General features: G+C 44.7%; 3 protein-coding genes across 7 annotated transcripts; all 3 read left to right on the forward strand.

Annotated features, from left to right (window-relative positions):
- Positions 1-19,135: 19,135 nt before the first annotated feature.
- On the forward strand, positions 19,136-22,278 carry LOC123132409 (biotin--protein ligase 2). Of its 2 annotated transcripts, XM_044552193.1 has the most exons (10): positions 19,136-19,585; positions 19,703-19,764; positions 20,306-20,454; positions 20,588-20,708; positions 20,790-20,945; positions 21,127-21,172; positions 21,341-21,407; positions 21,481-21,557; positions 21,720-21,808; positions 21,944-22,278. In XM_044552193.1, exons 1-9 carry the CDS (start codon positions 19,206-19,208, stop codon positions 21,763-21,765), a joined length of 1,104 nt encoding a protein of 367 aa, XP_044408128.1. In that variant the 5' UTR covers positions 19,136-19,205; the 3' UTR covers positions 21,766-21,808; positions 21,944-22,278. The 2 variants fall into 2 exon arrangements, with proteins under 2 accessions (XP_044408128.1, XP_044408127.1); XM_044552192.1 differs by having other exon boundaries at positions 21,720-22,278.
- Positions 22,279-23,852: 1,574 nt separating this feature from the next.
- LOC123132410 (thiosulfate/3-mercaptopyruvate sulfurtransferase 1, mitochondrial) lies at positions 23,853-29,929 on the forward strand. 3 transcript variants are annotated; one of them, XM_044552196.1, is made up of 11 exons: positions 23,892-24,141; positions 26,587-26,646; positions 26,733-26,795; positions 26,971-27,095; positions 27,668-27,830; positions 27,914-27,973; positions 28,240-28,298; positions 28,807-28,888; positions 29,065-29,128; positions 29,371-29,438; positions 29,523-29,929. In XM_044552196.1, exons 1-11 carry the CDS (start codon positions 24,073-24,075, stop codon positions 29,631-29,633), a joined length of 924 nt encoding a protein of 307 aa, XP_044408131.1. In that variant the 5' UTR covers positions 23,892-24,072; the 3' UTR covers positions 29,634-29,929. The 3 variants fall into 3 exon arrangements, with proteins under 3 accessions (XP_044408129.1, XP_044408130.1, XP_044408131.1); XM_044552194.1 differs by having other exon boundaries at positions 23,853-24,141; positions 26,587-26,795; XM_044552195.1 differs by lacking the exon at positions 29,523-29,929 and having other exon boundaries at positions 23,853-24,141; positions 26,587-26,795; positions 29,271-29,438.
- Positions 29,930-32,978: 3,049 nt separating this feature from the next.
- Positions 32,979-37,028, forward strand: LOC123132412 (thiosulfate/3-mercaptopyruvate sulfurtransferase 1, mitochondrial). 2 transcript variants are annotated; one of them, XM_044552198.1, is made up of 12 exons: positions 32,979-33,123; positions 33,234-33,317; positions 33,620-33,679; positions 33,770-33,832; positions 34,224-34,348; positions 34,910-35,072; positions 35,156-35,215; positions 35,499-35,557; positions 36,040-36,121; positions 36,211-36,274; positions 36,505-36,572; positions 36,658-37,028. In XM_044552198.1, the coding sequence occupies exons 2-12, from the start codon at positions 33,249-33,251 to the stop codon at positions 36,766-36,768; spliced, it is 924 nt and encodes a 307-aa protein (XP_044408133.1). In that variant the 5' UTR covers positions 32,979-33,123; positions 33,234-33,248; the 3' UTR covers positions 36,769-37,028. The 2 variants fall into 2 exon arrangements, with proteins under 2 accessions (XP_044408133.1, XP_044408132.1); XM_044552197.1 differs by having other exon boundaries at positions 32,980-33,317.
- Positions 37,029-71,205: the final 34,177 nt, after the last annotated feature.

Genomic DNA, 71,205 nt, shown 5'->3' on the forward strand with positions numbered 1-71,205 from the left:
CCAATGCCGGAAATGATCAGTTACAAATCACACTAAGCACGAGGTACATCATATCTTTCCTCTCCCAATCTCCCACACATTTGCGATGTTCATCGATCATAAGCAATTCATCCGTTTCTTTTCACTAGAATGACCCATTACGCAGAATGGTACAAGGTCCCGATTTAAACCAAGAGTTATTTGCATGTCACAACTTTTTCTTAGTTGTAACTACAGATAGTTTTAGTTATGTTGTCCCTATCATAATGTACATGCCACAATTTGACAACATGAATGTAAATATGAGTACAGATGGACCATAATTTTATAACATAACACATGACAGGAGGAGGTAGCATATTACACGTGAATAAAAATGCATATCTTTTTTATTTAACAGTTTTGCTAAAACATATCTAGATGTGCTATAAGTATTTTTTTTAGATGTGCTCTAAGTATTACACATCTAAGTTCTATGTCATTGATTGTACGCTAAAATTCATGGAAGCATTTCCTTTTGTCCTTTTTTTCTTTTCTTTCTAGATTCATTGGGTCACTTATGCGATAATTGAAAAAAAAAGTGCAATTGTGAGAAGAAGAGAGGAAGAAGCCTAGAGACCGTCGACGGTGAGACGGGAGGAGAGGCGGTACAACAACATACTAGGGTTTGAGAGTAGATGATGAGAGATAAGCGAATGGGGGGGTGGAGGGACGTGGTGGTGGTTGAGAACATGGGAGGAGGAGAGACAGAGATGGGAGGTAGTGGGTCGGGGCTCGAGGACGGGAGGGAAGGGGATTGGTCGTTAGGGTTTTCACCGCTTTGAGCTCGCATATAGCAACGGACAGGTCGAGGAAATTTTTGTTTACCTATTTGTACATCGGAGCCATCAGTAAAACGAAACTATTAGTGACACCAATATTAAAAAGTTAGAGTAAAACAAAATCAATTAAATGATCGCCAGAGCAAAGCCAGAGGAGCGAGACAAGCTACATCAGACGTACCAAGACGTTGTGCACAAGAGGAGCTCTATGGCACCGAGGCATCCTTTAAGGGAGAAAAAACCTAGTTTAATCTCCTCTCGTATTCATTCACTTATATGGAATCTTGCATTCTATGATCTTTGGATGGAAAAACTTTCCAATTCCTCAGACACTGGTGTGTTAAAGTTACAGTCCCTACAACTTGATGTCCAGACTTTGTAGAAACCTTTTATTGGTGAGGCACCATCATCTTAGCGGCGAGCGACGGTGTGGGTGTGGTTCCAATGAACCTGCTTGTGCAGACGACGTGATCCCGTAAGACGTGGGTCATGGCACGGTGACTGCCCCGGTGGGCGATAGCGTCTGATTTGGTCATCTCCTACCCCTCCCTACTCAGTGCACTCCTTCCCCTCTGAATCTGGATCATGCTTAAGTTGTTGCCAATTCCCGAACTAAAGGGGGTGCTGCTGGTGGGGAGTACAAACTGGGAGTCTAGGTCGGCCTTGACCAACCGTGACAGCAGCGATGTTGAGGGTGTCGTTTCCCTCCTTGGAGGTGCATATCAGGTCTACTCCTCCCATCCCCTCCATGTAGTCTTCTGAGAGAAAACTCTAACTTCGTTGGGTGGTGGTTGTGCTCTTGTCATCGTGTCCTTCATTAAGGCGCCACCTTGGGAGCTTTGTGGTTGTTGTGCGCTGATGGGTTATGGTAGGCGGCGGCAGTGGCGTGGTTCTTTGCGTCCAATGCTTTAGCTCGATAGTGAAACCTCATTCGGTGCTCTCTGTGTGACCGATGTGTGTCTATTCATGCATCTTGTGGTTGTGTTCCATGGTGGGAGGAGATAGGGGTTCCCTCCACCAATGGCTACATCATGGCGTGGAACGAGAGCCAAAGCTCCTCCTGACGGTGTCAGATATGTCTCCTTGGTACTCGGAGCTTCCCACGGCTCAATGCTATTTCCTTGCTTCATCCGACCTGAACATTTTCCTTTATCTATGATTTGGTCATGTGCGGATGTATTGCTCTACTCAAGGAGAGCCAATTTCAGCATTGTTCCTTTTTATGTGGCACATTCCGGCGACATCCATTCATGTTCTATGGGGAACATCTCCATCTTCCAACGGTGCGTCATCTTTTGAGCCAGGAGAGGATGCACGGGCCTTCTTCAGATATGGAATTAATGGTTGTGTTGTGTGGAGGTCCTTAGTTGTTTGGAATGGCATACCCTTTCTATTCTGATGGACGTGCAGGTTCAGCAGTCGGCTGTTACTGTGGTCAGCACACCCACGCAGGCTGGTCTGCAGTCTTCCAGGCCGTCTCACGATGCTACACAGATGGCGCCATGTGTTCATCTGTCTACACCTACTTCGTCTTCAACACCTACCATGTTCGCTGTTGCTTCATCATTGTCGACGGATCGCCTAGTGACACGGGTGGCCCTTATGTCCGAGGGAAGCTCTCCTCTTCGGCGTAGTAACCGTCACCCCGTCTCTGTTGACATTTCTTCTCCGACCGACGAACATGCTATGGACAAGGCAATGCGACATCAGGTTGCATGTAATTTGGACACCGTTCCAGGTAACTTATCCGGAAAATCTTTTCTTTCCTTTTCAGATTCACGTATTTCTTCTACCTTAAAGAATGTTGGATGCTCTATTGGAAAGAATGATAATGAAATTAATATATCGGTTGGGGTGCTTAAACATATGGAGATTAACCGATTAAAGGTTTCTCCGAAGTGTAATGCCTCCATACCTAACCCCGAAACCGAGGAGGAGGATGAAGCAGATGCCAAATATGATGGTCCGCTTATATCCCACTTGGTTGGTGAGGTTACCGAGGTTGGATTAGATTATGCAAGACCTGGGCCCATGTTTTGTGACTTTACAGCGTCCTCGCGGAAATCTAAATCACACTCCTCTAAAAAGAAACAAAAACCGCCCAAGAAGGTGAAGAGTTCCATACCGATCCGAGTTTCCCCATGAAAGGCATGTTTTGGAATAGCAGAGGTCTCTTGGACTTGGCTAAACATAAGCACGTCGGTGATTGTGTAAGGGAACATGGACTGGATTTTGTGGCAATTTCCGAGGCTGGTAAGTGTGATTTTTGCCCACATGTCCTCGACCACCTATCAGGTGGTTTCGACTATGCATGGCATAGTCTACTAGCCCATGGAAGGTTTGGAGGAATTCTTCTTGGTATTCTAACAACAGTCATGGACTTGTTGGCCTTTTCGATTGGTGAATTTCATATAAAATATCACCTAAGAAATAGAGCTGACAATTTTACATGGACTCTAGTCGCAGACTATGGGGCTGCCCAAGATGAGCATAAACCGGCTTTCCTTCGGGAATTGGTAAACCTGGCTAAGGATAACCCATACCCAATGCTTATTGGAGGGGACTTCAATATCCTTAGATACCAGGAAGAGAAAAATAATGACCGCTTCGGCACTCATTGGCCCTTCCTATTCAACACTGTGATAGACAGTTTGGATCTTCGGGAGGCGAGTATGTCAGGGTGTCAGTTCACATGGGCTAATAATCGATCTGTGTCGACATATGAGAAGCTTGGTAGGGTACTCATGGATACCGAATGGGAACTAAAATTTCCTCTGGTAACCGTACGAGCCCTAGAGCGTATCGAGGCATTATCAGATCATGCACCCATCATTCTAGATTCCAACTCTACGAACCAAGCTGCACGTCGTCCTTTCAAATTTGAATTGGGATGGATGCATCGGGAAGAATTTGTAGACATAATCAAGAATGTTTGGGAGAGGCCTGCTGTTGGTCGTACAAGTATTCACAGATGGAACTTTAAAATAAGGGCCATGAGGCAACACCTCACTAGATGGGCGAAACACACCAACATGATATATAAAAAAGAAAAACAACGGCTCTATACCATTATTGATGACCTCGACAAAATTGCTGAGACGCGCACCTTATCTCAACAAGAGATTGAATTGAAAAATCAATCTAATGAGAAGGTTGGACGTCTTTTGCGAGAAGAAGAGATCAAATACTACCAAAGATCCAAAGCTGATTTCATTCTGATGGGTGATAGTAATACAAGATATTTCCAATTGGTCGCCAATGGGCGGCATAGGAAGAAATGTATTTACAGTCTCCAACTAGATGAGGGGCGGATCGAAGGTCAGGAGGAGCTCAAAAAGTATATCACCAACTACAACAAATCTCTGTTCGGGGCGACCGCCGAAGGGAACTTCACCCTTGATGAGACCCGAACAGATGATATTCCACAAGTCGCGACAGAAGAAAACGATATCCTTACATCACCATTCTCTGAAGAGGAGGTGAGAGCTGCGGTGTTCCAAATGGAACATAACAAAGCTTCAAGTCCAGATGGTTTCCCCGCAGAATTCTATCAGAATTTCTGGGATATAATAAAGTCTGGCCTTTTGGAGTTGTTTAATTGTCTTCACTCCAACAGACTTGACCTATTCAGACTTAATTTTGGTGAGATTGTCTTGTTGCCAAAGATTAAGGAGGCCGAACGGATCCAACAGTTCAGACCCATATGCCTCCTTAATGTCAGCTTCAAAATTTTCACCAAAGTGGCTACGAATAGGTTAAACTCGATAGCTGACCATATTGTCCGGCCATCTCAAACGGCTTTCATCCAAGGAAGAAATATACTTGATGGCATAGTAATCCTGCATGAGACCGTCCATGATATGCACCGAAAAAACATGAGTGGAGTAGTATTCAAGATCGACTTTGAAAAAGCCTATGACAAGGCCAAATGGTCTTTCCTCCAACAGGCCCTAAGGATGAAAGGTTTCTCCGATAAATGACGCGAGTGGATCCATAATTTTGTAACTGGAGGAAGTGTGGCCATCAAAGTCAATGATGATGTAGGCCATTACTTTCAAACAAAAAAAGGACTACGATAGGGTGACTCCATGCATGTCCCCAATTTTATTTAACATTGTCACTGACATGTTAGCTATTCTGATTGAGCGCGCCAAGCAGGACGGCCAGATTGCAGGAGTAGTGCCACACCTAGTGGATGGTGGCCTCTCTATTCTGCAATATGCCGATGACACAATTCTCTTTATGGAACATGACCTGGACAAGACTCGAAACCTGAAACTCTTATTGTCAGCGTTTGAGCAAATGTCGGGTCTTAAAATAAACTTCCATAAAGCGAACTTTTCTGCTTTGGAGAAGACACCGAGGCGGCGGCCGAGTATGCTGACCTGTTTGGTTGCGCACATGGCCAATTCCCGATTAAATATCTGGGAATGCCGGTTCATTATAGGCGTCTCACCATTGCAGAGTGGAAGCATGTAGAGGAGCGGTTAGAGAAACGATTGAGCAATTGGAAAGGCAAATTGCTCTCAGTTGGAGAACGGCTGGTTTTGATTAACTCTGTCCTCAAAAATATGGTTCTCTATATGCTTTCTTTCTTCCAACTCCCAAAAGGGGTCTTGCAAAGACTAGACTATTTTAGATCCAGATTCTTTTGGCAAGGAGATGGTGAAAGAAAAAATACAGATTGGCCAAATGGAGTGTGGTTTGTAGGTCGAAAGATCAAGGTGGCCTTGGAATTCATGACTTGTAGATCAAGAATGAGGCCCAACTTAGTAAATGGTTGTTTAAACTTCTTACTGAGGATGGTGTTTGGCAAACCATACTGCACAACAAGTATCTAGGCCAAAAGGCGGTGTCTTGGGCATATTGGACACCTAGCGACTCGCAGTTTTGGGCTGGCCTAATGGCGGCAAAGAAACATCTCTTTCGCTTTGGGTCTTTCGCGACAAGGGACGGGTCGGAGGTTCGTTTCTGGGAAGATATTTGGCTAGGCAATGCCAGTCTTCGAGAACAATATCCAGTCCTATACAACATTGCTCGCGAGATAATACTATTGCGCAAGTGTTTAGTTCATCCCCACCCAACATTTCGTTTAGGCGGGATTTGATTGGCCCCCGACTTATGTCATGGCACAATCTTTTATCCCGTCTGGATTCGATTAATCTTAGACAAGGTCGGGATGTGTTTCGCTGGAACCTTACTACATCAGGGTCATTCACAGTTGACTCTATGTACCGTACACTTACGCATTCGGAGGTAGCGATGAGTAATAACAAGAAAATCTGGAAGTCGAAGATTCCAATAAAAGTTAAAAATCTTCATGTGGTATCTTCGTAGGGGAGTTGTTCTAACCAAAGATAACCTCGCATGACGCAACTGGCCAGGAAGTAAGAAGTGTTGTTTTTGTACTCATGAAGAGACAATCAAACACCTCTTTTTCCAATGCAAGTTTGCACGTTCTATGCGGTCAATCATTCAAATAGCATCAAATTTGTATCCGCCCACAAGTGTCGCCAATATTTTTGGTCATTGGTTGGACGGTATTCCAAATAGATTCAAAACGCTAATACGGGTGGGAGCATACGCCTTACTATGGTCGCTTTGGCTATGTAGAAATGATTTGGTTTTCAATGATAAAAATGCTTCTCCTCTGTAGGTTATTTTCCGTTGTACGCACTCGCTTCGTACGTGGTCTACGCTACAACGAGCGGAGTACCAACCACTGTTCAAGACGGTGTGTACGTAGTTGGAGCAGGTGGCTACGGTGGTTTTTACCCAACATGGGTGGCAGCATAATCTCCGGATCGGTCGACCGTCCCTTGTGACATAGGCATAGTGTCGGTCTATAGGACTCTACTGTCGCCGATTTGTCGTTTTTTTCTTTCATTTTGTTAGACTTTACGTGTTTGGATGTGTGCATCCTAATTATGTAGAGGCCGGGTGTTACTCGTAATGCTTTGTATCCGCTTGATGCTACATTTCGAGATAATAAAAGTGTCCTTTATAAAAAAAAGAGCCGACATGTTCCTAGTCTATAGTGCTTCGTGCATGGAATAGGGCCTCAACGTCTTCAACTTCATGTTCTTTATTTATCTTTCTTGCTTGTGCCTTTGTATCTTATTATTTTGTTCTTTTTCTCTGTTGGTTTATTGTGTTTGTAATCCTTGTTGGTTTATGATTTTGTTAATTCAAAGCAGGGCTCTGTTCGGGCCTCTTCTCTAGAAAATACAAAGCATCTTTTAAGAAAATGGAGGTTTCTATTGATGTGCGAGGAACTATCTTTGGATTGCTAACATAAGGAAGGTCCAGTGAAGGAAAGGATCAGATCAAAATTTCACTAAGATATACCACACCCTCCTCGCCCCGAACATCGGTCATGTTAATCGATTGCAAAAAGTTCATCCGTTATTTTCACTAGATGGCCCACTGTGCCATATGGTGCAAAGTCTTGATCTAAATCAAAAGTTATTTCATATCACAACTTTTTGTTGTTGTTATAAATTTAGATAAGTTTAGTTACATCGTCATGTCATAATGTACATACTACAATTTGACAACATAAATGTAAATATGTATATAGACAAACGATACTTTGATAGCATAACACATGACAAGAGGTAACATATCACATGTGAAAAAAGCATATTTAATTTTCAAGTGGAAACAAATCGGTGCTATTCCGAGAAGAAGAGAGGAAGAGGCTTAGGGACAGTTTGCAGTGAAATGGGAAGAGATGCGGTGGCAACAATGTTCTAGGATTCCTGAGCAGAGGAGGGGAGCGAAGCGAAGGGCAAGTGGAGGGGTGCATGGGTGGTCTGGAGCGCGGCAGGAGAGATGAAAATGGGAGGTGGAGGGGTGTGGGGCTCGAGGACGCGAGGGGAGGGGATTGATCGCCGGGGTTTTAACCACTTTGAGCACAGATAGAACAATGGAAGGATCAAGGTAATTTTTGTTGAGCTATTTGTATAGCAGGACCAACAACGAGGCTGACTAGATGGTAGTGACATCGTATCATAGGTTAGAGTAAGATGAAATAACTAAACAGTCGTCAGAGCAAAGTCAGATGAGCGAAACGAGCTTTATTACATGATCCAGTGCACTGCATGTGAGAGGACCTGTATCATATAGAGTGTCCCGACATTCTCTAAGGGAAAAAACCTAGCTCAATCTCCTATATTCAGTTACTTCTATGCAATCATGCATTCTATGATCCTTCCATTGCTAAATTGTCCAATTCCTCAGACATTGTTATGTTGAAGCTACAACCCCTAAAATTTGATGTATAGACTTTGCAGAAACATTTTCTTGTTCATGAGCTTATCCGGAAGACTAGTAATAGCAATATTTTTTGTTAGAAAAATTGTCGAACATTCTTTGGAAAATTATATCTATGAATGCAAAGTGGGATCTGCTAGAAGACAGGTGGCTCCTAGCCCGCTCCAGACTGCCCAAGCAATTACGACGAGGGTTGGACAACCTCGTTTTGCCACCGTCTTGTGGATGTTCTTGCGTAATTCCAACACTGGCGTAAATGTGCCAATTTGAGCACTCTGCAACTAAATCATCGTGGAATGTGCTCGCTCGACGTCTTGCGACCATACTCGCCTACTTCTCTCCCACGCAACCATGTAAGCCAAGGTACCCTCTGCTCCATGTTTTACTCTTCTTTTTTAGAAGAATGGAGCCCAATGCCTTTCCCCATTGCATTGAATCAATGAAACCAAATGTTGTGTTTATATCATTGCATAGCACCCGCAGGTTAGCAGATGGCACTTCTTCAACACTCAACTGAAAATAAATGCTATAGTTATAGCATACACGAAACCAAAAAGGTAAACAACATGAACACCACCTCGAGCTCTATCTTATACAGATACAACCAAATCCATCTTGTTTGCACATGTGTCTCCATCATTAAGAATAATGGCCCCCGTAAGTGAAGATGAGGGATTCATCACATGTTGAAACTCGAATCATCAACGCGGAAACACTGAAGCTCGTTCTGAAGGAAATATGCCCTAGAGGCAATAATAAAGTTGTTATTTATATTTCCTTGTATCATGATAAATGTTTATTATTCATGCTAGAATTGTATTAACCGGAAACTTAGTACATGTGTGAATACATGGACAAACAGAGTGTCCCTAGTATGCCTCTACTAGACTAGCTCGTTAATCAAAGATGGTTATGTTTCCTAGCCATAGACATGTGTTGTTATTTGATAAACGGGATCACATCATTAGAGAATGATGTGATGGACAAGACTCATCCGTTAGCTTAGCATAGTGATCATTTAGTTTTATTGCTATTGCTTTCTTCATGACTTATACATGTTTCTCTGACTATGAGATTATGTAACTCCCGAATACCGGAGGAACACCTTGTGTGCTATCTAATGTCACAATGTAACTGGGTGATTATAAAGATGCTCTACATGTGTCTCTGATGGTGTTTGTTGAATTGGCATAGATCGAGATTAGGATTTGTCACTCCGTGTATCGGAGAGGTATCTCTGGGCCCTCTCGGTAATGCACATCACTATCAGCCTTGCAAGAAATGTGTCTAATGAGTTAGCCATGGGAAGATGCATTACGGAACGAGTAAAGAGACATGCCGGTAACGAGATTGAACTAGGTATGATGATACCGACGATCGAATCTCGGTCAAGTAACATACCTATGACAAAGGGAATGACATATGTTGTTATGCGGTTTGACTGATAAACATCTTCGTAGAATATGTTGGAGCCAATATGAGCATCCAGGTTACGCTATTGGTTATTGACCGGAGATGTGTCTCAGTCATGTCTACATAGTTCTTGAACCCGTAGGGTCCGCACGCTTAACGTTCGATGATGATTTGTATTATGAGTTATGTGATTTGATGAACCGAAGTTTGTTCGTAGTCCCGGATGAGATCACGAACATGACAAGGAGTCTCGAAATGGTCGAGACATAAAAATTGATATATTGGAAGATTGTGTTTGGACACCAGAATGGTTTCGGAAAGGTTCGGACATTTTTCGGAGTACCGGGGGTTACCGGAAACCCCCCGGGGAGTTAACGGGCCTTCATGGGCCCTACTGGAGAGAGGAGACGGCGGCCAGGTTATGGCACCCCCACCCCCAATCCCAATCCGAATTGAACTAGGGCTGGGGGGGCGGCCCCCCTTTCCTTCTCTTCTCCTCCTCCTTCCCTCCTTCTCCTAGTGGGAATAGGAAAGGGGGGCCGAATCCTACTTGGACCGATAGTCCAAGTAGGACTCCCCCCATGGCGCCCCCCTTGGGCCGGCCACCTCTCCTCCCCCCTTTATATACATGGGAGGGGCACCCTAAAGGCACACCAAGTCTTCTCTTAGCCGTGTGCGGTTCCCCCCTCCACAGTTGCACAACTCGGTCATATCGTCGTAGTGCTTAGGCGAAGCCTTGCGCCGGTAACTTCATCATCACCATCGCCACGCCGTCGTGCTGACGGAACTCTCCCTCGCCCTCAACTGGATCAAGAGATCGAGGGACGTCATCGAGCTGAACATGTGCTGAACGCGGAGGTGCCGTACATTCGGTGCTTGGATCGGTTGGATCGCGAAGACGTTCGACTACATCAACCGCATTACTAAACGCTTCCGCTTTCGGTCTACGAGGGTACGTGGACACACTCTCCCCTCTCGTTGCTATGCATCTCCTAGATAGATCTTGCATGATCGTAGGAATTTTTTTGAAATACTGTGTTCCCCAATAGTGGTGTCCGAGCCAGGTCTATGCGTAGATGATATATGCACGAGTAGAACACAATGAGTTGTGGGCGATAATAGTCATACTGCTTACCACCAATGTCTTACTTTGATTCGGCGGTATTGTTGGATGAAGCGTCCCGACCGACATTACATGACCACGTTCATGAGACTGGTTCTACCAACGTGCTTCGCACACAGGTGGCTAGCGGGTGTCTGTTTCTCCAACTTTAGTTGAATCAAGTTTGACTACGGCTGGTCCTTGTTGAGGGTTAAAACAACACACTTGACGAAAAATCGTTGTGGTTTTGATGCGTAGGTAAGAACGGTTCTTGCTAGAAGCCCGTAGCAGCCACGCAAAATTTGCAACAACAAAGTAGAGGACGTCTAACATGTTTTTGCAGGGCATGTTGTGATGTGATATGGTCAAGACGTGATGAGATATAAATTGTTGTATGCGATGATCATGTTTTGTTAAAGTTATCGGCAACTGGCAGGAACCTTATGGTTGCCTCTTTATTGCATAAGATGCAAGCACCATATAATTGCTTTACTTTATCGCTATGTGATAGCAATAGTTGAAAAACCAATAGTTGGCGAGACGACCATATGACGACACGTTGATAGAGATCAAGATGATGGAGATCATGGTGTCATGCCGGTAACGATGGAGATCATGATGGTACTTTGGAGATGGAGATCAAAGGCACAAGATGATGATGGCCATGTCATGTCACGTATTTTGATTGCATGTGATGTTTATCTTTTATGCATCTTATTTTTCTTAGTACGATGGTAGCATTATGAGATGATCCCTTACTAAAATTTCAAGGTATAAGTGTTCTCCCTGAGTATGCACCATTGCGACAGTTCGTCGTGCCGAGACACCACGTGATGATCGGGTGTGATAAGCTCTACGTTCACATACAATGGGTGCAAGCCAGTTTTGCACGTGTAGAATACTCGGGTTAAACTTGACGAGGCTAGCATATGCAGATATGGCCTCGGAACACTGGAGACCAAAAGGTTGAACGTGAATCATATAGTAGATATGATCAACATAGAGATGTTCACCATTGAAGACTACTCCATCTCACGTGATGATCGGACATGGTTTAGTTGATATGGATCACATTATCATTTAGATGACTAGAGGGGTGTCTATCTAAGTGGGAGTTCTTAAGTAATATGATTTATCATGAACTTAGTCCTGATAGTATTTGCATATCTATGTTGTAGATCAATAGCTTGTGATGTAGCTCCCCGTTTATTTTTTTGATATGTTCCTAGAGAAAAATAAGTTGAAAAATGATAGTAGCAATGATGCGGACTGGGTGCGTGATCTGAGGACTATCCTCATTGCTGCACAGAGAAATTATGTCCTTGATGCACCGCTAGGTCACGGACCTATTGCAGGAGCAGATGTAGACGTTATGAACGTTTGACAAGCTTGGTATGATGACTACTTGATAGTTTAGTGCACCATGCTTCACGGCTTAGAACCAGGACTTCAAAAACATTTTGAACGCCACGGAGCATATAAGATGTTCCAAGAGCTGGAATTGGTATTTCAGACTCATGCCCGAGTCGAGAGGTATGAGACCTCTGACAAGTATTTTGCCTACAAGATGGAGGAGAATAACTCAACCAATGAGCATGTGCTCAGAATGTCTGAGTATTACAATCGCTTGAATCGAGTGGGAGTTGATCTTCTGGATAAGATAGTGATTGACATAGTTCTCTAGTCACTATCACCAAGTTACTGGAACTTTGTGATGAACTATAATATGAAAGGGATGACGAAAATGATTCCCGAGCTCTTCGCGATGCCGAAATCGGCCAAGGTAGAAATCAAGAAAAGCATCAATTGTTGATGGTTGACAAGACCACTAGTTTCAAGTAAAAGGGCAAGGGAAAAAAGGGAACTTCAAGAAGAATGGCAAGCAAGTTACCACTCCCATGAAGAAGCCCAAAGCTAGACCCAAGCTTGAAACTGAGTGCTTCTACTGCAAAGGAAATGGTCACTGAAAGTGGAACTGCCCCAAATACTTGGCGGATAAGAAGGATGGCAAAGTGAACAAAAGTATATATGATATACATGTTATTGATGTGTACTTTACTAGTGTTCATAGTAGCCCCTGGGTATTTGATACTGGTTCAGTTGCTATGATTAGTAACTTGTAACAGGATTTACAAAATGAAGAGAGACTAGTTAAGGGCGAGGAGACGATGTGTGTTGGAAGTGATTCCAAGGTTGATAAAGATCACCATTGCACACTCCCTTTACCTTCAGGATTAGTATTGAACCTAAAATAAATGTTATTTGGTGTTTGCGTTAAGCATAATATGATTGGATCATGTTTATTGCAATACGGTTATTCATTTAAGTCAAAGAATAATTGTTATTCTGTTTACATGAAAAAAACTTTTGTGGTCATACACCCAAGGTAAATGGTTTATTGAATCTCGATCATAGTGATACACATATTCATCATATTGATGCCAAAAGATGCAATGTTGATAATGATAGTGCAACATACTAGTGGCACTGCCATTTAGGTCATATTGGTGTAAAGCGCATGAAGAAACTCCATGCAGATGGACTGTTCGAATCACTTGATTATGAATCATTTGATGGTTGTGAACCATGCCTCATCGGCAAGATGAGTAAGACTCCGTTCTCAGGAACAATGGAGCGAGCCACTAACTTATTGGAAATAATACATACCGATGTATGCGGTCCGATGAGTGTTAAGGCTCGCTGCGGGTATCGTTATTTTCTGACCTTCACAGATGATTTGAGTAGATATGGGTATATATACTTGATGAAACACAAGTCTGATACATTTGAAAAGTTCAAAGAATTTCAAGGTGAAGTTGAAAATCATCGTAATAAGAAAATAAAGTTTCTACAATCTGATCGTGGAGGTGAATATTTGAGTTATGAGTTTGGTCTTCATTTGAAACAATGTGGAATAGTTTCGCAACTCACGCCACCAGGAACACCACAGCGTAATGGTGTGTCCGAACATCATAACCGTACTTTATTAGATATGGTGCGATCTATGATGTCTCTTACCGATTTACCACTATCGTTTTGGAGTTATGCATTAGAGACAGCTGCATTCATGTTAAATAGGGCACCATCTAAATCCGTTGAGACGACACCATATGAACTATGGTTTAGCAAAAGAAACCTTAGTTGTCGTTTCTTAAAGTTTGGGGCTGCGATGCTTATATGAAAAAGCTTCAACCTGATAAGCTCGAACCGAAAATTGGAGAAACGCGTCTTCATAGGATACCCAAAGGAAACTGTTGGGTACACCTTCTATCACAGATCCAAAGGCAAGATATTTGTTGCTAAGAATGGATCCTTTCTAGAGAACGAGTTTCTCTCGAAAGAAGTGAGTGGGAGGAAAGTAGAACTTGATGAGGTAATTGTACCTTCTCCCGAATTGGAAAGTAGTTCATCACAGAAATCAGTTCTAGTGATTCCTACACCAATTAGTGACGAAGCTAATGATGATGATCATGAAACTTCTGATCAAGTTACTACCGAACCTCGTAGGTCAACCAAAGTATGGTCCACACCAGAGTAGTACGGTAATCCTTTCTGGAAGTCATGTTACTAGACCATGACGAACCTACGAACTATGAGGAAGCGATGATGAGCCTAGATTCCGCGAAATGGCTTTAGGCCATGAAATCTGAGATGGGATCCATGTAAGAGAACAAAGTGTGGACTTTGGTTGACTTGCCGATGATCGGCAAGCCATAGAGAATGAATGGACCTTCAAGAAGAAGAGTGATGCTGACGGTAATGTTACTGTCTACAAAGCTCGACTTGTTGCAAAAGGTTTTCGACAAGTTCAAGGAGTTGACTATGATGAGACCTTCTCACCCGTAGCGATGCTTAAGTCTGTCCGAATCATGTTAGCAATTGCCGTATTTTATGATTATGAAATTTGGCAAATGGATGTCAAAACTGCATTCCTTAATGGATATCTCAAAGAAGAGTTGTATATGATGCAACCAGAAGGTTTTGTCAATCCAAAAGGTGCTAACAAAGTGTGCAAGCTCCAGCGATCCATTTATGGACTGGTGCAAGCCTCTCGGAGTTGGAATATACGCTTTGATAGTGTGATCAAAGCATATGGTTTTATACAGACTTTTGGAGAAGCCTGTATTTACAAGAAAGTGAGTGGGAGCTTTGTAGCATTTCTGATATTATATTTGGACGACATATTGTTGATTGGAAATGATACTGAATTTCTGAATAGCATAAAAGGAAACTTGAATAAGAATTTTTCAATGAAAGACCTCAGTGAACTGCTTATATATTGGGCATCAAGATCTATAGAGATAGATCAAGATGCTTAATTGGACTTTCACAAAGCACATACCTTGATAAAGTTTTGAAGAACTTCAAAATGAGCCAGTCAAAGAAAGGGTTCTTGCCTGTGTTACAAGGTGTGAAGTTGAGTCAGACCCAATGCCCGACCACAGCAGAAGATAGAGAGAAAATGAAAGTCATTCCCTATGCCTCAGCCATAGGTTCTATCATGTATGCAATGTTGTGTACCAGACATGATGTGTGCCTTGCCATTAGTTTAGCAGGGAGGTACCAAAGTAACCCAGGAGTGGATCACTGTACATTGGTCAAGAACATCCTGAAATACCTGAAAAGGACTAAGGATATATTTCTCGTTTATGGAGGTGACAAAGAGCTTGTCATAAACGGTTGCATCGATGCAAGCTTTGACACTGATCCGGATGACTCTAAGTCACAAATCGGATACGTATTTATATTGAATGGTGGAGCTGTCAGTTGGTGTAGTTCCAAGTAGAGCGTCGTGGTGGGATTTACGTGTGAAGTGGAGTACATAGCTGCTTCGGAAGCAGGAAATGAAGGAGTCTGGATGAAGGAGTTCATATCCGATCTAGGTGTCATACCAAGTGCATCGGATCCAATGAAAATCTTTTGTGGCAATACTGGAGCAATTGCCTTGGCGAAGGAATCCAGATTTCACAAGAGAACCAAACACATCAAGAGACGCTTCAATTCCATCCGTGATCAAGTCAAGGAGGAAGACATAGAGATTTGCAAGATACACATGGATCTGAATGTTACAAACCCGTTGACTAAGCCTCTCTCACGAGCAAAACATGATCAACACCAAGACTCCATGGGTGTTAGAATCATTACTATGTAATCTAGATTATTGACTCTAGTGCAAGTGGGATACTGAAGGAAATATGCCCTAGAGGCAATAATAAAGTTATTATTTATGTCCTTAATTCATGATAAATGTTTATTATTCATGCTAGAATTGTATTAACCGGAAACTTAGTGCATGTGTGAATACATAGACAAAACATATAGTCCCTAGTATGCCTCTACTTGACTAGCTCGTTAATCAAAGATGGTTATGTTTCCTAACCATAGACATGTGTTGTCATTTGATCAATGGGATCACATCATTAGGAGAATGATGTGATGGATATGACCCATCTGTTAGCTTAGCATTATGATCGTGACAGTTTCATTGCTACTGCTTTCTTCATGACTTATAAAAGTTCCTCAGACTATGAGATTATGCAACTCCTGAATACCGGGAGGAACACTTTGTGTGCTACCAAACGTCACAATGTAAATGGGTGATTATAAAGGTGCTCTACAGGTGTCTTCGAAGGTGTTTGTTGGGGTTGGCATAGATCGAGATTTGGATTTGTCACTCCATGTTTCGGAGACGTATCTCTGGGCCCTCTCGGTAATACTCATCACTATAAAGCCTTGCAAGCATTGTGACTAATGGGTTAGTTGCGGGATGAAGTATTACGGAACGAGTAAAGAGACTTGTCGGTAACGAGATTGAACTAGGTATGATTATACCGACGATCGAATCTCGGGCAAGTAACATACCGATGACAAAGGGAACAACGTATGTTGTTATGCGGTTTGACCGACAAAGATCTTCGTAGAATATATGAGCATCCAGGTTCCGCTATTGGTTATTGACCGGAGACGTTGTCTCGGTCATGTCTACATAGTTCTCGAACTCGTAGGGTCCGCACGCTTAACGTTTGATGACAATTGGTATTATGAGTTTATGTGATATGATGTACCGAAGGTTGTTCGAAGTCCCGGATATGATCACAAACATGACGAGGAGTGTCAAAATGGTCGAGACATAAAGATTGATATATTGGAAGGTTGTGTTTGGACACCAGAATGGTTTCGGAAAGGTTCGGGCATTTTCCGGAGTACCGGGGTTACCGGAAACCCCCCGGGGAGTTAATGTGCCTTCATGGGCCCTAGTGGAGAGAGGAGGCGGCGGCCAGGTGGTGCCCCCCCCCCCCCCCAAGCCCAATCTGAATTGGACTAGGGTTGGGGGCCCCTTTTCTTCTCTTCTCCTCCTCCTTCCCTCCTTCTCCTTGTGGGAATAGGAAAGGGGGGGGGGCGAATCCTACTTGGACCGGGAGTCCAAGTAGGAATCCCCCCCATGGCGCGCCCCCCTTGGGTCGGCCACCTCTCCTCCCCCTTTTATATACGTGGGACGGGGGCACACTAAGTCTTCTCTTAGCCGTGTGTGGTGCCCCCCTTCACAGTTACACACCTCAGTCATATCGTCGTAGTGCTTAGGCGAAGCCCTGCGCTGGTAACTTCATCATCACCGTTGCCACGCCATCGTGCTGACGAAACTCTCCTTTGTCCTCAACTGGATCAAGAGATCGAGTGACGTCATAGAGTCGAACGTGTGCTGAACGCGGAGGTTCCGTACATTCGGTGCTTGGATCGGTTGGATCACGAAGACATTCGACTACATCAACCGCGTTAATAAACGCTTTCGCTTTCGGTGTACGAGGGTACGTGGACACACTCTCCCCTCTCGTTGCTATGCATCTCCTAGATAGATCTTGCGTGATCATAGGAAATTTTTTGAAATACTGTGTTCCCCAACACGTTCATCTTGGATCCTTGTGTCGGGCTCATAACCAAGGAGAGTAAAGATATCGGTCACCCAAACTAAATTAATCAGAGTGAGGTCACATCAAATGGAGGGTCTCGAGCTATTTGCTCCAGTTTCCTTTCCACATTGGCCAGATGATCCCTTGCAACTGTTGAGCGCAACACCTCCCATTGGGACATACTTGCCACGCTGTCTCCAAATCACCTGCATTCTTTACCAATGGGCACGATTGAAGCAAATGTCAATGCGAAGTTTTCATAAAGCCCCTACGGTGTTGTTCCTTTAGTGATTTATTGTTCTGTCTTTGGGTTTTGTTCCCTTGTTGTTAGATACTCCTTTGAGAGGGTCGCTTTCGTAGTGCAAATACTCTAGTTGCTCCCAAGTGTTGTAAACATGTTTTGTAGGATGTTGCCTTGTTTTTGTAATAAAATGAGGCAGAGGGGAGTTCCCTTTTATTCAGAAAAATAAATCATAAAGCCCACAAAGCAACTGCATAATCAACATTCGCAACACAATGGTTGCTATTAGAGCATTACTATACATTCAACTCTTTTTGTACAACACACATTCGACGTTTTCCATCCAGCCATTTGTAATTCTGTCCCTACATCATCTGGCAGTGCGAAGCATTTATCAGATGCATATTGGACACAAAAAAACGTCGTGTGCGCATCAATTCCGTTATTATCACTAACACACCAATTAAAATTAGCAAGAGCATAAAAGGAGCTAAGAGAATACATTCCTTTAGATTCAAACTTCTGAGATCAATGCATCCTTCTCCCCGCGTGAATAGAGTTAGCAATATGAACTAGAACAAACAACTGATTTAACAGATACTGGTTGAAACATTTCATAAAATTAATTTTGTGTTGATGGCTATCCCAAATTTTATCCACAATTACATATTTTTCTTCATTTCTTTGCCCCACACGTCGCCGCCGAGGGGGACTAGGGAGAGAAACATCGGCGAGGGGAATCGATCTGGTAAAAGGTGTCGCCGCCGCTGTTGTGCATTGCTGCTTTTTTTTTTCTTTCATTGCGTTTGTGACTTCGATAGGATTGAGCGACTAGCGCGAATGCAGTTGCACATTAGCGCATGCGTTTTCCTATTGGATTGTGATTTTTTTTCTTCTTTAGCTTTTGGTAGAATCTTGAGACCATTTGTAACGACAATGTTACTCGATGGATAACATCGAAAACAAACTACAATTGCAAATGGAGAGAATGATAGGACTGGACTTTCCGTGAACCGGGATTGGAAGTAAAGAAAAATACTTCGTATTTTGTGCTCAACTATTGGATTTAATTGAAAAATATAAGTTATATGTCATAAAAAATTTATTGGTAGATTTATATTTGGAAAAAAATTACAATGGTACTGTTTTTGTTACATACTCTCTCCGTAAACTAATACTCCCTCTGTAAACTAATATAAGAGCGTTTAGATCACTACTTTAGTATTCTACATTCTTTTATATTAGTTTATGAAAGGAGTATAAAAATGTTTAGATCACTAAAGTAATTATCTAAATGTTTTTATATTAGTTTACAGAGGGAGTACAGTATAAAATTGTATTTTGATATAGTTGGTACTCGACCCGTTCGTCACCCGTAGGCAGCAGGTACAACAGCCTCAACTGTCTGTTCTCTGAATAAAGTGGCGGCGGAGGAAACAAAGAACGACGACACCAGAGGGCCCGACATGCCGTTCCCCACGCGCCTCCCGCCGCCGGCCACCGCCGCGGCCGTGCTCGCGGCTGTCGCACTGCGCCGGTACCTCTCCTCCCGCTCCCGCGCGGCCGCGGCCGCGCATAGCACCAGCGGCGGAGCCCCAGCCGCCACCACGTTCCTCGTGCTCTCCGGCAAGTCCCCCCAGGACCAGCAGCTCCTCGCCTCCGCCGCCGGCGAGCTCTCTCTGGCGGAGGAGGGCGGGGGCGAGCTCGCCGTCTCCCTCGCGCTCGACGCCAGCGGGGACGCGGGCTTCGACGCGGCCGTCTACATGGGCGCGCTCCAGGCGCGGCGCTTCGGGAGGTGGATGCTCTGGTCGCCGAGGATGGCATCCACGCACGACCTCGTGACGCAGTGAGTGCAAGATTTTGTTCTTTTGAGTCTCGCTTCATCAGAAAAAGAAAAGAGACGATGGATTTCCTCCTGAATAGCTCAAATTGGGCTTACTCTTTGCTTCCCCTCTGCTTGCAGGAACTTCGCCAAACTTCCGGTGGGCGTCGTGTGCGTCACAGACGTGCAGTTCAAAGGCAGAGGTGCGTCAAATATGTATGCCAATTGGTGCCTGTTTTTGTTGGCCCTTTTAGTGTGTATCTCTGATGATTTTTCAATCTCGGTGATCAATGTCTGTCACTTTGGTGGGGAGATGAATTATGCTGTTCTGTTTGTTGTATGTTCAGTTGATGTTACTGAAGATCTGAAGTTGCTGCATGCTGTATGGGATAAATAGTTTGAGAAATAGCAAATTTTTTGAATGAATTTGGATCTGTAAATGGTCCATCTGAGTATCCGAATCCGATGAACGGCGGTTAAAAAAGTAGTCAATTGTTGAGAAAATAATGACCCATGGCATGTACGCGATGAACAGGTTTTCAAATTTTGTCTTGGTGAAAAGTGTAGTTCCACAAATAGATGATTTCTACCATTTGTAGATCTTCTGATTGTAGTTTGACAACTTCAACCGAACTTTTATTTTACTAGTTGATTCCACCTTCTATGGTTCTAGAAATTCATTGTTTTTGTATGCTTAATTGAGCAGAGCTCGTTAATATTGATCTTCTGCCAATGACTTTGCAGGAAGATCAAAGAATGTGTGGGAATCACCTCCAGGTTGTCTCATGTTCTCGTTTACATCACAGATGAATGATGCCCGCAAGCTTCCCCTTATGCAATATGTCGTTTGCCTTGCCATGACCGAAGCCATCAAAGATTTGTGTTGTGCGAAGGTGAGGGTTTATGAAGTAATATTATATTTGGTGTTTCTTACGCATATGTGATGTTCACTGATTGCAGTATGATATTTCATAAGGCTAATTTCCTTGTCATGACATCCTGTACTATTTGTGTGATAACACCCAGGGACTTCCAGAGCTAGATGTAAGGATAAAGTGGCCTAATGATCTATATCTGAAGGGGTTAAAAGTTGGTGGCATTCTTTGTACCTCATCATATGAGCCGAAAGTCTACAATATTTGCACTGGTAAGTATGTTCCAAATGGTGCTGATACTAATACCGGAAGGTCATTCATTATAAAAACTTGGAATCCTTTACCCTTTTCAGGTATTGGTTTAAATGTCGACAATGAAAAGCCTACTACATGTTTGAATGCTGCACTCCAAGAACTAAAGGCTAATTCACCAAGACTTAAACGAGAAGACGTACTAGCATCATTCTTCAACAAATTTGAAATTCTTTTTGATATTTTCTCAAATCAAGGTAAATTCATGTCAATAGTTTCTCTTCTTGAGTTGAAAAGCATTATGCTCATGCTATGAGTGTAGTGAACTTTTGTAGATAAGTTTACTTTGCCTTAGTGAGTGATGTTTGCGAATTAATCTGAATTTTCTAACATTTTGTGGTAAATTTGGCACTATAATATTCTCTATCTCTACTGCAGGATTTCAGGCCCTCGAGGAGCAATACTACAACTCATGGCTTCACAGGTACGGAGTATTATCTCGATATTGGTTTGTTGGTCTTCTATTAGCAAACTTCCTACTTAAGTGCAGTATGTATCTGCTACCATTTGACTTCAATCTTTTTACCAATATGGTTTCATATGGTCTCATTATTTATCCTTTCATACTAACTGAATATTCACTGTTATGTAGTGGCCAAAGAGTCGTCGTACAGGATGCGCATGAAGGCCAGTCTGTGAACAGTGTGGTCACGATTAAGGTAAAGAGAGAACTTGGACAGGATTGATGAGCAGATATTTTCTCTTCTCTGACCACCAACTAAATTGTTTCAGGGGCTAACACCAAGCGGCTACTTATATGCTGTTGGTGAGGACGGCAAGAGCTATGAGCTGCACCCTGATGGTAACAGGTAATGCGATTTGTTATCCATCACCTACGTTTTCCTCGTTATAATTACTCTATATCCGTAATGTACTACTGTATATATGATGTGTGTCTGTCAAGAACGTAATGGTCTGCCACAATTACCGTTTTGATCGAAAAAAATCTGACACAGTTTCCTGTGTTGCAGCTTTGATTTCTTCACAGGATTGGTGAGGAGAAAGATAGATGCATAGTACGCTGTCAGTATATGGGCTCCAGTGTATTCTACGAACACAGGTATTATTCTCCAGAGAAATCAGAGTTATCTTCTCATGGCAGCTTACTTATGAGAAGCTGGTTTCTCCAAAAAAAAAAACTTATGGGAAGCTGGTCTCATACTATAACTGTTACAAACTCCGAGCTACTGTACAGACTGCCTGTTCAAATAGAATGCCATCGACGGGATCCCGCGGGGCATGAAGAAAACATGAGCCCTGGCCTGGAGGCTGAAGCACAGGGCTTGGCTGAACCTGAATTAGCATGGACCAACAAATCAGGAGCGAACCGAGCGAAAGAATTGTAGGAAAAGGGCGGGGTCTCTGAATACAGTGCTAAGCTATTTTGTAAATAGTTTGAAAACGGTGTGCTCTATATACTTGTGTTTCTGTAACAAGTGCCGAGTGTGTGAGTTAATGTAAGAAAAAAACATCGAGCGCAGTTTTTGTGGAGGTTGAAATGAAGTTAAGAGCTGAACTATGGCTTTTCTTTTTCTGAGAAAAAAGTTTGAACTATGTTCCAAACTGCTGAACTAACCTTTGGTTTGTGCGAAGCTCTTTCTGCTTCCCCTGTTTCGTATCGAGCTTCAGAAATCAAAAAAAGAAAAGGGAATTCAGTTTTGTGAAAGACTAAAGACGGAAAATTTAATTCATTAGGGGTATTAGAGCAACTTTAATGGGGCGACCCATTTCGTCCGCCCGCGTCCGTTTGGGTTGGCGTGGACAAAAGTGGCGGCCCAACGCGCCGACCCAAACTCAAATCGTGTCCGCCCGGCGTCCGCGCCGACCCATTTCCGGCTCAAAATTACGCCTGGAATGCGTCGGCGCGGACGCGCCGCGCGTCTCCTCGCCGTCCGCCGCGTCCCCACCCCGCGGCCACCCAACCGCCACCGGTCGTCTTATTTATGACGACCACCGACAGCGGGCCCACGCGTCAGCCAGTGCGTGCGTCCTTTTTTAACCACGCGTGTGGCGGGTCGGCCTTATCCGCTTCTCACGTCCACATCTGGCCCCCCACCACTTCCTTTGCTTCCTCGCCGGCGACCGCAAACCCTAGCGCGCGCCATGGGCCTCTTCGGCAAAAGCAATGGCAAAGGGAAGGGCACCCCCGACGCCTCGTCATCCCGTGCTCCCCCTTCCCCTTCATCGCCGGCGCGTTTTCTCCCTGGACGCCGGCGCCTGCACATCCCGGTGCACCAAGCGCGGTGGCACTGGGAGTAAGCGCTTCCTGCCTCCACCCACTTGGCCGGAGGAGGCCTACTCATGGACGGGCCAGTACGGCGAGTGGGTGAGCGCGCCGTCCACTTCGCCGCGACGCCGGAGGAAGAGGCGGCCCACCTCGAGCGATGGATGGAGCACTGACTCCGCCAAGAGCAGGCCGACGGCGAGGAGCAAATGCGCTACGAGGCCATGCTCCAACGCGACGCGGAGGCGCTCCGGCTCGGGGAGGAGGAGGAGGAGCGCGCGCGGCTTGCAATGCCGCCGCCCCAGCAGACGCCGGAGGAGGCTGCCCTGGCAGCGTACCAGGCGGCGTTCGGGTGGGCTGGCCCTGCTCCGGTCTTCATCGACCTCACCGACGACAACGGCGTCGAGGGTAAGGGCAAGGGCAAGGCCGACAACGTCTAGGGCAGCGTGCGGGGCGGCAGCAGGTGGGCGCAGACTTTTTTTAATGTTTTATTTAATGTTTATTAGATCTAGGTGGACTTTGGCCGGCATTTGACCGGCCACTATTATGTTTAATTATGTTTATTTCATGCAACTTGTTTTTTTCCACCCCGGCACATTTGGGTCGGCCTCCCTATTGAGCGGTCAAGCCGACCCATTTTAAAATGCGGACGCCGGCATCCGCCTGGCCGACCCAAACGGACAAAAAACGGACAAAGCGCGCGTCCGTTTGGGTCGCCCCGTTGGAGTTGCTCTTACTCTACTCTAACAAGGTGAAGTATCTGGTGAAAATCTGGAAACTCGCCGCGTGGGTCATCGGATCGACAAGGAACGGATCAGATAAGAGCTTTATTATATTAGAATAATAATATAACTTTTGTTCTCGCTGAGGTTCACCTTCTCGGCTGCGGCTGCGAGCCTCACGAGTCCAAATGGGCGGCTCCGGCGGTCATATCCCTCCACCCCAGCTTCCTGGAAACACATACTCCGAGTCCCCAATCTTCTCGCCCCCTGCTTTAATAAAACCCTCTGCTTTGCGTTCGTTGACCCGCAAGCTCCGCTTTCCAGTCTCTGCTCTTGCCCTCCGTCTCTTCACCTCAGCTCTTGCAGCAGAGGCGGCCAATGGCGCAGGACGACCCGGTTGTCTCTGCGCAGTGGCTGCAGCAGCACCTAGGGCAGCCCGACATCAAGGTGAAATAACCGCTCATCTGCCTCACGCTTTCCCTTTCGATTCCGGAGGATATATTACCTCCAGTTTTGCCAGCGTTTCAGAAGCATGTTCTTGATTTCTCATTATCTGGTTTATTATCCCCATCATGTGGAGGACACTTTAGTGATTGCTATCAGAAGCAACTGAGTCTTAATTAGTACTCCCTCCATTCACAAATATGAGATGTTTTGGATATTTTGGTATGGACTACATACGGATCGAAATGAGTGAACAAACACACTAAAACGTGTCTGTACAACAACAACAAAGCCTTTAGTCCCAAACAAGTTGGGGTAGGCTAGAGGTGAAACCCATAAGATCTCGCAACCAACTCATGGCTCTGGCACATGGATAGCAAGCTTCCACGCACCCCTGTCCATAGCTAGCTCTTTGTCGATACTCCAATCCTTCAGGTCTCTCTTAACGGACTCCTCCCATGTCAAAATCGGTCGACCCCGCCCTCTCTTGACATTCTCCGCACGCTTTAGCCGTCCGCTATGCACTGGAGCTTCTGGAGGCCTGCGCTGAATATGCCCAAACCATCTCAAACGATGTTGGACAAGCTTCTCCTCAATTGGTGCTACCCCAACTCTATCTCGTATATCATCATTCCGGACTCGATCCTTCCCCGTGTGGCCACACATCCATCTCAACATACGCATCTCCGCCACACCTAACTGTTGAACATGTCGCCTTTTAGTCGGCCAACACTCCGCGCCATACAACATTGCGGGTCGAACCGCCGTCCTGTAGAACTTGCCTTTTAGCTTTTGTGGCACTCTCTTGTCACAGAGAATGCAAGCTTGGCGCCACTTCATCCATCCGGCTTTGATTCGATGGTTCACATCTTCATCAATACCCCCATCCTCCTGCAACATTGACCCCAAATACCGAAAGGTGTCCTTCCGAGGTACCACCTGGCCATCAAGGCTAACCTCCTCCTCCTCACAGCTAGTAGTACTGAAACCGCACATCATGTACTCGGTTTTAGTTCTACTAAGCCTAAACCCTTTCGATTCCAAGGTTTGTCTCCATAACTCTAACTTCCTATTTACCCTCATCCGACTATCATCAACTAGCACCACATCATCCGCAAAGAGCATACACCATGGGATATCTCCTTGTATACCCCTTGTGACCTCATCCATCACCAATGCAAAAAGATAAGGGCTCAAAGCTGACCCCTGATGCAGTCCTATCTTAATCGGGAAGTCATCGGTGTCGACATCACTTGTTCGAACACTTGTCACAACATTATTGTACATGTCCTTGATGAGGGTAATGTACTTTGCTGGGACTTTGTGTTTCTCCAAGGCCCACCACATGACATTCCGCGGTATCTTATCATAGGCCTTCTCCAAGTCAATGAACACCATATGCAAGTCCTTCTTATGCTCCCTATATCTCTCCATAAGTTGTCGTACCAAGAAAATGGCTTCCATGGTCGACCTCCCAGGCATGAAACCAAACTGATTTTTGGTCACGCTTGTCATTCTTCTTAAGCGGTGCTCAATGACTCTCTCCCATAGCTTCATTGTATGGCTCATCAGCTTAATTCCACGGTAATTAGTACAACTCTGAACATCCCCCTTGTTCTTGAAGATTGGTACTAATATACTCCGTCTCCATTCTTCTGGCATCTTGTTTGCCCGAAAAATGAGGTTGAAAAGCTTGGTTAGCCATACTATCGCTACGTCCCCTAGACCTTTCCACACCTCAATGGGGATACAATCAGGGCCCATCGCTTGCCTCCTTTCATCCTTTTTAAAGCCTCCTTCACCTCAGACTCCTGGATGCGCCGCACAAAACGCATGCTGGTCTCATCAAAGGAGTCATTCAGTTCAATGGTAGAACTCTCATTCTCCCCATTGAACAGCTTGTCGAAGTACTCCCGCCATCTATGCTTAATCTCTTCGTCCTTCACCAAGAGTTGGCCTGCTCCGTCCTTGATGCATTTGACTTGGCCAATATCCCTCGTCTTCCTCTCCCGGATCTTAGCCATCTTATAGATGTCCCTTTCACCTTCCTTCGTGCCTAACCGTTGGTAGAGGTCCTCATATGCCCGACCCCTTGCTTCACCAACAGCTCGCTTTGCGGCCTTCTTCGCCATCTTGTACTTCTCTATGTTGTCTGCACTCCTATCCAGGTATAGGCGTCTGAAGCAATCTTTCTTCTCTTTAAGCGCCTTCTGGACATCATCATTCCACCACCAGGTATCAAGGGGCCACCTTCTCTTTAAGTGTCTGTACGTTCGGTTAAAAAAAATTAGAACATCTTATATTTGTGAACGGAGGGAGTATATTTACCAATGTTATTCCACTCCCTGTCATGTTGTTTTCCTATTATTGTTGTTGTGCCCAAGAAAATATCAAGGGGCCACAGGAATCTGTGCTGTCTTTTTTTTTACATTTGACTGCTTGGTTCAGATACTGGATGCTTCCTGGTACATGCCACACGAGAGCAGGGACGCATGGCAAGAATACCAGGTTTCTTTCTGGACCAGCTTCGCTGCAAACTCTTCACCCCTTTTGTGCCAATGTTTCTCCCGGCTAAGATGTTCAGATATGCTCAGGTGGCCCATATTCCTGGCGCGCTCTACTTCGACATCGATGGAATTTCCGATCGGACGACTCATGTGAGAAATGCCTCCAAATATTAATCCCCTTGTGGTTTGCGCTATTGTTTGAATCAGCGGTTTCTTGGAGCTTTGGCAGTTGGCCTGCTGCAATGAGTTTCTGTATTCAGTCCTTCACTGTATGCCTATGAAAATAGATATGTGACTTCCTTTTACTGGATGCAATTGTTTTCAGTTGCCACACATGCTACCATCAGAAGAGGCTTTTGCAGCAGCAGTTTCTGCGCTTGGCATCAGCAACCATGATAAGGTTATTGTTTATGATGGGAAGGGGTTCTACAGCGCGCCTCGTGTTTGGTGGTAAGCGGCGCGCTACTTGAGTTGAGTTCAACAGAATGTCAAAATCAACTTTCTTGCTAGTGCACAAAGAGCGATATATAAGATGTTCAAATTCGTGTTGATATAATATTTTCTTATTTTTATTTATTGCATGTAAAGGTACTTTCTTACTCTTTTACAGTATCTCATATCTATACACGTTGATTACTTTCATCAACCCGGTATACTACTGAGTAATGATGGCTCACTTCAAGTACTATTAAAGCTCTGGTCATGAGATAAAAAGGATGAATTTTGCATGCAATGGGAAGATACAGTGTCATGGTTTCAGATTATGGGGAAAGGGTATTGTGCCTCAAATTTAAATGCTACAATTTCATGATTTTATCCATTTTGGTGTGTTCGGAAAGGAAAATGAATCAGTTTGCATATTCAACAAAAGATTAACTGCATGGACGAATAAATCCAGACACACACTTTCAAAGATTACCTGGAAAACATGCCGGACGACATTCTCTGCCTTATTTAAGTAATATTTTCTACCTCTATATGCAAAATTTGATGAATTTTATGCATACTGTGTCAACTAAAAGGATGTTCAGAATTCTTGGACATGATAAAGTTTGGGTCTTAGATGGAGGTTTCCCTCAGTGGCAAGCTTCTGGATTCAATATTGGAAGCAGCTGCCTTGATGATGCAGTTCTGAAATCCAGAGCTGCTAATAGTGCTGTTGAAACAGCTTATAATGGTGAATTGGTAAGATATCTCTTAAGATGGTATTGCTATCTTTACTGCCAACCCTTTTTCTTACCCAGTAATCACGGTGTCATTTTTTGCAGGCAAATGCTGCCACATTTCAGACAGAGTTTCGACATCAGCTATTGTGGACACTAGAAAAGGTCATTTCTCTATCTTAACTGAAAACCTAAGTCACTTCGTTTTACCTGAAAACTTTCTTGCACCCATGTAGATACCTGAAAATCTAAGATCATGAATCGACTCACATCAGTGTTAGTTGGGATTGTTCGTATCTCATGATCTTTCTTTTAACTACCCTGAAAATATTTTACCTTGTGTAAAATTTAAAGGAAGATGATGTAACTCAGTGACACACCAGATTCTTGATTACCCACATGTATGTTGAGCCGTTCTGTCTGTGTAACAGGTCAAACACAATGTAGCTGCTAAGGCTCACCAAGTAGTTGATGCCCGAGTAAAGGGCAGGTAACATCTTTCTTTCTTTTAAGTTTTAACTATTTGCTAGCTTAGGCTTTTTTTCAGCTGTAGAATTTTGCGCCATCTTGGCTTTCTCCATCTAAGACAAAACCACACGCTTTTTCGCGCGTGTTTCGAGAAAAAAAATGTAGCTGCTCAGGCTCACCAACTAGTTGATGCCCGGTCAAAGGGCAGGTAAAATCTCTTAACTTTCAATATGTGATTATTCCGATTGGAAGATCTGATTATTGAAGCTCTGATCATAGTTAATGTAGCATAGAACTTTCTTGTAATAACGAAGTTAAAAGATTTCCTTTAATATGAAAAGGTTGATATTTGTGTTTCATACAGATAGTGTGGTTCATGTCACTGTTGTATGAAAGGTTTTTGTCTTATGCCTCTTTTTCTTCAAACCTAATGTGACTAAACATGATGACATTTGTTGTTCTTGCTCCCCCAAAAGTTATCTCTAGTTTCTTATTGTTGTCATGAAACAAATTCAAATTTTCATTCGCAGATTTGATGGTGTAATGCCAGAACCAAGGGAAGGAGTAAGAAGTGGGCATATACCTGGAACTAAATGTGTTCCGTTCCCTGAGGTATAGTGCAACTACGCAATATACTTCCTCATTTCCATAATTCTTGTCGTAGTTTTAGTTCAAATTTGAACTAAAACCACGACAAGAATAATGGAACGAAGGAGTATCACATAATACTTGGATAAACTCATAACCACAAATACCAAAGAAATTGACACTGTTTGGTATTCTCCCAGATGTCTGATGGTGCACAAACGCTCCTCCCTGCAGATGAGATATCTAAAAAGTTCGAGCAAGCAGGTCTGCATTCTGTTTCATCTAACAGTTCTAGTCTGGAACTCATATTTTACCCACGGCCTTTACTGTGCAAGAAAAGAAAATGTTCCGCGATGTATACACTACTGAAAGCAGAACAACATTGATGAACAATGCAACTACGCAGATCCTCTGACCTAAGAAGCAGAGTTTTCTTAGGGATATCAAATGTGTATCAAGTTCACCAAGCAACATCAATAATAGCACCTGGTTTGATGTTTCTTCAGGCATTTCCCTTGCTGACCCGATTGTCCTCACATGTGCATCTGGTGTAACTGCCTGCATACTTGCCCTGGTCTGGAAATCTCGCATGCTCTTCTTGGATATATCTTTGAGGCATTGACTCTGCCAAGCAGTCTCTAACAATATCTCTTTACAGGGGCTCTATAGAATTGGGAAGCATGACGTTCCGGTTTACGACGGATCTTGGACAGAATGGGAAGCACTGCCGGATAATGATTACCCGATAGTTACTTCCGCTGGCTCTTAAATCGGTCATTCTGAGGTGATGAATGCAGCTGTTACATCCTGCGGCATTCAGCGCGATGATATTTTCCTTTGGCAAGCTGTGCATCAAAGTCAATACAAAGGTTATAGGAAAAAAAAAACTATTGTACTATGGCCAATGTCTATAGGCCAATAATGAGGAAATCCTATGTCGAAAGCGTCAATTAAGTTCATATTGGTGTTGTACTTATAACGTTACTGTTGAAGAAATATTGACTTGAAAACAAGATCATTCGTCTGAACTGAAGAAATCATGCCTTGAAAACAACATTACGTTTATATTGATGTCGTTCTTTTGCACTGCCTTCCCATGCTATGTTGTAGTGCAGCCAAATGAGCTATGCACAACAACTGCGGAGCAACTGGTCAAAATTTCAACCTGTGCAAATTTCTTTTGTAGCCCAAGGAAATCAAATCAAACATTTAAAAATGCCCCCTCTGTGACCATGAGCATGAAACCATCTCACATTTGCTCACTGTCTGCATTTAAAGGGTCTATGAGGACAATCCTAAGTTATTTGCAACTACTTTGCTTGTGTGTCTGTAACAAGTACTTAGTCTATGAAGTTATCTATAATACCTAAATAGTTGATTCCCACTAACTCTAATTTTCTCAACATGCAACCCTCCACATCACCAATGTGCCACATCTACATGCATACTCTTTGTTCACACATGAATACTGCTGAAAATAACAGCTTTTGATTTTGGTCATTTCGTTCATGCAAAATTTATCTACAATTAATCTTTCAAATCCCACAGCAACGCGCAGGGAAATCACCTAGTTGCAATAACTTCAAGCGCAGTTTTTGTGGGGGTTGAAATGAGAGCAAGCTAAACTTCGTTCCAAACTGCTGAACTAACCTTTAGTTGTGGGATGCTCCTTATGCTTCATCTATTAAATAAACATAAACAATTCATGCACCACGTCATAGTTGAACTACGAGCGTAAATAAAGTTCATCCAATCCATCAAACGACTAAATATAACCGTAATTTGTGCCAAAAGGCCGAATAAACAAGTTCATACCAAAAAAAACACCAAACACATGGTGGACCAAAAACCATCATAGTTCACAAAGGGTTGCACGCACTCGCACCGGCATCGTCGACACCACCATTGCCGCCGCCGCCGCCACCAAACTTAGCCAAGATGCCCCTATGAGTTAACTCCCAGTATTGTCTTGCCTTCTCGTCCATCTTCCTAGGATCCATGCACATAATAGCACGTTCCTCGATAACCCACTTGTCTCTTTGCTCCTCAGCCTCCAACGCAAGCCTTTGCTCCTCAAGTTAATATTTTTCCTTCCGTTAACACCTTTCTCTCCTCGGTCACCACCTTTGCCTTTCACTTCTCCTCCTCCACCGTCCTCATCTTATAGAAACAAGTCATCTTCTCCTCCTTCTGGTTGGCTGCCAATGCCCTCTTCACCCCCACCATCACAATCAACTCTTCCTTGTATGCTTGAACACCATGCTTCCCGGCTAGTTTTGCATTTTTGTTTTCATCGTCGGACTTGAGGAGTTGATGGGTTCTCCACCAAGTGATCATCATCATCAACTTTGATGTTCAGTCTTTGCCTCTTTGGTGTTGTTTCATAGTTCCTTTTTCCCCACTTCTCATTTCCAACAATCTCCTTGTAGCAATGATGCAAAAGTGAAGGCTTCGCCATTGTTTCTCTTATTTATTTTCTTGTAATGAGCGTGAATGATGGGCTCATACCCGTGCTTGGGGATTCCACTAGGGAGCGCAAGGTTGACTTGCTCAACACATCCGGACCACCGGTTGCATTGGTCTTGGATCACACTCCAACGATGAGTGAGAGACCCGATTGTGCGGTTGGAGGGAACGAACACATTACTATTCTAGTACTCCTTTGTTTTATTAGCGAAGCCGTTTTATTAGCCCTAACCATGGCATCAAGAGAGACGTTAATCCAAACTTCACACAAAAGCTTTATCTTCCTCATTGTTATAGCTGCACCACCTACTCCTCCTTTTCAATGTTTGGGTGTCCGGCCGGTCCACCTCCTCAACCTCCTCCACTATCTCGACATTTCTCGTCATCTCTTGGGTATATGGCATGGACATTGCAGTGTCGTCGAGGCTGAGTGTGTGTCTTGCGCTCAGTTGTTCCATGCGACCATATGTATCACCACTCAATTGCTCGCGCAAAAGCAAAGAAAAAACCTAGCAATCAATATCACATTATGCATCATTCAATTGATCAATTGCAAAACAAAAAGAAAGAAAAAAGGAAAAGAAACTTGTGGGCATTTCCTCAAGCACACGACCTCGCTCCTTCTCTCGTCAGAATCTGGCTTCTCTTTGGTCACAAGAGGTGGACGAGGTGGCGACGCAGTTGCACGAGGCCAAGGGATATGCATCGCCGCAGGAGACCGAGGGGAAGGTGTCAGGGCGACCGGAACCTTCGTCTTCTCGGACACATCCGTGTTGTCCGCCGCCCTGGCCGGCGGTCCCATTCGCCGGTCGACTGGGCCAAAGGCGATTGCGTGGTGGCAGCTAAGCGAGCGAGGACCACCACCGGCAACGGAGAGCTCTCAATGGCGTTCTTACCTTGGTGCCGCCATTTAGGTCCTTGCCACACATAATTTGTGGCCGACGGTGGGTTTCTGGCGCTGCCAAGGCTATCCATTCTGGCGGTCATCTGATTTTCTAAGCATTGATTTTGTTTTCTTTTTCCCAAAAACATCAAGAATGTTTTTTTAGCAAAAATGTGTACTTATGTAGTCAATTTGCCATGTGTGTTGTTGAAAAATGCAGATTTTTTTTAAAAAAATTCTTTTGATTTTGCTGCTCATGAGCGAGCATTTGATCTCTGAGTAAGAACACCCGTTTCAACCGCAGTTCTGAAACTTGTATGTTCGGAGATCGGAGCGTGTTGTCTAAAGTGGAGGCGTTGAATCGTATTCTCGTTTTAGTTTTTTGTCAAAGTTCATTGAACTTACCAAAACTAAAACAAAAAATCACGACCGGTCAAATCATGATCGTCTGCGTCTGTACTATGCTCAAACAAATTTGGATTCCCTCAAAATAATCATTTATTAATTTAAAATAATATATGTATTTCTCTTTTCTTTTTGCATGGTAATACGTGTCTCATTCATATCGTAAAGAACAACATACAAATCATATAAAGACCAACGTGATAAAATTAAAAAGATAGCAGAACAATTATCTCTTGCTGAGGTTTACCTTGTTGGCTGCGGCTGCGAGCCTGTGCTGCTACAAATACGATGGTATTTGTACGATTTCAATACGACACAAAATAGTGGCCATGGATAACACCTCTTCTGTAGGCTGGAGCCATCCATTGGTGGGTCGTACTGAAATGGTACTGTACGAGGATAATCGTAAGCAGAGTAGTTTCGAGTCCAAAATCGGCTCCGGCGGGCGGCGGCCGCATCTCCATCTCCACCCTTCCTGGAAACACGACCCCTCGAGACAACCAAGGCGAGAGCCCCAATCTTCTTGGCCCCCTGCCGTTAAAGAAAATTTACTTCTTCGCCCCACGTTCGTTGACCTGCAAGCTCCGCTCTCCAATCTCTCTGCTCTTGCGGCAGGCAGCACGGCGGCCAATGGCGCAGGACGATCCGGTTGTCTCTGCGCAATGGCTGCAGCAGCACCTAGGGCAGCCCGATATCAAGGTGGAATAATCTCTCGTCTGCTCCTCGTTTCCCTCCTTCCGTTCTGGCAGAAATAGCAATCTCCTTTCTTTGTTAACAGTTCAACAGTTCAGCAGTCTGTTCTTGATTTCTTACATTCCAGCTTATCCCCATTGTGTGGAGGACACTCTGTCTGATTACCATCAGAAGCAACTGTGACTTAATTATCTATTACCAGTGTTATTTCACTCCCTGTCATGCTGTTTTTCTGTTGCTCTTGTTGTGCCCAATAAAGGATTAGGGTGAACATGTGTTGCTTTTAACATTGGAGTACTCTGTTTTAGGTATTGGATGCTTCCTGGTACATGCCACAAGAGAGCAGGGACCCATGGCAAGAATACCAGGTTTCTTTCTGGAACAGCTGTAATGTTCATTGTTCCTCCCCCTTTTGTGGCAATATTTCTCCCAGCTAAGATATTTTTGCATATGCTCAGGTGGCCCATATTCCTGGTGCGCTGTTCTTCGACATCGATGGAATCGTCAATCGGGCAACTGATGTGAGAAATGCTTCCAAATTTTAATTCATTTCTCGTTTGCGCGATCATTTGACTAGAGTAAATAAGAACCAGCAGTTTCTTGGAGCTATGGCAAATTTGGCAGTTGACCTAACACAATGATTTTCTGTCTCCTGTCTTTCACTGTATGCATATCAGCATATGGATATAGACATTTGACAACTGATGTGAGAAATGCTTCCAAATTTTAATTCATTTCTCGTTTGCGCAATCGTTTGACTAGAGTAAATAAGAACCAGCAGTTTCTTGGAGCTATGGCAAATTTGGCAGTTGACCTAACACAATGATTTTCTGTCTCCTGTCTTTCACTGTATGCATATCAGCATATGGATATAGACATTTGACTTATTTTTACTGGATGCAATTATTTCAGTTGCCACACATGCTGCCATCAGAAGAGGCTTTTGCTGCGGCTGTTTCTGCACTTGGTATCAATAACCATGATAAAGTTATTGTTTATGATGGAAAGGGCTTCTTCAGTGCGCCTCGTGTTTGGTGGTAAGCAAAACGCTGCTTTGGTTGACTTTAACTAAATGAAAAAATCGACCAAAAGTTGCTAGTGCACAGAGAGTTAAGCTGTTGATATAAAAGATGTTCAAAATCAAGTTGATATATTAATTTTCTTGTTTTTATTTACTATACATGCAAAGGTACATTCTTGCTCTTTTGCATAACCTCACATATATGCAAGTTGATAGAGTTAATTACTTTATCAACCCGAGAGTCTAATTAACTTACTTCAAGCACTAAAGCTTTGATCATGAGATAAAAAAAAGTGAAGTTTGCATGCAATAGGAAGACATGATACATAGTTTTTGTTTATGGCGAATACAATGCCTCAAATTTAAAGGCTACAATGTCATGGGTGTATCTATTTTGGTGTGTTGCACAAGGTAAATTGAATCTGTCTCCATTCAATAAAAGGTTAACTGCATGAATGAATAAACACAGACAGACTCGAAGATTACCTGGCAAATGCCTAACGTCATTCTCTGCCTTACTGTTCAACCTCTATATGCAAAAACTGATGAGTTTTATGCATCCTGCATTAACTAAAAGGATGTTCAGAGTTCTTGGACACGATAAAGTTTGGGTCTTAGATGGAGGTTTCCCTCAGTGGCAAGCTTCTGGATTCAACATTGCAAGCAGCTGCCCTGATGATGCAGTTCTGAAATCCAAAGCGGCAAATAATGCTGTTGAAACAGCTTATAATGGTAAATTGGTAAGATATCTCTTAAGATGGCATGGCTATCTTACTGTCAATTCCTTTTTCTTATCAAGTAATTATGGTTTCAATTTTTGCAGGCAAATGCTGTCACATTTCAAACAGAGTTTCGACCTCAGCTATTCTGGACACTAGAAAAGGTTACCTCTCCATCTTAACTGAAAACCTAAGTCACTCCGTTTTACCTGAAAACTTTCTTGCATCCATATACATATAGATACAGATATATGATAAATCGGATCATGAATTGGTTCACATCAGTCTTAGTCGGGGATTGTTTGTATCTCATGATATTTCTTTTAACTATTCCGAAAGGATTTTACCTTCTGTAAAACCAACAAAAAATGAAGATGATATGACTCAGGGACATACCAGTATCTTGATTATCCACGTGTATGTTGAGCCATTCTGTCTGTGTAACAGGTCAAACAAAATGTAGCTGCTAAGGCTCATCAAGTAGTTGATGCCCGAGCAAAGGGCAGGTAACATCTTTCTTTTAATTATTTGCTAGCCTAGGCTTTTTCTCAGCTGTAAAATTTTGCGCCATCTTGCTTTCTTTATCTAAGACAAAAACAACGCGTGTTCGAGAAAAAAGTAGCTGCCCGATCAAAGGGCAGGTAAAATCTCTTAACTTTCAATATGTGATTATTCTGATTGGAAGAGCTAATTATTGAAGCTCTGATCATAATTAATGTTGCATAGAACTTTCTTGCAATAACGAAGTTAAAAGATTTCCTTTATAATATGAAAAAGTTGATGACGATGGTATTTGTGGTTCACACAGATATTATGTTTCATCTCGCTGTTGTATTAAAGGTTTATTTTCTTATGTCTCTTTATCTTCATAACTTAATGTGACTAAACATGATGACATTTATTATTCTTGATTTCTTGTCAATCTCCCCCAAAAGTTATCCCTAGTTTCTTATTGTTGTCATGAAATGACTTCAATTTTCATTCGCAGATTTGATGGTGTAATGCCAGAACCAAGGGAAGGAGTAAGAAGTGGGCATATACCTGGAACTAAATGTGTTCCATTCCCTGAGGTGGGTATAGTGCAACTATGCCATATGTCACATAATATTTGGATAATCACAAATACCAAAGAAATTGACACTGTTTGATCTTCTCCCAGATGTTTGATGGTGCACAAACGCTCCTCCCTGCAGATGAGCTATCAAAAAAGTTTGAGCAAGAAGGTCTGCATTCTGTTTGATTAACAGTTCTAGTCCAAAACTCGTGGTTTACCCATGGCCTTTAGCCCTTTACTATGCAAGAAAAAAAAACTTTCGCAATCTATACAATACTGAAAGCAGAACAACATTTGATTCTCTGACCTAAGGAGCAGAATCTTCTTAGGGATGCCATATGTGTACATCAAGTTCACCAAGCAATAGCAATAATAGCATCTTGTCTGATGTTTCTTCAGGCATTTTGCTCGATCACCCGATTGTCGTCACATGTGGATCTGGTGTAACTGCCTGCATACTTGCCCTGGTCTGGAAATCTTGCATGCTCTTCTTGGATATATCTTTTGAGACACTGACCCTGCCCAGCAGTCTCTAACAATATCTCTTTACAGGGCCTCTATAGAATCGGTAAGCATGACGTTCCAGTTTACGACGGATCTTGGACAGAATGGGAAGCGCAGCCCGATAATGATTACCCAAAAGTTGCTTCAACTGCCCCTTAAATCAACCATTCTGTAGTGATGAATGCAGCTGTTGCATTCTGCGGCATTCAGCCCAGATCGTCAGCACAATGATACTTCTCTGTGGCAAGCTTTGCACCGAAGTCGCCCAAAAGGTTATAGGGAAAAGAGAAATATCTTTTGTACTATGGCCAATGGCTATAGGCCGATAAAGAGGAAATCCTGTGTCGACTTAATTTATAATGATGTTGTACTTAACAAAATCTTGACTTGAAAACAAGATTATTTGTCTGAATTGATTATGTTTCGGAGTTGATTGTCGTTTCTTTTGCACAGCCTCCCCATGTTCTGCAGTAGTGCAGCCAAATGAGTTATGCACCCTAACAGCAGGTGCGGAGCAACTGATCAAAATTTCAACCTGTGTGGATTTCTTTTTTGGCCCAAGGAAACAAATCAAGCATTAAAAAAGGTCGACTGCTTGGAATGGAGGATGCAAAATTTCCTGCAGGATCCAGAGGCATGCCTGCTGTGTGACCATGAGGATGAGACCATCTCACGTCTGCTCACCGGCTGCATTTTCTCGAGGCAGGTATGGCATCGAGTCCTATAGTTCTGCAGCCTTCAGGCACTCTGTCCACAGCGAACATAGGAATTCAGATCCTGGTTTCAGGCCGCGGGCAGAACCTTCAGCCTGCACAGCTTGCTTCTCTTCACATTTGTTCTTTGTCAGCCTTTTCTTTTTCTGTTTTTTTCTTGGATAGCCAACATTTTGCTTTCTTGTTTTGATATTTCGGGTTGTTGTTGTTTGGATCTTGCCTCATCTTGACGTTTTTCTTCAAATGCAAAAATGATAGGCATTTGGCTGCATGTTCAGGAAAAAAAAACACCTTGAAGTTGACAGTTTGGAAACTGAGCACTATGCATACTTTGTAAAGAGAAATTAAAACATTGCTCATAATTGTTCCTCGTCCAAATATAACCACATCAAACTCCAATACAAATTCCCGCAATACAAATATTTGTTGCTATGTATTGTTCTTTACTTTGAAAAATGACACTGCCATTCCAAACTTGCTCTATGTGAGAACATCCGATGAATGAGTTGAGATTATGTATGCAGCGCTTTTGTGAAACTTCTATCTGTCGGGGAAGTTAATTATGTATGCAGTGCACACAGCTTGGACGGATAATGTCACGAGTTACACATGACAGAGTTTCTAACCGTTATGACACATACATTTTTCTGTAAAAATCGTTGTTGCTGATGCTTAACACGTACACATACTGCGATCCACCCGCCTGTGATAACAAGTACTAGTACTAGTGGAGATCCCTATCTATCCAATGTCATCAGTTATTTTAGCAAGTCGTGCTGTACTAGTGGAGATCCCTACCATAATATAGGATGTTTTTTTAATATAGTGTCAAAAAACGTCTGACATTATGGGACAGAGGGAGTATGTTCGAAGGAGTGACACCTGACGTCCCTGAACTTCGTTCTGGACAGTTTGCTTCTCTTCACATTTGTTCTTTGTTGGCTTATTTCTATTTTTCCTCGGATAGCACATATTTTGCTTTCTTGTTTTGAGTTTTCCTGGCTGGTTATGTTGTTTGGATCTTGTATTGTCTCGGACTTTCTCTTCTAATGCCAAATGTCAAAATGATAGACATTTGGCTGCGTGTTTGGGAAAAAAATACCTTGAAGTTGATAACTTGGAAATTGAGCACTATGCATATTTTGTGAAGAGAAATTAAAACAAAGGTAGTTTTTGTAATTGTTCGTTAACCAAATATAACTACATCAAGTTTCAATACAAATATCTGTTGCCATGTATTGTTCTTTACAAAAAATAATAATGATATGTTGACATTTCAAACTTGCTATATGTGAGAACAGCTGTTGAGAGTTGAGATTGGGCTACACACGTTCTTTTGTGACAGGGAGGAACTAACTAAGGAGCGCTCCTTCGGGAGCCCCCCAGGGGTCACTTGAGGTGGGCCGAGAGCGTGTCACTTGGCGCGCTCTTAGCCGCCGTCATGTGTCGCGCTTTGGGTGTCCCCTCTGGATTTTTTTAAAATCTTACACGCGTTTTCGGCTTTTTAGATGGTTCTTTTTTGTTTTTCCAGCTTTTTGGGTTTTCATCGGCCTTTCTTAGCTTTTGAACAAAAGGAAAAATGCGCGAAAAAACACGTATTTTTTTTGCTTTCGCGAGAGGCAGGGATTTGCTCCTGCGAGAGGCACGACCATGCCTCTCGAAAACGAAAAAAATATCATTTTACTTTTTGTCCTTCCGTAAGAGACACGAGTTTGCTTCCCCGAGAAGCGCGGATTTGCTTCAGTGAGAGGCACGGCCGTGCATCTCAGAAAGGAAAAACAAAACATGTTTTCTTTCGTTTGTTTCGTGAGAGGCACGGGTTGCTTCCACGAGAGGCACGGATTTGCTTCTGCGGTAGGCACGAATTTGCTTCCGTGAGAGGTCCGACCGTGCCTCTCGGAAACGGAAAAAATGCGTTTTTTTCTTACGCGAGAGGCACATGTTACTTCTCGTGGAGGCACATGTTACTTCTCGTGGAGGCACAGATTTGATTTCACGAGAGGCGCAGTCGTGCCTTTTTCGGAAAGGAAAAAAAAAATGTGCTCCTGGTTCGGTTTTTTTCGTCCGTTTTTTTTTGATAAAATCATCAAAACCTATCAACATGGGATTTAGTTTTGAAGATCTCTACGTGAGGAATCCAACAGTGAAAAGTTCGAGATTTGGACGCTCGGTTTAAGAGATAAAAACTTTTTAAATAAACGGATTTACGAAAAAAAGGAAAACTCACGGGTTGCCACGAGTGACGCATTGATGGGAGTGACTTTTGCAAGGAGTGCTCCTTAATTAGTGATTTCGTACTTATTAGAGATTCTTCAATAGATGATATAGATAAAAAAATAACCAACTCTTGCATTTTCAAGGCCCAAAACCCCCTCTTGAACAGATGGTATAGATGAAAAGAAATTACATTTTCGCCTCCCGGAGTTGTAAAATGCAACACCTCGAGATGCAAATTTGCATCTCCATCTACCTGAGATATAAAATTGGCGATCGCGCACCAACTGCCCAACTGCTTTCATTTCCTTTCCACCTGACCGCCTCCCGCCCATCCGTGTCTCGCCTGCCGCCTGCCGCCGCCATGGCTAACGTCGATGACCCCGTCGCGTCCTCCACCACCGGTGGTCTGACCCACATCACCGCAGTTGCCGTCTCCACGACCACTTTCCCCAATCCGGCCTCCGCCTCCATGCCGGCGCCTCGCTTGTGCCCAACCCCGACCGATCGTCGTCGCGGCTGAGCCGCCAACGAAGAAACAAAGGGCCGCCAAGCCCTGCGGTGGAGGCGTGAAGCGGCCGGCGGCGCCGGGGCGCAACCCGGCATCGAACCAAAGCCGGGCATCGAAGAATTTGAGGCCGAACGCGGCTGTGTCGGCCGATTTGTAGCCGTCGGCGGCCTTGCCGTCCTCCACCGGCCAAGGAGCCGCTCCTCCACCTCTGCCGCCGCCACTGCCAGCCATGAAGGAAGATGTGGCCACGTCGGTGACAATTGCATCCAACATGTTCGATGATATGTGGCTTCGGTGTCAACATGAGCAGATGGGAGTTGGATTTAGAGGCAACATGAGTGGCATGTGATGTGGCTTTGGCGGCAACATGGGCATGTGAGGTGTCAATGAAGGTGCTTTTGGTGGAGTTTGCGACAACGAGACTTCAACTCATGAAAACGTCGACAAAGCCATTGATGTTGATCATCATACCACCGTCAACAATGTCGCTAGTGACAAGGGAGAGGATGAAAATTGAGTGATATGGTTGATGTTTTATGTGGATTTTAATTTGTTGGACCAAGAGCTTTGTTTGAGACAATGCATTTTTGGTTGTAGGATTTCAAACTTTGATTGATATGATGCACTTTTGATGCTGTTTGAATGTCCAAATGCGACAGTACAGCAGCCGCGCAGCTATCGGCAGTTTTATACATCTTCATTTGCATCATCTATTGGAGTTGTACTTTTACATCTCCAATATGCATCATCTGTTGGAGTTGTTTTTTTTCCAAGATGTAAAATGCATATTTTAGAGATGTAAATTTTTACATCTTCTATTTTACATTTTTAAATTTGCATTATCTATTGAAGATGCTCTTATCTAGTACACTGAAAGAATTGGTTTTTATCTGGACAAAGCATGCCGTGTAGAGTGACTATATGTCGGGAAGTTATGTATGCAACGAACACAATTTTTAAGAGGATATAAAGGCATCTGCAATGGCAACCCGCAAATTTTCTCCCGCATTCAACCACGGGTAGGGGGGCCAGTCCGCGGACACGGATGCGGGAGGACGCCATTCAACTGTACCCGCATACATCAGGCCTTTCGGTTTTTTTCTAGTCCGCACAATCAAGTAGCCGCATGTAAATGGTACAGACGTTCAAATAGCCACATGTAGCACTAGTTTAAATTTAAAAAGGTTCAAATATTACATCCCAACATTGTTGTCCCTTTCCACCGCCCACTGATACTCAATCAGATCTTACTTTAGATACTCGTGAGTTGGTCGATGCCGAATTTGTTGATGCATTTGAATAAACTCCTCAAATGTAGCCAGATTCTGGTCCGGAAGTTGGATATGATCACCCATGTTCTCTAATTCCATAGCTGCAGTAGCATCATCACCCTCATCCTCGACGATCATATTGTGCATGATCACACAATATGTCATCACCTCCCACAAGGTTTCCAGATCCCATTGTTTAGCAGGTCCACGAATAATTGCAAAACGGGCCTGCAGAATTCCAAATGCCATCTCGACATCCTTTCTAGCTGCTTCTTGTCTTTGGGCAAAGTGAATCTTTTTCTGGCCAACTGGGTTTGAGATGGTACTGACAAAGGTAGCCCATGGAGGATAGATACCGTCAACCAGATAGTAGCCCATGTTGTACTCATGTCCATTGACAGTATAGTGGCAAGGAGGAGCTTTTCCTCCAGTCAGTCTCGCAAACAGCGGCGATCCTCGCAGCACATTGATGTCATTGTGAGACCCGGGCATGCCAAAGAAAGCGTGTCAAATCCAAAGATTATGTGATGCAACTACTTCAAGAATGATGGTGGGCTTCTTAACATGACCCCGATATTGCCCTTGTAAAGCCTTCGGGCAGTTCTTTCATTTCCAATGCATGCAGTCAAGAGATCCAAGCAAGCCCGACCACTCTCTTGCTTCTGAGATTGACAGGAGCCTCTCGGTGTCTGCCACAGTTGGTTCTCTCAGGTACTGAGGTTCGAACACCTCGACCACGACAGCTGCAAACCTGACCATGGCATCTCCGCATGTGCTCTCAGACATCCGTAGGTACTCGTCCTATGAATCAGTGGCCGTGCCATATGCAAGCATCCGGAGTGCGGCCGTGCACTTCTGGTAACCAGAGAAGCCAATCGTTCCACGACGTCCTTCTTTAGGATGAAGTAGTCATCGTAGGACTGGACGCCATGGTACAAACAATCGAAGACAGTCTTGCACATCCGAAAACGCCTGCGAAAATGGTCAATGAATAGTGCATTGGGGGCAAAGTAGTCAGCCATCAGTGTCAAATGCCTGCGCGCCCTGTTGCGGTTGAGCACTCGATGACCCTTGATCGAGCCCTTGAAATTGAGAATATGCTCATCTGCACGCTCCGCGTCTTCAAGGACCACCTACATCATCGCCGTCTCATCGGTGTACTCCTCCTCGTCCGACGAGCCGTCGGACGACTCAACATAATGCTCCTATATGTACTTCAAATCTGAATCCATTGCTAAAAAGAAGAAGGGACAACTGCTTTCAGCTCCGGCGATTCATTGAACATTTGCCGGGCACGGTAGAGGATGGTACCCGGCAGGGCGGTCGGAGAGCAGGGGGTTGAATGGATACGGGGGAGAAGCGGCGGGAAGCCTTGCAGGAGCGCCGGAGGTGACGGAGACAGAGATTTTCGACAGAGGTGTGGCGTGGTGCCCGGGATGGTGGAGGGCGGTGACGGCAATAGAGAAAGAAGGAAGGAGAGAATATGAGGAAGATGGAGTCGTGGGGTCCGGGAAGAGTTTTGGGTGGGCCCGGGATGTCAGATTCCTATATTTCACGTGTTGGGACTCCTGTAAAGCTCCTCCACTTTTGTCTTCATTTTGCAAGAGAAATCACATCCGGACCATCCTGCGGATCAATACAAACCCGCGTTAAATGGCTCCCGCGGTCCAGACAGCCCGGTCCTGATGGATGCGGGTGGTTTAAGGGGTTCGCCTACCCTAATGTCACAACTTACGCATGACAGGCGTTTCTAACCGTTATGATGCATACATTTTCTGTAAAGTCGTCTTTGCCGATGTTTAACACGTACACATACTGTGATCCACCCGACTGTGATGACAAGTCTGTCACAACGGTTTCTGCAGTAGTGGCAGTGGAGATCGCTGTCTTTCCGATGCCATCAGTCTATTTTAGCTAGTCGTGCTGTCAATATTGACTTCCTGATATTCGATAGGACCCGGACGTTTAATTTCATATGTGCATGTCTCACCTTCCGTGGAATCAATAGCCACGACGGTGAAAGCAAACTGGCCTGGGATCGGACACGCATTTTCGACACTGTTGGATGCAAACATTCGGCACTGTTGACGATAGTAATATTTTGTTGCCGGAAGAATGCTCCGGCGTTAATGCCACATGCGACCTCCGAACTTGCACCGTGCTGGCTAGCTGATGCTCCACGCAACAATGTTGTCACCGTGTGGCGGTGTGGGACACATTATTTATGTATATGGATCGCGTGTTGAGCGGATCAAACCATGCCACGGGTTGTTCAGGAGTCGAGCACAGTGTTGGAGTAGTCCAAGTCGCATAATCCGGCTAAGGCCTCATTTGATTTACAGGAATTTCATAGAATTTTTATAGAATAGGATTTACAAAGGAATTTTTTTTTGAAGCCCTTTGGTTTGTAGGAATGGATTCCTATTTCTATGTAGGATAAGAATCAATCCTTCACATTTTGAAGAAAAAAAAACATTAGCTAAGATTTAATGGAAAAATTCTTATCCTATGCATCAAATGACATCTCTTTCTCTATAGAAATTGAGATGCATGTCATCTGACTTCTTATGATTTTCTTATTTTTATAAAATTCCTATCTTATAAACCAAAAAAGCCTAAATTTGGCGGTACGTCGCGTACGTATCTTGTGGAGGGTGGCCCGTTTGATCGTCGCGTGTGGCAGCAACATCAAGGGCCAATTGGCATTGCCATGCGGCTGCCATGCCAGGGACCATCACGGAGTACAGCAACCGAGAATGCTTTACGGAAGCAATCACGTCCCTGCCGTTCAGCGTCAATCAATCTGATCTATATAAGTGCAAGGTCACGCGCTTAATGCGCTTGATGTAGTATAATCCTGCTTGGGTTTGTTTTCGTAGTACTGGTTAGGGCAATATACAACGATTGATAAGGGCAATGCACAACGGTTGATAAGGTAGTCTTGCATGTAATTTAAAGATGACAAAAAATATGTTTATAATGAGTTATCTTTTAGTCTTATCTTCGATAACTAGCTATTCCTAAAAACATAGTGAGACATATTGTGTTAAGAGATCATCTCTTGTTTTCTCTTAAATAAGAGAAAATAAGTCTTTTCTTATAATTTCTCCCCCCCCTCCATCTCATCATTTATCCTACATGGCATTCATAGGATAGAACCACTGTACATGCCCTTAGAGACGTCGTAACGGTCTCTACAGTATGTCTACACAAATTGAGCAACCTAATCAGGATGTTTTATCCCTAGTTTGAAGAAGAGTATATACTAAGATGAACAACGCTCCTCCTCGTGCCCGTATACGGCTGATGACGTATGCAAAGCCTTGTTTGATGTTGGGGACCTTAAAGCCCCCGGGGCCGGATGGGCTGCACACTATTTTCTATAAAAGGTTTTGGCCGGTGTTAGGAGACGATCTAATCGAGGAGATTTTGCAAGTGGAGAATACATGTACTATTCCATTTGGCTAGAATGACATTGTGATTGCGATGATCCCAAAAATCAATTCTCCAGAGAAGCTAACCCAATTTAGGTTGATTAGTTTATGCAATGTGGGAAAAAAATTATATGAGACTAGGTCTCATGGTTAACAGGTGAGACCCGCCCTGATGGATGACACGTATCATTCACAAATCACAAAGCATCTACCCCACCCCCGGGTCTCGCGTGAGACCTGGTCTCATAGAATTCTTTTCCTGCAATGTGGTGCACAAAATAATAGCAAAAATGGTAACTTCTCGCCTAAAGGTGTTCTTACCTTATATTATTAGTCCGACTCAAAGTGTTTTCGTGCCACTAATTACAGATAATGTCTTGATGGCATATGAATGCTTCCACACTGTTAAGAAAAAGAGAGAGAAGGCAAATGAGGTTTGTGTTCAATAAACTGGATATGCACAAAGCTTATGATTGGGTTGAGTGGCCTTTTCTCAATGAGATTATGCTCAAGCTTGGATTCCATGAGAATTGGGTTAATTTTATTATGCAATGTGTCTCCACTGTTGAATATCGAATTTGTTTTAATACGGAGGAAAGTGAGAGTTTTAAACCTACCAGGGGTATGAGGCAGGGAGACCCGTTGTCTCCTTACCTTTTCTTGTCATGCACGGATGGTCCGACTTTTCTGCTAACACATGCGGGAAAAATGAAAATATTTCAGGAGTGAAGGTGGGTAGAGACGCACCTCCTGTTATAAACTTTCTCTTTGTAGATGACTCTTTAATCCTCATGAAAGCAAATTTGCAAAGTGTGGAAGCGCTGAAATCAATTCTAGATTCATATTGCGTGGCCTCGGGGCAGATGATCAGTGTTGATAAATCCAGTATCTTTGTTAGTCCAAATACGAGTGTGAAGATTAGAGAACGAATGTGTACAACTTTGAATATCATGATAAAGGCCCTAAATGACAGATATTTAGGACAACCAGCCAATGTGGGACTAGATAAAACCGACTGCTTCCAATACTTAATTGATCATATTGTTAAGAAAATCTAGTTGGAAGGAAAAACTTCTTTTAGCGGGAGGAAAGGATATTCTTTAAAAGCAGTTGTTCAAGCCATATCCACATATGCAATGTCGGCCTTTAAAATTCCTAAAAAAATTGCAAAGGAATTATTGACGTGATGTCACATTTCTGATGGAGAGACAAAGACAACCAGAGGAGGATACATTGGATGGCTTGGTGGAAAATGTGTGTACCTAAGAATCAAGGCGGAAATGGTTTTCGTGGTATCCTGAAAGTGCGTTATATCGACTAGAGGGGGGGTGAATAGGCGATTTTTATGAAAGTCTTCAAAACGTGGAAGTTTCGAAGACAAACGATAGAAATAAACCTATTACCATGCAGCGGAAGGTAGACTACACTAGGCAAACCATAGTCAAGTATTCAACGAAGTGAAAGCACAATGACTAATAGCAGCAATGTAGTGCGGATCAAGTAGAAAGATATTATGAAGCCAAACAGAACACGCAGTCACTCAGTGAAGACAAAAGATAGTGCAATCATACACTGACTTCACAAGGACCTACAGTAAGTAAAGGGAAGGGAAGGATGAAACCAGTGACTCGTTGAAGACAATGATTTGTTGGACCAGTTCCAGTTGCTGTGACAACTGTACGTCTGGTTAGGGCGGCTAGGTATTTAAACCTGAGGACACACAGTCCCGGACACCCAGTCCTGAGCACGCAGCTCAGGACACCCAGTCCTCACCGTATTCCCCTTGAGCTAAGGTCACACAGACCTCGCCCAATCACTCTGGTAAGTCTTCAAGGTAGACTCCCAAACCTTCACAGACTTCGTTCACCGGCGATCCACAATGTCTCTTGGATGCTCAGAACGCGACGCCTAACCGGCTGGAGGATTCACAGTCCTCAAGTGTAATAAGTCTTCAGATCACACAGACAAGAAGACTTAAGTGATGTCTAACTCTCTTTGGCTCTGGGTGGTTAGGGCTTTATCCTCGCAAGGAATTCTCTCTCAAAGGCTTCGAGGTGGGTTGCTCTCAAACGAAAAAAGCCGTACACTAACTCTGAGCAGCCAACCGTTTATGGTTGTAGGGGGTGGGCTATTTATAGCCACTAGGCAACCCGACCTAATTTATCCGAAATGACCCTGGGTCACTAAGGAACTGACACGTGTTCCAACAGTCAGATTTCAAACTCACACGACAACTTTACTTGGGCTACAAGCAAAGCTGACTTGTCCGACTCTGGACAAGATTCGCTCTCATAGTCTTCACTCAAAGACATAGGTTTTGGTTAAGCATCACTTCAGTCATTCTGACTGGTTCACTTGGACCCCACTTAACAGTACGGTGGTTCCTATGACTCAACAAAGAAGAAACAGGACTACGGAAGATCTAAGTCTTCGAGCTCCATAGGCTTCATGCGATGTCTTCTCTTGTCATAGTCTTCAATGAGAATATCTTCATAAACCACCTTTGACATCAATGTCTTCATACATTTTTAGGGGTCATCTCTGGTAGGAAAATCGAATCAATGAGGGACTTCTACCTGTGTTATCCTGTAATTCTCACAAACACATTAGTCCCTCAACTAAGTTTGTCGTCAATACTCCAAAACCAACTAGGGGTGGCACTAGATGCACTTACAATCTCCCCCTTTTTGGTGATTGATGACAAACTAGTTGAAGTTTTCAACGGGGAATATAATATGTGAAATTGTAAGAGGATAGAGAATTGTCATCATAAGCTGTGAGGGCTCCCCCTGAAGATGTGCATATAAGTAATTTGCTTTTGGAATGCAAATGCACATGGCAGGTTGTGCTTGTGGAGATCCTCTTCAACTTATGATGACAATCCACTATGCATGTGAAGGTATGTGAAGATAATGACATGCATAATGGAAAATGGACGTCTACAAAATGATCTAAGTGCGGAATTTATCATCGCACATGTGGAATTTATCATCGCATCACAAAGTGGCAAATAAGTAGCAGACGACCATCGAGTTTAAGTGTTACAACTCAAAGAACCAAATGTATCAAAACGAGAGTTGTAAACACGAAGCAAAATATAAAGCAACCGCCCATATGGACCCGCTTGAAGACTATCAAACTCTTATGCTTCTCCCCCTTTTGTCAGTAAGGACCAAAAAGGTTTGAAGACATAAAGCATCTACTCGTTCCCATGAATAGTAGGTGAAGCCGCAGGGTCGTCGGTGGTGTTCGGCGATGCAGAAGAACTTGGAGCAGTGTCGAAGCGTGTTGAAGAAGGTGGCGGTGAAGTAGCATCGTCGTCATCCTCGATCACTCTGGCATTCACAGTTGCAGCAAAGGAAGAGAACTCGGAGTCTTCAAGAGATGGAGTTCGTCGCAGCACTGCCCTTCGAGGAGGTGTGGAGTCAAACTTGAAGCGTTCAGAGAAACCATCCTCTTGAAGATCATCTTTAGAGCACATAAGCGTTAGTCCTTTCCATGTGCGTCGAGAGGTTTCATGTGCAACAAAGGCATTCTTGGTGGCAAGATTGCGAATGCGGTTAACATCCACCAAGAGGCTTTGCATTTGGCGCTTCAGCCAGTCATGATGCTTATCCTGTTTCTGATGAAGAGCCACTAGAAGCTCTCGGTCGTTGAGAACACGAGTGCGCTTCTTGGGTCGTTGGGCAATTGTGCTAACGGTGGCTTCAGTAAGAGCAGGATGTGGTGCATGTGTAGTTCCGGCGAAAGGATACACACGAGTGACAGCTTCAACTCCTTCAATGTTCTGAGAAAAACTTTGATGCTCCGCATTCTGAAGACTTAGAGGTTCCTTGGCAGGCTCAGGATAAATTGCTTCAACGGACATATCCACATCAGGCAGAAAGATCCGATGATTGCGAGCAGATGGCTGATATGAGATAGCGGAGTGGATTTTGATCAGCCGCATTATCCATGGAGCGTAGAACTTCAAGCCAAAAAGATCAGAGCCTGATAAAGCAAGTTGGCGGATGAAGAAGTCCTGTGCATTGAAGCATTTGCCATGAAGAATATAGAAGACCAAAGTCTTCATTGCACCTTCCAGCTTGGCATGTGGAGAATGTCCTTTGATAGGTATGACACCCCAAGACCGGAGCTTCAGATGCCTTCCAGGATTTCCGGGTTCCGTCGTGTGACTTGTTTGGTTATTTGCATTCATCTTTGCATCATGTGCATTGCATCATGTCATCATGCCATCATGTCATTAATCTTTGCATCTCAAGTCGACTAAATAAATCGTATGGATCTTCGGTTCATTTAAATTGAGGGAATTCACATGGTGAGTTCTCTTTATAACATATCCTCTCGATATTTAGAGAGCTGTAGTAAATATTCCAATTATTTGGAATTCACCTTAACACACTTGCAAATAGTCACATGCCTTTTCTCGCTTCAAGTTTGGTCCCCAAATTTTGCTTATATTCTTTCGTCATTTTCCGGAGCTCCACCAAAAATCCGAACATTTTTGGACACCTCTAATTCCTAGCCCTTGTTCAAACCATTTGAATTAAATTCAAATAACTTTGAATTAAATCCTTGCAATCATGCCTCTCCTATTTTTTTGTGGACCGTGCATATTTTTACGAGTCCGTGAAAATTATCCCCGTGCCCAAACTCTTTCTCTAACCTTTCTTTTCCTCTTTTTTTCTTTCTTTTTTTTCTGTTTTGAAAAGAGTAAGAGAGAGGGAGGGAGCCCAACAGCCAGCAGGCCTCCTGACCTTTTCCCTCTCCCCACCTAAGTGGCCTAAGGCCCAGCCGCCGGCCTCTAAGGCCCATCTGCACCGAAGGCCCATCTGGCCCTGTCTACCAAACCCTAGCCTCCCTGTTTTCCTTCCCCTTGCTCCCTCTCATTCCCGTGCCCGCCGCCACACACGCACGACAGCGCCGTCACTCCTCTTCCCGATCCCCATGCCCACGCTCCTCCCTCAACTGCATCGGCCACCGGAGCCGTCGCTCGGCCGCATGCCTGCCCTGCTCGCGCCGCCAGCTTTCCCCTGCAGGAGCTCCCGCTGGACCCTGCCATCTTCTGTCGTAGCTCACCGAAGCTCCTCTGCTCCACCCGTTCTCTACCCCGCCTCCATCGCCGGACCGCCCCGACCCCGTCGTCATCCATGCGACCAAGCCCAGGCCGCGCCCCGCCTTTCTCCGCCTCGCCTTGCTGTCGTCCGCGCTAAGTCCCTCCGGCTTCCGCCCTCGCTCTCAAGTCCCCACGCTGTCGACCATGGCTAGCGCCTCCATGTGCAGTGGGCATGCTCGTCTCTGTCGAGCAGGACGCGCCCACGTTGACCTCCGGGGGCGTCCGTGTGAGCACCATCTCCAGCATCTGCCCTCCTCGCTCGATCGCTCGTGCGGGTCGCACCACGGCCTCTCCGGCTTGACTCCCGCGACCCCTGCCTCCGCGCCCGTGCTGCTCAGCCCTGCTTTGCCTTGCCACCGCGAGCACCGGATGCTCCGGTGAGCCCGCACCAGCCAGCAACCTCCTCCTGCCCTTGCCCCATGCATCTACCACTCCTGCGAGCACCGCATCTGCGAAACATGCCACCGTAGGAGGCGACCAGTTCATCGTGTCCTTTTTTTGAACGCTATCAACCGAGGCCTTTTGTGTTGTTCTGGATCTCGCCAAGGCCTTCTTGTTCTTGGATTTCGGCAAGTAGCATGAGGACCGAGGACTCGGAGCAACCGGTCTTTCAAGTTTCTCAGAGACCACGTGGACGCCAAGTGCCACGACATCTACGACCCTTCAAGTTCGACTACGGTTGCCGTGTACCACTACCGTCGCAAGAACCGAGACCGTCAAGTCCGAAGACCCCAAGTACCACGACTACCCTCGAGGACATTGGTTTCGTCAAGTTCGACTACATCATGTGTACAACTACCGCTGCCGTGATTTTTGACAAGATGTCGTGTACCTCTACTTCCACTACCATCGCCGATGACCGATAGCACCGCTACTTCCCACTAAGACCCGTGTACTACTACTTCCACTACGACCGTCCCGAGAACGTCTACTACCCCTACACCGCATCAAACTTGAACCCCTCCAATAACGCATGCTTCGAAGGTATAACCCCGAGACGACCGCCCGTGGGAACCCAGAAACTGGGATCACCCCATCATCTTGCATGAGACGCTGCCGTCACACTTCTCCTTTGCATCGGTATCTCAATCGAGTTACCGGAACCGAAACGCTGCCGTGGCACCATTTTCATTATCGTTGCCGTGGCACCCCTTTCCTTTCCACCACGGTGACAAATGCTTCATTATGCTCTTATCAACTTTTAATTAAAATTGCATAAAACTTGATCATGTCATCCGCATCATGTTAACAACATTAAGATGGTTTAAATTGTTGTTTGCGTTAATTTACTAATGCATATGGGGATTTACTGGATTTGTTGTTTGTTATTTCCGGCCTCATTTAAACTTGCCTAAATGTTTAGTTTACTTATGCTCCACCTCTTGCCATGTTAACCAACATTTAATATTGTTGAGTACCTAAACGGGAGAGAACTAAATAATTGATGTGGTGTTTCGTCAATATGCAACTCGTTGCATATTGAGCCCCACTTAATTTGTAGGATTGTTTGTGCACTTTGCCATGCCATGAATCATTAAACCGGACATGCATCATACTCGATTGTGCATCATGCCATGTTGATGTGTTGGTTGTTTACTATGTTGTTTGCTTCTTTTCGGGTTGCCTTTTTCGTGAGCTTCGGTTCCGTTCCGGAGTTGTGAGGATCCGTTCGACTACGTCCGTTTGTCTTCTTCATGGACTCGTTCTTCTTCCTTGCAGGATTTCAGGCAAGATGATCATACCCTCGAAATCACTTCTATCTTTGCTTGCTAGTTGCTCGCTCTTTTGCTATGCCTATGCTGCGATACCTACCACTTGATTATCATGCCTCCCATATTGTTGAACCAAGCCTCTAACCCACCTTGTCCTAGCAAACCGTTGTTTGGCTATGTTACCGCTTTGCTCAGCCCCTCTTATAGCGTTGTTAGTTGCAGGTGAAGATTGAAGTTTGTTCCTTGTTGGAACATGGAGATGTTGTTCCTTGCTTGGAACATGTTTACTTGTTGGGATATCACAATATCTCTTATTTAATTAATGCATCTATATACTTGGTAAAGGGTGGAAGGCTCGGCCTTATGCCTGGTGTTTTGTTCCACTCTTGCCGCCCTAGTTTCCGTCATATCGGTGTTATGTTCCTGGATTTTGCGTTCCTTACGCGGTTGGGTTATAATGGGAACCCCTTGACAGTTCGCCTTGAATAAAACTCCTCCAACAAGGCCCAACATTGATTTTACCATTTGCCACCTAGCCTTTTTTTCCCTTGGGTTCTGTAGACTCAAGGGTCATCTTTATTTAAACCCCCAGGCCAGTGCTCCTCTGAGTGTTGGTCCAACCCAGAGCACCGTGCAGGGCCATCCCTTGGCAACTTGGGTTACGTCGGCTCCTGTACGCTTAGCTTATCCGGTGTGCCCTGAGAACGAGATATGTGCAGCTCCTATCGGGATTTGTCGGCACAGCGGGTGGTCTTGCTGGACTTGTTTTACCATTGTCGAGGATGTCTTGTAGAACCGGGATACCGAGTCTGATCGGAATGTCTCGGGAGGAGGTCTATTCCTTCGTTGACCATGAGAGCTTGTGATGGGCTAAGTTGGGACACCCCTGCAGGGATTTGAACTTCCGAAAGCCGTGCCCGCGGTTATGGGCAGATGGGAATTTGTTAACGTCTGGTTGTAGAAAACCTGAAGTTGACCTTAATTAAAATACATCAACCGCGTGTGTAACCGTGATGGTCTCTTTCCGGCGGAGTCCGGGAAGTGAACACGGTGTTGGAGTTATGCTTGACGTAGGTTGTTCTAGGATCACTTCTTGATCATACTTTTATCGACCGTGCTTTTGCCTTCTCTTCTCGCTCTTTTTTGCGAATATGTTAGTCACCATATATGCTAGTCGCTTGCTGCAGCTCCACCTCATACGTTTACCTTACCTATAAGCTTAAATAGTCCTGATCGCGAGGGTGCGAGATTGCTGAGTCCCCGTGACTCACAGATACTTCCAAACCAGCTTGTAGGTGCCGATGAGTCCGTGCAGATGACGCAACCAAGCTCAGGAGGAGCTCGATGAAGATCTTGTCCTTTGTGTTGTTCCGTTCTAGTTGATCAGTAGTGGAGCCCAGTTGGGGTCGATTGGGGACCTTTGTCGCACTTGGGGTTCTTCTTTTATTTTGGTTCCGTAGTCGAACCTTGATTGTATTTGGATGATGTAATGCTTTATTCATGTATTGTGTGAAGTGGCGATTGTAAGCCAACTATGTATCTCTTTCCCTTATGTATTACATGGGTTGTGTGAAGATTACCTCACTTGCGACATTGCTTTCAATGCGGTTATGCCTCTAAGTCGTGCTTCGACACGTGGGAGATATAGCCGCATCGAGGGCGTTACAAGTTGGTATCAGAGCCTTCCCCGACCTTAGGAGCACCATTGCTTGATCGTTTTTAGCGGCCGAGTTGTGTCTAGAAAAATGTTTTGAGTCATTTAGGAATTATATATCAGAGAGTTTAGGAATTCTTTTTTACTCTCTAGTCCCTTCATCGCTCTGGTAAGGCATCCTGACATAGAGTTTTGACTCTTCTCTTCTCAAATTTCTCTAAAAAAAATTTAGGATCACGCGGGTATCTTGGAATCGTTCCGATGGTTTTGTGACGAGAACATTGTCTTGGTGCCTCCTGTCAGGGGTTTTGTGGAAGTGTCCCGGGGAGTTGAGCTCTGAGTTGTTGTCGTCATAATTGTATCGTTGCAGTTCTGGAATACCTGAGTTTAGTACGCCGACATTGAAAATCTCTTTTATGCAGTTGTTGGTGAGATAACCTCGACGCCACCCAGTACTGGGGCGGGAGTTTGGGAGTATCGCCATAACTTGTATAACGGATACTTTTCGAAGGTTGAGGTAGATGGTTTCCGAAGTTTTCTCGGTTATGTGTTGAAGGATGGATACAGCTGGATGTAGGATTTGCTAGTTTGGGTGAGATATTATGCTTCCCCTGTATCCCCAACACCTGATTGCATAACCGGAAAGGTTCGGGAGTTTCATAGGTGGGAATTCAAGTAGCTCTTAGGATATCTTTCCGACAGGTGTATGATATGAAATTGGGGTTCGACGTCTAGTGGTCCGCCTATCCACGGTCGGTTTTACAGTGGTCTCATTGTGTCTTAAAGAGTCATTGGCTATGCCGACTCGGGGACGCTTCGTATGTCATGTGCACTGCCCTGTACATGATGGTGCTGTATGATCGAGCCCGTGTAGGCCCCACCACGAAAACTTCGGACGAAATCTCTATCATATGTTTGTTTCGGCTTATTCCGCAAGCCAATCCTTTGTTTTGTTTTGAGTTGTGGTATTCGAGTTGCTTCGAAGTCAAATGTTGATTCCATACTTTTCCTAAGCGGTGTTCTCATACTCCTATGCGGATACTAATCCTTCATGAGCATCGAGATTGTCATGTAAATCCTTTTCAACCGGTGTGGTTCTCTTCAAGTGGGTCAAATCTTGTCAATTTTCGCAAGATCAATTATCAGTCCTTCTCAATGTTGTTTGTTTCATCTGTCCTCAAGTTGCCTTTGTTTTTCCCACCCACCCACCCCTTTTTCTTCAAGGATTCAGATTTCTTAATCACTATCCATTTTATTGATGGAAGTCTCTTCATTCCTTTTCCGTCAATGTTCTTATCTGGTGATTCTCAGGATTTGAAGACCGAAGAAGAATTTTTCCTCCTAATCTAATCAATTCTCTTCAAGATTCGTGATTCTAGCTTGTTGCCATCCTCGCGTAATTGTTTTGTTCGTGAGAGTTCTTTTCACCTATCTGAAGCAATTCAAGAGTCTTCTCAATTTGTTATCCGGAGTCCGTCAATTCAGGTTTATTCATTCTCAGCTGTCAGTTATCAGTCTCCTATTTTACCGGTGCTTCGTTCAAGTGATCTTTTATCGGCTCGTGATCTCTTCGTTCTAGTGTATCTAAATCCTCTCAAGTATCTTCGTTCATTTCATAATTCTTCCCAGTGTTTCTTTATCCTTACTTCGTTCATAACCAATTATTACGGTGGTTCGTTCAAGAGTTTCTTCTTCCTTCGTTTATCATATCTATGTATTCGAAGTGCTGTCCGAATTTGTTCTTCCTTGTCCCTCTTTTCTAACAGAGTGTTTTTCAACTTTGTCTTCCTCGTTGTATTCTATCTTTCAATTTGTTCAACCTTTCAAGGTTCTTTGGTTTCACTCGTTTGTCAAAGAAGCAACTTAGTTTTACCTCTTCTCTTTTCTCTTCTGTTTTCCCTCCGGTGCCATCCTAGATCTCGGGACGAGATCCTCTCGTAGTGGTGGAGTGTTGTGACGCCCCAAGACCGGAGCTTCAGATGCCTTCCAGGGTTTCCGGGTTCCGTCGTGTGACTTGTTTGGTTCTTTGCATTCATCTTTGCATCATGTGCATTGCATCATGTCATCATGCCATCATGTCATTAATCTTTGCATCTCAAGTCGACTAAATAAATCATATGGATCTTCGGTCCATTTAAATTGAGGGAATTCACATGGTGAGTTCTCTTTATAACATATCCTCTCAATATTTAGAGAGCTGTAGTAAATATTCCAATTATTTGGAATTCACCTTAACACACTTGCAAATAGTCACATGCCTTTTCTCGCTTCAAGTTTGGTCCCCAAACTTTGCTTATATTCTTTCGTCATTTTCCGGAGCTCCACCAAAAATCCGAACATTTTTGGACACCTCTAATTCCTAGCCCTTGTTCAAACCATTTGAATTAAATTCAAATGACTTTGAATTAAATCCTTGCAATCATGCCTCTCCTATTTTTCGTGGACCGTGCACATTTTTACGAGTCCGTGAAAATTATCCCCGTGCCCAAACTCTTTCTCTAACCTTTATTTTCCTCTTTTTTTTCTTTCTTTTTTTCTGTTTTGAAAAGAGTAAGAGAGAGGGAGGGAGCCCAACAGCCAGCAGGCCTCCTGACCTTTTCCCTCTCCCCACCTAAGTGGCCTAAGGCCCAGCCGCCGGCCTCTAAGGCCCATCTGCACCGAAGGCCCATTTGGCCCCTGTCTACCGAACCCTAGCCTCCCTGTTTTCCTTCCCCTTGCTCCCTCTCGTTCCCGTGCCGGCCGCCACACACGCACAACAGCGCCGTCACTCCTCTTCCCGATCCCCATGCCCACGCTCCTCCCTCAACTGCATCGGCCACCGGAGCCGTCGCTCGGCCGCATGCCTGCCCTGCTCGCGCCGCCAGCTTTCCCCTGCAGGAGCTCCCGCTGGACCCTGCCATCTTCTGTCGTAGCTCACCGAAGCTCCTCTGCTCCACCCGTTCTCTACCCCGCCTCCATCGCCGGACCGCCCCGACCTCGTCATCATCCATGCGACCAAGCCCAGGCCGCGCCCCGCCTTTCTCCGCCTCGCCTTGCTGTCGTCCGCGCTAAGTCCCTCCGGCTTCCGCCCTCGCTCTCAAGTCCCCACGCTGTCGACCATGGCTAGCGCCTCCATGTGCAGTGGGCATGCTCGTCTCTGTCGAGCAGGACGCGCCCACGTTGACCTCCGGGGGCGTCCGTGTGAGCACCATCTCCAGCATCTGCCCTCCTCGCTCGATCGCTCATGCGGGTCGTACCACGGCCTCTCCGGCTTGACTCCCGCGACCCCTGCCTCCGCGCCCGTGCTGCTCAGCCCTGCTTCGCCTTGCCACCGCGAGCACCGGATGCTCCGGTGAGCCCGCGCCAGCCAGCAACCTCCTCCTGCCCTTGCCCCATGCATCTACCACTCCTGCGAGCACCCCATCCGCGAAACATGCCGCCGTCGGAGGCGACCAGTTCATCGTGTCCTTTTTTTTGAACGCTATCAACCGAGGCCTTTTGTGTTATTCTGGATCTCGCCAAGGCCTTCTTGTTCTTGGATTTCGGCAAGTAGCATGAGGACCAAGGACTCGGAGCAACGGGTCTTTCAAGTTTCTCAAAGACCACGTGGACGCCAAGTGCCACGACGTCTACAACCCTTCAAGTTCGACTACGGTTGCCGTGTACCACTACCGTTTCAAGAACCGAGACCGTCAAGTCCGAAGACCCCAAGTACCACGACTACCCTCGAGGACATTGGTTTCGTCAAGTTCGACTACATCATGTGTACAACTACCGCTGCCGTGATTTTTGACAAGATGTCGTGTACCTCTACTTCCACTACCATCGCCGATGACCGATAGCATCGCTACTTCCCACTACGATCCGTGTACTACTACTTCCACTACGACCGTCCCGAGAACGTCTACTACCCCTACACCGCATCGAACTTGAACCCCTCCAATAACGCATGCTTCGAAGGTATAACCCCGAGACGACCGCCCGTGGGAACCCGGCAACTAGGATCACCCCATCATCTTGCATGAGACGCTGCCGTCACAGTTCTCCTTTGCATCGGTATCTCAATCGAGTTACCAGAACTGGAACGCTGCCGTGGCACCGTTTTCATTATTGTTGCCGTGGCACCCCTTTCCTTTCCACCACGGTGACAAATGCTTCATTATGCTCTTATCAACTTTTAATTAAAATTGCATAAAACTTGATCATGTCATCCGCATCATGTTAACAACATTAAGATGGTTTAAATTGTTGTTTGCGTTAATTTACTAATGCATATGGGGATTTACTGGAATTGTTGTTTGTTATTTCCGGCCTCATTTAAACTTGCCTAAATGTTTAGTTTACTTATGCTCCACCTCTTGCCATGTTAACCAACATTTAATATTGTTGAGTACCTAAACGGGAGAGAACTAAATAATTGATGTGGTGTTTCATCAATATGCAACTCGTTGCATATTGAGCCCCACTTAATTTGTAGGATTGTTTGTGCACTTTGCCATGCCATGAATCATTAAACCGGACATGCATCATACTCGATTGTGCATCATGCCATGTTGATGTGTTGGTTGTTTACTATGTTGTTTGCTTCTTTCCGGGTTGCCTTTTTCGTGGGCTTCGGTTCCGTTCCGGAGTTGTGAGGATCCGTTCGACTACGTCCGTTTGTCTTCTTCATGGACTCGTTCTTCTTCCTTGCGGGATTTCAGGCAAGATGATCATACCCTAGAAATCACTTCTATCTTTGCTTGCTAGTTGCTCGCTCTTTTGCTATGCCTATGCTGCGATACCTACCACTTGATTATCATGCCTCCCATATTGTTGAACCAAGCCTCTAACCCACCTTGTCCTAGCAAACCGTTGTTTGGCTATGTTACCGCTTTGCTCAGTCCCTCTTATAGCATTGTTAGTTGCAGGTGAAGATTGAAGTTTGCTCCTTGTTGGAACATGGAGATGTTGTTCCTTGCTTGGAACATGTTTACTTGTTGGGATATCACAATATCTCTTATTTAATTAACACATCTATATACTTGGTAAAGGGTGGAAGGCTCGGCCTTATGCCTGGTGTTTTGTTCCACTCTTGCCGCCCTAGTTTCCGTCATATCGGTGTTATGTTCCCGGATTTTGCATTCCTTACGCGGTTGGTTTATAATGGGAACCCCTTGACAGTTCGCCTTGAATAAAACTCCTCCAGCAAGGCCCAACATTGGTTTTACCATTTGCCACCTAGCCTTTTTTCCCTTGGGTTCTGCAGACTCAAGGGTCATCTTTATTTAAACCCCCGGGCCAGTGCTCCTCTGAGTGTTGGTCCAACCCAGAGCACCGTGCAGGGCCATCCCTTGGCAACTTGGGTTACGTCGGCTCCTGTACGCTTAGCTTATCCGGTGTGCCCTGAGAACGAGATATGTGCAGCTCCTATCGGATTTGTCGGCATAGCGGGTGGTCTTGCTGGACTTGTTTTACCATTGTCGAGGATGTCTTGTAGAATTGGGATACCGAGTTTGATCGGAATGTCTCGGGAGGAGGTCTATTCCTTCGTTGACCGTGAGAGCTTGTGATGGGCTAAGTTGGGACACCCCTGCAGGGATTTGAACTTTGAAAAGCAGTGCCCGTGGTTATGGGTAGATGGGAATTTGTTAACATCCGGTTGTAGAAAACCTGAAGTTGACCTTAATTAAAATACATCAACCGCGTGTGTAACCGTGATGGTCTCTTTCCGGCAGAGTCCGGGAAGTGAACACGATGTTGGAGTTATGCTTGACGTAGGTTGTTCTAGGATCACTTCTTGATCATACGTTTATCGACCGTGCTTTTGCCTTCTCTTCTCGCTCTCTTTTGCGAATATGTTAGTCACCATATATGCTAGTCGCTTGCTGCAGCTCCACCTCATACCTTTACCTTACCTATAAGCTTAAATAGTCCTGATTGCGAGGGTGCGAGATTGCTGAGTCCCGTGAGTCACAGATACTTCCAAACCAGCTTGCAGGTGCCGATGAGTCCGTGCAGATGACGCAACCAAGCTCAGGAGGAGCTCGATGAAGATCTTGTCCTTTGTGTTGTTCCGTTCTAATTGATCAGTAGTGGAGCCCAGTTGGGGTCGATCGGGGACCTTTGTCGCACTTGGGGTTCTTCTTTTATTTTGGTTCCGTAGTCGGACCTTGATTGTATTTGGATGATGTAATGCTTTATTCATGTATTGTGTGAAGTGGAGATTGTAAGCCAACTATATATCTCTTTCCCTTATGTATTACATGGGTTGTGTGAAGATTACCTCACTTGCGACATTGCTTTCAATGCGGTTATGCCTCTAAGTCATGCTTCGACACGTGGGAGATATAGCCGCATCGAGGGCGTTACAATAGGCCAGAGAGTTTGCCTTATGATGTGATAAATAGTCCTTGGCAGATACTCAAGGTCTTCAACGAGGAACTCCTTAGGATAGGCAGCATCTTGTGGCAATGGCTTCATCATGCTGAGCACCTGACGCATGTTTGGTTCAGGCTTCTGAAAGATGCTCTCCATAGCTTCACTGTGAAGCTGACAACCAGGTTCGTAGAGATCGCCAGTAGTGGGCAGACCAGTGAGCTCAATGATATCAAAGGCTTTGGCTTCGTGATGAACATTTCCTGTCATCCACTCCAGGACCCAAGTCTTCGGATCTCTGTTGTATCCACGAATGTGAAGTGTGGCATAGAATTGGAGCAACAACTCTTCATTCCAGTGCTCTTGGTCGGTGACCAACGGCAGCAATCCAACCTCTTTGAAGCAATCCAGAGCTTCTTCCAGACAGGGCAGACCAGCTATTGCTTCAATGTCAAGACGCTTATATGGGAAGATGCGACCTTGATTGTATAGAATGCAGGAGTAATAGCTTCGCTGCGGATAGCTCCAGAACCGATCAGATGATATTCTTTCCCTTGAGTAGGGGTTCCTGGAGCTATTGAAGAAGGTGTTGTCTGCTTTGAAGCCATTGACATTAAAGGATCCAGGTGCTGATGCAGGACCTGGAAACCTGGGCAATCTTGGGATTGGCTTCTGTACCTAAGGCCTGTGCTCAACATGATAGTCAAACTGAGGACCAGCAGCAGGCGCAGGAGTAGAAGCAGTAGCATCACTGGCTTCGCTGACTTTTGATGCTTGGGTTGGTGAAGGCTCCACATTAGCTTCAGCCATGACAGCGTCAGTGGCGTCGGTGTCAGCCTCAAGATTCTCAACCTCCACTTGATGAGCTGGAGGGTCGGTCACAGTCACGTTCTCTTCGAGAACAACTTCTTGGTGGGACGGGGGAGTAGCAGCTTTTGGGGTTTCTTCTTCATTGGCTGATGCAGCCGAAATGTCTTCAGCAGTATGAGCTTCAGACGCAGAGACTGGAGGCCTTGGTCCTTTGCGAAGCCTGCGTAACGCTGGCGACGCCTGTGGAGTTGGAGTTGGCTGGGCCTCAAAGTCTTCTTCCTCTTGTGCTTGTGGGCGATCAGCCCATGATGCATCCTGAGCAATTGGCATCAGAGGATGACCAATGCTGATGAGTTCGCTGTGCGTTAGCACAGGCGATGATACCTGTTGATGCTCGAGCTGAGGAAGAACTGCATCATCTTCAACATGGTCATGGTGACCAATGTCTTCAGCGGCGATGGGATCAGCTGCTGGAAAGTCTTCAGCTTCATGAGCCTCTGTGAAAGCAGGCTCATGGACAGTCAGTTGGCGCTCTTGATGTTCAGTGTTAGGACGAACCATGGAGATGGGTTCAGCAATCAAGGGCTCTGTGGGAGCAGCCCGTTCCTTCTTGGTCTTCTGCTTCTTCTTGGAGGGAGCAGTAGCAGAGGCTTCAGGATGTTTCCTCTTTCTGGCTTCAGCCTCAGCAGTCCTTGTCTTCTTCAATTCTGAAGCAGTTGACCTGGCCTTTGGCTTCGAGCCAGTCATGCTAGTTGGGAAGACAATGGGATCTGCTTCCTGCCTTGGTGCGTCTAGTTTGGCCATAGCGGGCTTCTTCTTCTTCTTTGCAGCCATCCTGGGGTCGATGCCAGGACGCCCAAGGGCATTGCGCTTCTCAGCCTCATTGTAGGCTTGCACACACTTGTCAGCCAGGCTCTTCATGCGCCCACGAGAACCTTGAGCTTCTTCACGCTTCTTGAGAAAGGCTTCTTTAAGCTCGTGCAGCATGAGCTTGAAGTTCTTGACCTCTTGCACGCTGAGCTTGGCCATATGCTTCTTGAACTGAGATTTCTCATAGTCAATCTTTTGCTTCAGTTCAACAATGCGCAGGGCGATAGCTAATTCTGAAGCAATGGCGCCATGGAAGGCGACACTGAGACCAATGAGAAGTTGCAGGTCTCAAAGCTGAGGTTGGGCATTTCAAACCACTCATCGATGAAGTCGTGGATGATTGCCACGTCAAAGAGAGGCAAATTGTTGAAGATTTCTGCTTCTTCTTTGCTCTTGATCAGTTGCTCAAGAGCGTCATCTGCAAGATCTTCATCACTGGATAGATCAATGGCATCGTTGCGCAGAATAGCAGCAGCAGTCAGTTCTTGGCCGGTGTGTGGCAGAGGCATCTTGACCTTCTGGGGCTTGGAGATGCGTGACAAATCTTCAGACTGCACACTGTCTTCAGGAGGTGCAGTGGCCAGTGGCTTCGCCCGTGAGATTTTTGGTACATAGGCAGGCTTCGAAGCTTTTGGCTGCTTCAGTTTCTTTGGCTTCGGCGCTGCAGGCGCTTCATCTAATTCAGCGTCATCTGTAGGCTCATTCACGGCTGTCCCTTGAACCACGATATGAGTGATGAGACCTTCCAAGTTGTAGAAGGGCCCAAGAAGATTGGGTTCAGCTTCGCGAGTTCCATCGGCACGGGGAGCAGAGGGACCAGGGTTGAAGTCTAATCCCAAAGACTTCTTGTTCTGCTTCGCTGAGTTCTTGGCAAACTAGAAGTTGCGCTTGAACAGATTGTCGTTACGGCACCATAGTAGTGACGATGGGTGTGCATCTGCAGGCTGTGGCCCACGGACCATGCAAGGATAGAAGCCTTGTTCAATGGCTTCTTCTCTGGACCTGGGTTGAAGATTCTTGTATAGGATGTCTCCCCACGGTCACTTGATGGCATTTTTCTCAGCATATTCTTGTGTCACAAACCGGTATTTGAACCATTGTTCTGCCCAATATCTTCGAATCCATTGGATTCGGGTCTTGCGCTGATTGTAATCCTCTTCAGGATCTGTCTTGTAAAGTTCTGAGAGGTCATCAGGCAGATCTCTTGATGTTCCTCCACGACGCTGTCTGCCTCCCTTCCTGGCAGATTTCTCTGAAGCCATGAACTTTGAACTGAAAGGCTTCAATACGTTCAAAGGCTTCAAAGGCTTTCGCTTGCTGGACAAACAGGAACTGGCTTCGGGAGAATTTATATGATGCTGTAAGAATTCTGCAAATGAATGCAGACTATGAGAACCAAGGGATTCTCCCATGGACATGTACCTGTGATAGCATTAAGGTGCGAGGGAAGGGGAAGAGGTCATATGCATTCTCAGAAGATTTTGAAGATAAATCAGTTTAGAAGACATTGACCTCATCGTGCGAAGACATTCACTCATAGATAAGGAGTTGGTTCCAGATTTGTACGAATCCATGGATCAGTACAAGTGAGGAATCTAACTACTTTGTGAAGCATAAGTGAATATACTAGGCATATTATGAGATGCAGTATGAAAGAGATCCAACTTGTGTGAATAGAAACTGCTTGTGGTAGAAAATGACGAAGCTATAGGATCAAAGGGGCTGTAAAAAGGAAGTTTTATTTACCACACGAAGAACTGCTAGACAGAGTGGAAGAGGAGGCCGAGCAGTTCGATCGTCCGTGCCCTAACTTGGCGACGGAGGACACCTATGGCGACGGCGGAGAAGACGATGTCCGCGGTCGGTGTGAAGACGGCGTCGGAGAGGTTGCGGCAGCGAAGCGCTTCGTCGCCGGCGTCGTCGAGGGCTAGCGGTGGCGCTAGGGTTCGTGCGAGAGTGGAAGAAGAGATAATGACTGCGGTGAGGCGTGTATTTATAGGGACAGGGGTGGCTCAGTGTTATTACATAGGTGCCCCTGGCGATTCACATCTGAGGAACACGTGGCCATCATGCAGCATGTCGGAGGTTGTTCCACGTCCCACGCACGCGTGGATTGTCGGGTGGTCGTTCCCACTTCTCCGGGTTTCAGGTGAAGGAATGAGCATTGAAAACGGACTTAATGTTTGTCTCTGTATCTTCTGCTGACAAGGACGCAGAGAAGACATTCGACAGTTTCAATAGAATGCATATGATTTGGAGAGATAGAGTTTGAGATAGAAAGCATAGAGAGGTTAGGGTCCGATCACATTCACTTAGTTCAAAAAATTCAACAAGAAGACTTAGCTATAAGTGAATGCTGTAGAGGACAGAACACTAGTATATATATAATCAATATAGTGAAGATAATCATGAAGACATGTTGAGATTCAAGCCAAACCAAATGTGAAGACATAGCAAATGTAACGCCATGAGTGAAACACTTCAAACAGAACCTTTGGTGGTGGCATTACCCACCGTATAGGAAGTATTAGACCCAGACACAGCGCACAATTATCGTGGCGCTCCGAAGTCAAATTCCACATTAATGTATTCACACTTAGAATGTATGTCTTCATTGATTGAAGATATACTTTACTTCGTGTGTTGCACATCTAAGTCATCAATATGCATAAGTGTTAGGATGTGTGCCTGATCACAGGACATTTGAGGATTCCAAGATATTTAGCTCACACCGTAACTTGCAAAATCTCTTCTCATCCAAGGGCTTGGTGAAGATATCTGCCAATTGCTCTTCAGTGTTGACGTGTATAATATCAATGTCTTCCTTCACAACATGATCTCTGAGAAAGTGATGACGAATTTCAATGTGCTTTTGTCTTCGAGTGCTGAACTGGGTTGTTGGCAATCTTGATAGCGCTTTCGTTGTCGCAGTAGAGTGGCACTTGCTTCAGATGAATCCCATAGTCCTTGAGTGTTTGCTTCATCCACAGAAGCTGAGCGCAGCAAGATCCAGTAGCGATGTATTCAGATTCAGCAGTGGAGAGAGATACACAGTTCTGCTTCTTTGAAGACCAACATACAAGTGATCGTCCCAGAAAATGACATGTGCCTGATGTAGACTTGCGATCCACCTTGTCACCAGCATAATCAGCATCCGAGAATCCAACCAGATCAAACTCTGAGCCCTTTGGATACAGTAATCCTAGAGTTGGGGTGTGAGCCAAATATCGAAGAATTCGCTTCACAGCTAAGTGATGCGACTCCTTTGGTGCCGCTTGGAATCGAGCACACATGCAAACACTAAGCATAATATCTGGCCTAGATGCACATAGATAAAGTAAAGAACCAATCATGGAGCGGTATACCTTTTGATTGAACTCTTTACCATTGTCGTCGGGACCCAGATGATGTTTGGCTGGCATTGGCGTCATGAAGCCTTTGCAGTCTTGCATACCGAACTTCTTCAGGCAATCTTTGAGATACTTCTCTTGAGATATGAAGATGCCGTTGCATTGTTGTCGTATTTGAAGACCGATGAAGAACTTCAGCTCTCCCATCATGGACATCTGATATTGCTCTTGCATCATATATCCAAACTCTTCACTGTACTTCTGATTGGTGCAGCCGAAGATAATGTCATCCACATATATTTGGCACACAAACAGTTCACCATCATATGTATTCGTGAAGAGAGTGGGGTCGAGGGAACCAGGTATGAAGCCTTTGCTCTTCAGGAAGTATTTGAGTGTGTCATACCAAGCCCGAGGGGCTTGTTTGAGGCCATACAGTGCCTTGTTGAGCTTGTATACCATGTCAGGATGTTTTGGATCTTCAAAGCCAGGTGGTTGTGCAACATACACTTCTTCTTCAATCTTGCCATTGAGAAAAGCGCTCTTCACATCCATTTGATATAGAAGTATGTTATGATGATTTGCATAGGCCAGCAGTATGTGTATGGCTTCAAGTTGAGCCACAGGAGCAAATGTTTCATCGAAGTCAATGCCTTCCACTTGAGTATATCCTTGAGCAACGAGACGAGCTTTGTTTCTGACAACTCGACCATGCTCATCTTGCTTGTTGCGGTATATCCATTTGGAGCCTATTATATTGTGCTTCCGAGGATCAGGACGCTTAACCAGTTCCCATACATTATTCAGCTCAAACTGTTGAAGCTCTTCTTGCATAGCTTGAATCCATTCAGGTTCCATGAAGGCTTCTTCAACTTTCTTGGGTTCCGTTATTGAAATGAATGCGAAATGCCCACAGAAATTTGCTAGCTGAGTTGCCCTTGAACGAGTGAGCGGACCAGGTGCATTGATGCTATCAATTATTCTCTCAATCTGCACTTCATGGGCAACACGAGGATGTACAGGGCGAAGATTTTGCTCTTGCTGATCATTGTTATTGTTAGAAGGATTGTCTTTAGGCTGAGCATTGTCTTCAGGTTGATCAGGTGCGGATATGATAAGTTCCTCTTCAGGTTGAGATTCAGAGGGTATGATTTCTCCAGTTTCCCATTAGTTTGATTGATTCACTGGATGGAACTTCATCTAGCACATTTGGCAGGTGCTCTCTTTGTGAACCATTAGTCTCATCGAATCACACATCCACTGTTTCAACCACTTTATAATGAAAGAGATTGAAGACTCTGTAGGAGTATGAATCCTTTCCATATCCAAGCATAAAACCCTCATGTGCTTTTGGTGCAAATTTTGAAGTGTGATGTGGATCCTTGATCCAGCACCTGGCTCCAAATACTCTGAAGTAACTGACATTTGGCTTCTTGCCAGTAAGGAGCTCATAAGATGTCTTGTTCAGAAGCTTGTGAAGATAGACACGATTGATTGTATGACATGCAGTATCAATAGCTTCAGGACAGAATTTTCTTGGAGTCTTGTATTCATCTAGCATCGTTCGGGCCATCTCAATGAGTGTTCTGTTCTTGCGTTTGACGATGCCATTCTGCTGTGGCGTGTACGGAGCTGAGAATTCATGTGTGATGCCCAAAGTATCAAGATATGTATCAAGGCCAGTGTTCTTGAATTCAGTGCCATTGTCACTTCTGATGTGCTTTATCTTGGCGCCATTGTTGTTCATTGCTCGATTGGCGAAGCGTCTAAAGACATCCTGCACTTCAGTCTTGTAGAGGATTATGTGCACCCAAGTATATCTAGAATAATCATCAACAATGACGAAGCCATAGAGACAAGCAGTAGTAGTAAGAGTTGAGTAATTAGTGGGACCGAAAAGATCCATGTGGAGCAGTTCAAAGGGTCGAGTGGTTGTCATGATTGTCTTCGAGGGATGTTTGGCCCTCATCATCTTTCCTGCTTCACAGGCACCGCATAAGTGATCTTTCTTGAACTTTACGCCCTTGATGCCTATGACATGCTTCTTCTTTGCAAGGGTGTGGAGGTTCCTCATGCCAGCATGCCCTAGCCTCCGATGCCAGAGCCAGCATTCTGAAGCTTTTGCTAGAAGACATACGACAAGCTGTGGTCCTGCTGAGAAATCTACCACGTACAAATCATCTTTCCGATACCCTTCAAACACTAGAGACTTGTCAGATTCCATTAGAACAAGGCAACGATATTTTCCAAACATTACGATCATGTTCAAATCGCAAAGCATTGAGACAGACATTAAGTTGAAGCCAAGGGATTCAACAAGCATGACTTTATCCATGTGTTGATCCTTTGAGATTGCAACTCTACCTAGACCCAATACCTTACTTTTACCAGTGTCAGCAAATGTGATGTGACTCTTGTCGGATGGACGTAAGGTTGAGTCCATAAGAAGGCTTCTTTTGCCAGTCATGTGATTGGTACACCCACTATCAATAATCCATTCTGAAGACGCTGGTGTCGTACCCTACAGTGCAGTTAGGGGGATAGGCTTCACGAAGAGAATTGTGAAGCAAAAACATTTGACGAACCAGTGGGTTATGAAAGCTTAGATCCAGATTAGGACTGATAGGGAGAGTAGCAAGCGATTCAGGAATGAAGTACATAATAAGACCATTCGGGCATTTGATCTTGCGCCCTACAAGATGTTTAAGGTCCCCAGCAATAGCGTCAGATGATTTTGGTTTTCTGCTGGAGACCCTTCCCTGCAACAGAGAGTTAAGCTTTCTTAGCCACCCACATCTTCAAGGGTGGCTTAGAAGCAATAAGTCTAAGTGCAGCATCTGAGAACTTTGGCTTTGGAGCCCTAGCAAACAGTCTTGCAGGTGGACAATAGTACTCATAAGAATAAGCAGAATAGTTCTTGGTCTTATGAACATGGCGGTTTGATGAACCGCACTCATATTCATAGGCATGAGTATGGTTTCCCTGCAAAACATTTACGTTAGTGCGACTCAGGTGAGTCCTCTGTCTGTATGAAGCCTTTGGACCGTATGAAGCCTATGGTCTGGGGTTTGTCTTCTTCACCTGTGGTGTCATGATGACATTCACAGGAAGACTCTTCGACACTTTTTCGGTACCCAGATCTTCTTCATAGGCGGTCCATTCCTGTAGTTAGTACCAATGTACCTGGCAAACACTTCACCATTCTGATTCTTAAACAGTTTATAGTTTGCATCAAAGGATTCATCAATGACAATGGGGTTAGCACAAGTGAAGCCAGATAGAGTGGATGGATCTGCTGAAGATTCCTTTGCAGCAACCCATGTGGTTTTGGGGTACTGCTCAGGTTTCCAGTAAGAGCCATCAGCATTCATTTTCCTTACGAACCCAACACCCTCTTTCCTCGGGTTTCGGTTCAGGATCTGCCTTTTGAGGACATCACATAGTGTCTGATGCCCTTTAAGACTTTTGTACATCCCTGTTTCAAGCAATGTCTTCAACCTAGCATTCTCATCAGCAATAGCAGTGGTATCCTCAGCAGAGGGGTTAGTTCCCACATCAATAGTTGAAGATATTGCAACAGTAGTAGCAGTAGAACATTCAACAACAGAAGTGGCATTATCACGCTCAATGCATTTAAGACATGGTGGTTCAAATCCTTCCTGAGCGGAACTGATCTGTTCGGCGTGAAGTGACTCATTTTCCTTTTGAAGATCTTCATGAGCCGCTCTCAATTTCTCAAGATCTTGCTTCCTTTGAAGATAATCATAGGAAAGCTTTTCATGAGTTGTTGAGAGCGTTTCATGACAACTTTCAAGTTCCTCATACTTAACGTGAAGATTTTTTATGTCTTCAATTAAGGACTCAGATCGAGTCATTTCAGCGCCTAACAGATCATCACTTTTGTCTAACAATTTTTGAATATGTTCCATAGCTTTCTGTTGTTCAATTGCAATTTTAGCAAGTGTTTTGTAGCTGGGTCTTGAACCACAATCAGAGTCATCTTCACTAGATGTTTGATAGTGAGTAGTGCGTGTGTTTACCTTGGCACCGTGTGCCATGAAGCAGTAGGTAGGAGTAGAGTAGTCCTTGTCATTTGCATCGGTGTCGGTGATGAAGTTATTGTCTTCAGTGTTGAAGATGGACTTGGCAACGTATGCTGTAGCCAGACTTGCAACGCCAGAATCGGACTCCTCCTCAGACTCCACCTCCGCCTCCTCAGAAGCGGACTCCTCCTCTGAATCCATTTCCTTGCCAACAAACGCATGTGCCTTGCCAGATGAGCTCTTCTTGTGTGATGAAGACTTTGAGGAAGACTTGGAAGAAGACTTTGAGTATTTCTTCTTCTTGTTGTCGTCAGAGTCATATTCCTTGCTCCTCTTCTTCTTTTTGTTCTCATTGTCCCACTGCGGACACTCAGAGATGAAGTGGCCAGGTTTCTTGCACTTGTGACATGTTTTCTTCTTGTAGTCATGAGCAGAAGCTTCATCATTCCTTGAGCTTGATCGTGAAGACTTTCTGAAACCTTTCTTCTTGGTGAATTTTTGGAACTTCTTCACAAGCATAGCAAGTTCCCTTCCAATGTCTTCAGGATCATCAGAACTGCTGTCAGATTCTCCTTTAGATGAGGAGACAACTTTTGCCTTCAAGCACGAGTTCGCCCATAGTTTGAACCATAGATATCTCTTTTCTCAGAAAGCTGAAACTCATGTGTGTTGAGCCTCTCAAGTATGTCAGATGGATCGAGTGTCTTGAAATCAGGACGTTCTTGAATCATCAGGGCTAGGGTGTCAAACGAACTGTCAAGTGATCTCAGTAGTGTCTTGACGACTTCATGCTTGGTGATCTCAGTAGCGCCGAGGGCTTGAAGTTCATTTGTGATGTCAGTGAGTCGATCAAACGTGAGCTAGACATTCTCATTGTCATTTTGCTTGAAGCGGTTGAAGAGGTTGCGAAGGACACTGATTCTCTGATCTCTCTGAGTTGAGACACCTTCGTTGACCTTGGAGAGCCAGTCCCAGACTAGCTTAGATGTTTCCAAAGCACTCACGCGGCCATACTGTCCTTTGGTCAGATGACCACAGATGATATTCTTGGCAGTAGAGTCCAGTTGAACGAACTTCTTGACGTCAGCAGCAGTGACACCTTCTCCAGCCTTGGGAACGCCGTTCTTGACGACATACCATAGGTCGACGTCAATGGCTTCAAGATGCATGTGCATCTTATTCTTCTAGTAGGGACATTCAGTTCCATCGAAGACGGGGCACACAACGGAGACTTTGATTATCCCTGCAGTCGACATAGCTAAAACTCCAGGTGGTTAAACCGAATCACACAGAACAAGGGAGTACCTTGCTCTGATACCAATTGAAAGTGCGTTATATCGACTAGAGGGGGGTGAATAGGCGATTTTTATGGAAGTCTTCAAAACATGGAAGTTTCGAAGACAAACGATAGAAATAAGCCTATTACCATGCAGCGGAAGGTAGACTACACTAGGCAAACCATAGTCAAGTATTCAACGAAGTGAAAGCACAATGACTAATAGCAGCAATGTAGTGCAGATCAGGTAGGAAGATATTATGAAGCCAAACAGAACACGCAGTCACTCAGTGAAGACAAAAGATAGTGCAATCATACACTGACCTCACAAGGACCTACAGTAAGTAAAGGGAAGGGAAGGATGAAACCAGTGACTCGTTGAAGACAATGATTTGTTGGACCAGTTACAGTTGCTGTGACAACTGTACGTCTGGTTAGGGCGGCTAGGTATTTAAACCTGAGGACACACAGTCCCGGACACCTAGTCCTGAACACGCAGCTCAGGACACCCAGTCCTCACCGTATTCCCCTTGAGCTAAGGTCACACAGACCTCGCCCAATCACTCTGGTAAGTCTTCAAGGTAGACTCCCAAACCTTCATAGACTTCGTTCACCGGCGATCCACAATGTCTCTTGGATGCTCAGAACACGACGCCTAACCGGCTGGAGGATTCACAGTCCTCAAGTGTAATAAGTCTTCAGATCACACAGACAAGAAGACTTAAGTGATGCCTAACTCTCTTTGGCTCTGGGTGGTTAGGGCTTTATCCTCGCAAGGAATTCTCTCTCAAAGGCTTCGAGGTGGGTTGCTCTCAAACGACAAAAGCCGTACACTAACTCTGAGCAGCCAACCGTTTATGGTTGTAGGGGGTGGGCTATTTATAGCCACTAGGCAACCCGACCTGATTTGTCCGAAATGACCCTGGGTCACTAAGGAACTGACACGTGTTCCAACGGTCAGATTTCAAACTCACACAGCAACTTTACTTGGGCTACAAGCAAAGCTGACTTGTCCGAGTCTGGACAAGATTCGCTCTCATAGTCTTCACTCGAAGATATAGGTTTTGGTTAAGCATCACTTCAGTCATTCTGACTGGTTCACTTGGACCCCACTTAACAGTACGGTGGTTCCTATGACTCAACAAAGAAGAAACAGGACTACGAAAGATCTAAGTCTTTGAGCTCCATAGGCTTCATGCGATGTCTTCTCTTGTCATAGTCTTCAATGAGAATATCTTCATAAACCACCTTTAACATCAATGTCTTCATAGATTTTTAGGGGTCAT

This window comes from Triticum aestivum, chromosome 6A (genome assembly GCF_018294505.1).
Source record: "Triticum aestivum cultivar Chinese Spring chromosome 6A, IWGSC CS RefSeq v2.1, whole genome shotgun sequence".
Classification (NCBI taxonomy): Eukaryota; Viridiplantae; Streptophyta; class Magnoliopsida; order Poales; family Poaceae; genus Triticum; species Triticum aestivum.

Bases quoted from the DNA above. Each gene is read 5' to 3' on its own strand.
- LOC123132410 (XM_044552194.1), top strand. From the start codon at position 23,883: ATGGGCGGCTCCGGCGGTCATATCCCTCCACCCCAGCTTCCTGGAAAC. The intron at 27,096-27,667 runs GTAAGCGGCGCG...GTCAACTAAAAG, and splicing joins AGCGCGCCTCGTGTTTGGTG to GATGTTCAGAATTCTTGGAC. The intron at 28,889-29,064 runs GTATAGTGCAAC...GTATTCTCCCAG, and splicing joins AATGTGTTCCGTTCCCTGAG to ATGTCTGATGGTGCACAAAC.
- LOC123132409 (XM_044552192.1), top strand. From the start codon at position 19,206: ATGCCGTTCCCCACGCGCCTCCCGCCGCCGGCCACCGCCGCGGCCGTG. The intron at 19,765-20,305 runs GTGCGTCAAATA...ATGACTTTGCAG, and splicing joins CGTGCAGTTCAAAGGCAGAG to GAAGATCAAAGAATGTGTGG. The intron at 21,558-21,719 runs GTAATGCGATTT...CCTGTGTTGCAG, and splicing joins CTGCACCCTGATGGTAACAG to CTTTGATTTCTTCACAGGAT.
- LOC123132412 (XM_044552198.1), top strand. From the start codon at position 33,249: ATGGCGCAGGACGATCCGGTTGTCTCTGCGCAATGGCTGCAGCAGCAC. The intron at 35,073-35,155 runs GTAAGATATCTC...CAATTTTTGCAG, and splicing joins CAGCTTATAATGGTAAATTG to GCAAATGCTGTCACATTTCA. The intron at 36,573-36,657 runs GTCTGGAAATCT...ATCTCTTTACAG, and splicing joins CTGCCTGCATACTTGCCCTG to GGCCTCTATAGAATCGGTAA.